This window comes from Malus domestica, chromosome 09, assembly GCF_042453785.1.
Source record: "Malus domestica chromosome 09, GDT2T_hap1".
In the NCBI taxonomy this organism is placed as follows: Eukaryota; Viridiplantae; Streptophyta; class Magnoliopsida; order Rosales; family Rosaceae; genus Malus; species Malus domestica.
In genome coordinates, this window is record NC_091669.1 from 11,341,552 (window position 1) to 11,411,029 (window position 69,478).

General features: G+C 36.6%; 8 protein-coding genes across 20 annotated transcripts; 6 read left to right on the forward strand and 2 right to left on the reverse strand.

Annotated features, from left to right (window-relative positions):
* Positions 1-8,779: 8,779 nt before the first annotated feature.
* LOC103443295 (rRNA (cytosine-C(5))-methyltransferase NOP2C) lies at positions 8,780-13,780 on the reverse strand. Of its 12 annotated transcripts, none has more exons than XM_070805238.1 (10): positions 13,460-13,767; positions 13,034-13,291; positions 12,791-12,938; positions 12,392-12,454; positions 11,920-12,113; positions 9,876-11,713; positions 9,564-9,640; positions 9,246-9,327; positions 9,052-9,113; positions 8,780-8,959 (listed from the first exon to the last, which is right to left on the reverse strand). In XM_070805238.1, exons 2-6 carry the CDS (start codon positions 13,163-13,165, stop codon positions 11,561-11,563), a joined length of 690 nt encoding a protein of 229 aa, XP_070661339.1. In that variant the 5' UTR covers positions 13,166-13,291; positions 13,460-13,767; the 3' UTR covers positions 8,780-8,959; positions 9,052-9,113; positions 9,246-9,327; positions 9,564-9,640; positions 9,876-11,560. The 12 variants fall into 12 exon arrangements, with proteins under 12 accessions (XP_070661339.1, XP_070661337.1, XP_070661345.1 ...); XM_070805236.1 differs by having other exon boundaries at positions 9,502-9,640; positions 9,837-11,713; XM_070805244.1 differs by lacking the exon at positions 12,392-12,454 and having other exon boundaries at positions 9,837-11,713; positions 11,992-12,113; positions 13,460-13,780.
* Positions 13,781-14,648: 868 nt separating this feature from the next.
* Positions 14,649-18,453, forward strand: LOC103443171 (persulfide dioxygenase ETHE1 homolog, mitochondrial-like). Its single transcript, XM_008381968.4, has 9 exons — positions 14,649-15,130; positions 15,245-15,373; positions 15,591-15,698; positions 16,669-16,803; positions 17,004-17,045; positions 17,162-17,221; positions 17,306-17,359; positions 17,871-17,895; positions 18,002-18,453. The coding sequence occupies exons 1-9, from the start codon at positions 14,861-14,863 to the stop codon at positions 18,106-18,108; spliced, it is 930 nt and encodes a 309-aa protein (XP_008380190.3). The 5' UTR covers positions 14,649-14,860; the 3' UTR covers positions 18,109-18,453.
* An 11,702-nt stretch (positions 18,454-30,155) lies between these two features.
* LOC103443177 (aspartyl protease family protein 2) lies at positions 30,156-32,621 on the forward strand. The gene is made up of 2 exons (XM_017334567.3): positions 30,156-30,297; positions 30,711-32,621. The coding sequence occupies exons 1-2, from the start codon at positions 30,284-30,286 to the stop codon at positions 32,410-32,412; spliced, it is 1,716 nt and encodes a 571-aa protein (XP_017190056.3). The 5' UTR covers positions 30,156-30,283; the 3' UTR covers positions 32,413-32,621.
* Positions 32,622-38,179: 5,558 nt separating this feature from the next.
* LOC103443176 (large ribosomal subunit protein eL20y-like) lies at positions 38,180-40,347 on the forward strand. The gene is made up of 4 exons (XM_008381974.4): positions 38,180-38,461; positions 38,653-38,768; positions 39,300-39,363; positions 39,831-40,347. Exons 1-4 carry the CDS (start codon positions 38,273-38,275, stop codon positions 40,170-40,172), a joined length of 711 nt encoding a protein of 236 aa, XP_008380196.2. The 5' UTR covers positions 38,180-38,272; the 3' UTR covers positions 40,173-40,347.
* Positions 40,348-42,584: 2,237 nt separating this feature from the next.
* LOC103443175 (3-hydroxyisobutyryl-CoA hydrolase-like protein 5) lies at positions 42,585-46,373 on the forward strand. The gene is made up of 16 exons (XM_008381973.4): positions 42,585-42,820; positions 42,978-43,046; positions 43,167-43,250; positions 43,499-43,567; positions 43,725-43,788; positions 43,869-43,942; positions 44,045-44,128; positions 44,220-44,304; positions 44,382-44,467; positions 44,734-44,855; positions 44,965-45,025; positions 45,127-45,225; positions 45,498-45,599; positions 45,716-45,757; positions 45,878-45,984; positions 46,093-46,373. The coding sequence occupies exons 2-16, from the start codon at positions 43,017-43,019 to the stop codon at positions 46,145-46,147; spliced, it is 1,164 nt and encodes a 387-aa protein (XP_008380195.1). The 5' UTR covers positions 42,585-42,820; positions 42,978-43,016; the 3' UTR covers positions 46,148-46,373.
* Positions 46,374-49,116: 2,743 nt separating this feature from the next.
* LOC103443174 (cytochrome b561 domain-containing protein At2g30890-like) lies at positions 49,117-52,346 on the forward strand. 2 transcript variants are annotated; one of them, XM_029108166.2, is made up of 4 exons: positions 49,117-49,541; positions 49,623-49,787; positions 50,499-50,647; positions 51,560-52,346. In XM_029108166.2, the coding sequence occupies exons 1-4, from the start codon at positions 49,410-49,412 to the stop codon at positions 51,870-51,872; spliced, it is 759 nt and encodes a 252-aa protein (XP_028963999.1). In that variant the 5' UTR covers positions 49,117-49,409; the 3' UTR covers positions 51,873-52,346. The 2 variants fall into 2 exon arrangements, with proteins under 2 accessions (XP_028963999.1, XP_008380193.2); XM_008381971.4 differs by having other exon boundaries at positions 49,264-49,541; positions 49,626-49,787.
* A 5-nt stretch (positions 52,347-52,351) lies between these two features.
* On the reverse strand, positions 52,352-53,839 carry LOC103443173 (uncharacterized). The gene is made up of 3 exons (XM_008381969.4): positions 53,535-53,839; positions 52,808-52,882; positions 52,352-52,702 (listed from the first exon to the last, which is right to left on the reverse strand). Exons 1-3 carry the CDS (start codon positions 53,713-53,715, stop codon positions 52,407-52,409), a joined length of 552 nt encoding a protein of 183 aa, XP_008380191.3. The 5' UTR covers positions 53,716-53,839; the 3' UTR covers positions 52,352-52,406.
* A 2,420-nt stretch (positions 53,840-56,259) lies between these two features.
* LOC103443178 (GDSL esterase/lipase At4g10955-like) lies at positions 56,260-58,886 on the forward strand. Its single transcript, XM_008381976.4, has 2 exons — positions 56,260-56,622; positions 57,686-58,886. The coding sequence occupies exons 1-2, from the start codon at positions 56,408-56,410 to the stop codon at positions 58,704-58,706; spliced, it is 1,236 nt and encodes a 411-aa protein (XP_008380198.1). The 5' UTR covers positions 56,260-56,407; the 3' UTR covers positions 58,707-58,886.
* Positions 58,887-69,478: the final 10,592 nt, after the last annotated feature.

Below are 69,478 nucleotides of genomic sequence, written 5' to 3' on the forward strand. Positions count from 1 at the left end.
AAAACGACCGATATACGTACACTGCATTGAACATGCTGCTTATCCTCTCCCGGCCCCCTTCTGTCCATGCGCTTTTCCATCTGCAAATGAGCAAGATTTCAGTGAGACCAAAAAAGCAAACTCTTTGCTTAATCTGAATTTGGTAAAAGTGCATGAGGTCTCCACACCAATAAAGTTGTAGCTTTATTTTCCTTTTAGGCTTACACGATTGGTTTTCATCTAAAGATACGGTTTCTTGTGCAATCTATATGTCTAATTAGGAGCCATATATACGTCGTCTTGTAGATTTTTTTCAAAACCCTAGTTATTGTTTAGCCTTTTTCAGCCTTTAGCCTTTATAGGTCCTCATATGTGTTTGCACCAATTCTAGCAATATTAGGTACATGTTATTTTCAAGATCATGGCCCATGATATGCCAATGATCTATGCCCCGTGATATGGCAAAACTATGTGCCGACTGGGAGCCTACCCTTATCACTATATATATATCAATTATATTGTATTCTAAGTTGCACCAAGTTTTTAAAGCTCATCTGCTCTTGCTTTTTTATATTGTTCTTCACTTTGTGCACCTTTTGAGCTCCATTTGTATATTATACATATATATGGCCTCTGATAATATTTCAGAAAGCATGCAGTTTGTTCTTGGGACTGATGAGTTCGAAGATTTTGAGGTCACAGAAGTTGATGGAGCTCTTCTCCGGGATTTGCTTGAAGAGTTGGAGGAGGAGGAGGAGAATAAGAAGAATAACGAGAAACTAGGGTTTGTAGTGCAATCACCAGTGGGTGCTGATGAGGCCAATAATATGACGACAGATGGGCAGGTTTCATTGGAGCATGATGGAATTGAAATCTGCTTCCCCGACTCAAAGTGGGAAGATATAGATATGGTGGAGACTGACCCATTATATGAAATGGGAGCTTGGTTCAGAGATGATGACATGGTGGGGATGGTTGATTTTGGTTCTAGTATTGGAGATTATGCACAATTGCAGCACAGGGGTTTTGGAGGCTCCTACAAGGAAATAACTTACAACTGTTTGTGGGAAGATAATTGAATAATTATATACAAGTATATATGAATGTAGGGGGGATAATTAGCTAGAAATGTAAAAGAATTGATTTATGGACCAAATTAACCGCCCATGTATGCCATCCCTGGCTAATATATGCATGCATGTCACCAGTTATTAGAATATTAACTTACTGCCATCTTTAAAATGAATAATTAAGTATAGACCCAGTGTATTGTTTCCATTTAGGGTATGTTTTTTTCCATCCATTTAGGTATGTTTACTTGTCATAAAAAAGAATGGAAATATAAAAGAATAGAGATATGAAGGATTCTGTATAGGGATGAACAACCCCTCCCCCATGGTCTCATACCTTCACCTTTTCAGGTATAGTTATGAGATGCTCAGCATTTATTTTTTTTCTGTTCTTTGGTTGTTAGCCGGTAAACGCGTGAATGAGAATCATACTTGTTCTTTCAAATCCTTGATTGTTAGTGACACAAGAATGAGAATAATAAAAATTCCTTACAAATCCATTACCTCATAATAATTTCTAGGTATTCAGTAACGGAATTATGCAAAAAAACAAAAAAAAAAAAAGAGTGAAAAAAGAGCTTTTCGAGTGTCTATAGAGTAATTTTAATGGTGCAAAAGTCTAATTAATTATGCTAAGCCCTGATTACTTATGCTAAGGCATATGCATTACAATGGGAAGATGAGACTACAACTTTTAAAGATCAAATCTTTCATGTCGTCAATTGATTTTATGAGATACTTAATTAATAGTTTTTATCATTTCTATTTACATTTCTTTTCTTTAATAAGGACTTGAAAGTCAGTTAGGATATTAATGGTCATTTACTTGGCTTTTTCAACCGTAGTGTCGCCAGTTATACAAGAAGATTATTGCTCCTTATTTGATTATTTAACCATCAAACGCATCATATTGGAAAAGAAGGCTACGACTAAGAGCTACTTTAGAGTTTTGTTTTTTTTTTCTTTCTAGAGTTACGATATCGCCTAATGATGAATACTTCATGGCATTGTTATTATCAAGCTTTTCACCTGTATTGAGTATTTTTTGTTATTCGTAATACGCTTGATTTTTATTCAGATGCTTGATCATCATTAGGCTTTAATTAAGTTGATTTGATGCAAGTTAGAGTAGATGTCATACTTAACTTGGGTTTTAGCTTCTTGTCATCGATACCATGAATTCCTATTTGTAGATGCCATGCTATTAGGGTTTGTGTGATGTTCCAATGATTTTCCATAGCGCTTAATGGGTTATTATTTGTTTAAATTCGTCTGGATGTCATTGATAATTGACATGTAGGGTTACTTTTGATCCGACTAGATGTCATGTCATGTAGAAGTTGTTTCAATTTAGTTAGTAAGATTTTTAAAATCGATTCAATATTTCTGGGATGATATTTGAGTTGAATATCAGAGTGCAGAACAAACAAAACCATAAACTAATAGATATATTATTAAACCAAAGAGAATGCCGAAACGGTTACAAAAACCCTAACAAGCTACATTGTGAATAACTTATTCTCTAATGAATAACAAAACACTCTATTTATAATAAACTAACCATAACCCTAATGCTAACAGGCTAGGCCTACTTGACTGGCGAATTTGACTGGCGATCTTGACTTAATTCTTGACTTGACTTGATTCTTGACTTAACTTGACTGGCAAACTGGTTCTTGATTCTTGATTCTTGATTCTTGCTGGCAAACTGATTCTGGTTCAAATTGGCTAATGTTGAGAGTATTGAAAGAACCCGTCACTAAACGGACGAGATTTTCATATCTCAATTATAGCAACAAACAACCAAACACAAATACTATCACTCGAGTGGTCACAATTCAACACTCGAATAACAGTCACAAAACAATTCCAAATAGGCCAACCAACAATTCATGCAGGCCTAAAAACAAACTTAAACCTTTTTTTTTTCTTTTGCCCGTGTGGGCCTCAAACAAAAAAACCAACTTTTTTCTTTTTCCTTTCTTTTCTATTTTTTTTCTCCTTTTTTTTTTAATTTTTTTTTTATATCTCCTTCTTCCTCTTTCTTCTTTTTCTTTTTTTTTTCCCCGTTTTCCTGTGGTTTTCTCCAGACAAACCCTGCAAAGCATGCAAGTGCAGAAAGCTGGGTTTCAAGCTTTGTCAGAAAACGATGCGAGTGCAGGAAGGAACAAGGTGTCGATGCAAACGAATCGGACTGCAACAACACAGGGCAACGACGGCTACAGATCTGGGTGTGGGTGCAAGCGGGTTCGATGACAGCGGAATCGATTCAAGCAGTGGAGTCGTGATTGTGGGGCGACGAGGTGGAGCGACGGCTGTGCGGTGGTGATCTGATGCGGGATAGGAACGGTGTGCGGCAAAGCATGACAAAGCTTCAGCAATCCTCTTTTTGTTTTTCTGCTAACTAAACCAACGACAATAAACTAGCATACATACATACTGACAAACAGATACCAACCCAACCAAGCAGATTAAATCCAGAAGGATTGAACCGGCTCTGATACCAAGTTGAATATCAGAGTGCAGAACAAACAAAACCATAAACTAATAGAGATATTATTAAACCAAAGAGAATGCCGAAACGGCTACAAAAACCCTAACAAGCTACATTGTGAATAACTTATTCTCTAATGAATAACAAAACACTCTATTTATAATAAACTAACCATAACCCTAATGCTAACAGGTTAGGCCCAAAATAAACTTATAAGAAAACCCAAATACTAATATTTTCCAACAATTTGTGCTTATTTGCTATGCTGTCATCTGATTCGTAAACTTGCAAGCACCAAAATTCGAAACTTAATGAAGTTAATTTTGGTTATCATATCAAAATTATGAGTATAAATTCAGGGAATCCATCTAATGAAGATTACATAGCTGTTAGTTTCGACTACACCAGTTTAGAAACCGAACACGGTAACAAGTAACAACCCAAATGGAGTCAATAGATACGTATGGATTTTGTGTGCAAGAATACATTTGATGTGGTGAAGGAGCATGTCTTATTTACTCAAATTCAATGAGTGCATTCTCGTGAAGAAATTAGCAATCAAGTTATGCTTTATGGGCAGTCTTTCAAAGTCAAACTTTAAATATTCAATAAAGTGGTTTTCAATTTATTACTTTAGTTTTTTATTTTCAGTTCTGAAAACTGTGGTTTTTCATCCTCGTTAAAATTTTGTTTATTATTTGTCATTACATGCCTATTGCATCCCCGACTTTTGATATATGTGGTATTTTATGATGTTTACTTGTATTATATATGCATTCCCGGGTTATTTTCTAAAGTTTCACGATAAATTTCCAAGATTTCGTGCACATTTTCATCATTTTCATGAACTATCAATGATATATATTTTTTTTAATAAACGATATTATCTACTCTAAAGGGGTAAGGGGAAGTGAGCTAAGCCTCATAATGGGCTAGAAATAATGTGGTTCAAATTCGCCTTTAGCGAGTATCGAACTTAAGACCTCTCACTTACAAGTGAAAAAGAATATCACTAGACTTTAGTACTAAGTGGCAACCATCAATGATACTGAAATGTAAATTTTCGTCAATATTTATGTGGAACCTCGTACCAAAGTTTTTTTCATGGGGTGAAAAACGAACATTTAAAGCACAGGGGCATGTAGTTGCAACTAGATTTGCCAATGTATACGCGTTGTAAATGATAAACTAAACCTAACAGTATTAAGTGGATTAGTTAAATAGGTCAATCAAATGGTTGGAGGTTTTTTAACCTAAGAGTTAGGCCAAAAATAGTTGAACAAAAGAAAAAAAAACCACCACAATTTGTGGGCACAAAACATTATTCTCATGATAGCTTGAGGTGCATACTTAAGCTAAGTTTCCAAGGGCCGTGCCTTGCACCGTACGGCACTACGACCACACTTGAAAACAAAAGGACTTACTTTTATCAGCAAATTCGGTACATAACTAACACCAACTTGGATTTGAAAGATAACCAAAAGGAAATATGAGCAAGATTTTCACACAAACCAAGTTTTTTTAACAGAAGATTACAATGTGCAACAGGAACTGCTTCTCTAATACAAAAACGTATAGAAGGTATAGTTGTGATTCATCGGTCTTCTTCTCTAGTGTATGAAAATATAGAAGTTGTTAATCACGACCCCGCTTGAATATTCTGGCTGGAAACAAATCTATCAGGTGAATTCTGAATTTGAGTTAGCCTACTTGCAGTATTTGTATGCAAGGTGGACTCTGAGTTCGTGTTAAGACTATTTGTGGTATGCAAACGCGGAAGTTCTGATCTTGTCAAGATGCAGAGTTTTGTAAGTCAGCTTCATTTGATCCAACAGAGAACTTGGCTATGAAAAACCCTATTGTATTGAGCGAGGACGATGGATCAAACCTCTGAACGAGTTTGTTGATGCACAAAACTGGAGGTCTTGGAACAACATAAATCCGACCGTGAATCTACAAGAAATGTAAATAACACAAGATGTATCGTGGTTCACCCCAAGGTTTGGGCTACGTCCATACTGATATTGTATTTCTGAGAGGATTGTGAGGGAGAGAGTGTGAGGATCTCAGGCCTAAGAATTGGCCTCCTCTAATTGTGAGGGTGAGGAGTCCTTTTATAGAATAAGGGCTCCTCACTTATTACATATTTGCCCCTTTCTTTATTACATAATTACATTTAAGTCCCCCGAGTATTTGTACAAGATCTAAATACGAAGGCCCTAAGTATGGTACAAACAGTAGTCCCCCAAGTCTTCAGTCAAGAGAGTCGTTTGGCTGGAGACTTGAAATTCAGTCTATGTGTGGGCTGAAGTAACTAGATGTCGTCTTGAACTGATACTGGATATGAGGCGATGCTCAACTAGAAGTAGCACATGTTGCGAGGCTGCTCTGCTTGTGGCTTATGTTGCCTTGGTTGGCTCGGCTTGTGGCATTGAAGGTGAGGGAGTCCCTTTTATAGAATAAGGGCTCGCTCCTCCATACATAAGTGATGGGCTAAGAGTTGATGCTCGCGGCAAGGCGGTTGCTCAGCTGGCAACGATGTTCTCTAATGATGGTGAGGGAGTCATTTTTATAGAATAAGGGCTCGCTCCTCAATACATAAATGATGGGTTAGGAGTGATGCTCGCGGTGAATCGGTTGCTCTTTAGGCGGCGATGCTCTCTAATGAAGGTGATGAAGTCCTTTTTATAGAATAAGGGTTCGCTCCTCAATGCATAAATAATGGGCTAAGTCCCCCAAGTATTTTTTTTTATGAGGCCCAATATATGGTACATAGTGTAGTCCTCCAAGTCTTCGGTCAATAGAGTTTGTTGGCTGGAGACTTCGAATCAAATCCATGTATGGGCCGAAGTGGCGGTTGTTCGGAAGCGGTATTTGTATACCTTGCACTGAAGTTTTGTAGATGAAGCTTTGCAAGTGAAGCTTTGAAGCTGGAGTTGTAAATGAAGCTTTTAAAGCTAGAGCTTTTGTAAATGAAGCTTTTTTAAGCTAAAGCTCTGTAAATGAAGTTTTTGAAGCTAAAGCTTTTGTAAATGAAGTTTTTGAAGCTAGAGTTCTGTAAATGAAGCTTTTGAAGCTAGAGCTTTTGTAAATGAAGCTTTTGAAGCTGATTGACATGAGTGATGCTCATGAATGTTGACATGGGTGATGCTCATGAATGTTTATGTATGATTGAATGAGTGATGCTTATGAATGTTTATGTATGATTGACATGAGTAATGCTCATGTATAATTTGAAGTACTGGGCGTACTTTTGATCACCTGGTTGGTGGTAATAACGGCAGGTTGCCGAATAATTTTGGAGTACTGGGTGTACTTTTGATCACCTAGTTGGTGCTATTTTGGGCTTATGGGTCTTCGCCCTCCACACAACATTCCAGCCCATTTATTTTGGGCTTTATGGTTTTTTTTTTTTTTTTTACCCTCTAATAGGGTTTATACAGATATCTCCAAAAGATACGAAAAATAAATTACATTATTAAAAAATAAGGAAAGTAAACCACATCATTCTGATAGGGTGTTTATTCCTTGCTTTTACTTTCTCTTTTACTTTCTGCTTTGCTTTCTCTTTTGCTTTCTCTTTTGCTTTCTCTTTTCCATTTCCTGCATGTTCTCCTGTAAAACGTAACAGCTGCCTGGACAGCCTTGACACCACCCACTTGCTTTTCTTGTTTTTCTTTCTGTCTTTCCACCTGGCAGACAAAAGGAATCTTGATAGAATTAATAGGGAGCTTATCTTTTGCTTTTCTTGATCTCCATGCTCCTTACTTTTGCTTTCTGTATTCCTTTTCTCTAAAGTGACAGCACTTGCTTTTCTTGATTGACGTTCTTCTGTAGATTTTGAGCTTTGAGATCCACCTTGACCAGAGCCCATGCCAGCAGCTCTCTACTATTCGAGTCTAGCTTCTGCTCCTTGTGAGGAGGCCCTTCGAGTCCAGCTTCTAACGCACCGGCCAATGTTAGGAGTGGTGTGGTCGTCAACAGAGGACTCAGAGAGAGATAAGCAACTCTAGGATTGTTGGTTTCGACTTCATTGGCAACACGAAGAATGGGGTGATTTCGACAAGTGACGATGGCACGATCTCACTGTCGAAAGCCGTCTCCCCGAGGTTCCCGACGGTAACCCAGCATATATTGATGATAATGAAAAGATGACACACCAGTGCCAGTAATAAATCCTGAAAAATCCCACCTCCCCCAATGTCTGGCGTGAAAGCCAGATCTCGCATAAAGCTGCCGCAATATATCCAATAGCTATCCTCTGCAAAATGCCAAACCACCGTATTCTTTCAATGTCAACTCCATAAGTCAAAGATGTTACTCCATGGAAATAACCACCTTGAAGCATGACTCCTAGAAGAAAAAGTTTTACAGCCTTAAACACCGCCTTCCATGTAGCTTCTACTCTGTTTGTCACTCTCTTGTATACAAGAGCAAGAGAAACACCGGCAATGAATAAAAAGAAAGGCATAACAAAGTCAGCCAAATGGAGCCCGTTCCATGGGGAGTGAGCGATAATCGGAAGAATTGAGCTGCCGTAATCAACTAGCATCATTAGGAAGACGCAGAGGTCGCGGAACACATCAAGAGAGGCGACACGTGAAGGCTTCGGACTGGCGGTCTCTGGACCGTCGTATGCGATTAGCAACGACGAGTAATCAGCCATCGTATTGGGCGAGACGCGCCGATGTTGGAGCTTCGGTAAAGTTGTGTGCTCTTCCCATGACTCAAACACGCTTTCTCTCTTCTTCAATAAAAATTGAAACTTTATGAACTGTAGAAGTCTCTCGCTATCTCTGTTATTTCTCTCTGCGTGTTATTGATATGGTGGCTTTTCATATTGGGAATCAGACAGAGTTCAGAGATGTTTAATGGGAGTGGCCTCACAGGTCAGTTGTCACAGAGAGAGACATTGGTTTCTGCAGGTGTCTAGATTTCTGGGAAAGCTCTGGATTTTTTTGCAGATTTTGTAGATTCACAGTGGTGGTATGAAAAATTGAGAGAGAACCGACATAGCTTTTTGTGTCGATTCCCATAGACGGCGCCAAATGTTGATGCACAAAACCGGAGGTCTTGGAACAACGTAAATCCGACCATGAATCTGCAAGAAATGTAAATAACACAAGATGTATCGTGATTCACCCCAAGGTTTGGGTTACGTCCACACTGATATTGTATTTCTGAGAGGATTGTGAGGGAGAGAGTGAGAATCTCAGGCCTAAGAATTGGCCTCCTCTAATTATGAAGGTGATGAGTCCCTTTATAGAATAAGGGCTCCTCATTTATTATATATTTGCATCTTCCTTTATTACATAATTACATTTAAGTTCCCTCAAGTATTTGTACGAGATCTAAATACGGAGGCCCTAAGTATAGTACAAACAGAGTTCTTCCTCCCCGCGGTCTCAGCCACTCCCTGCGAGGTCAAGCAGACCAAGCAGACCAACTGGTTATTTAGGGTTTGGGAATGAGTGTAAACAATTACATAGGGCTTAGAAGGGAACTTACTCAGTATATCCATCTGGAAATTCAAGACGACCAACAAGATCAGGTCCTCCAATTCTTGGGTGCTGACGATCACAGTAAACAGAAAATGAAAAATTAGGAGGTTGAGATGTTGTTCCTCGCTCATTGTTATGGAAAATTTCAAAAATTCAAAAAACTAAATTGCAAAGACCTCCATTAAACTATTCGAACCAAACCTGTGGTGCCAAGGAGAGGAGTTTATATGTATCCAAAGCATATCGAACCACGGCTTCATTCTCTCCAGGATTTATGGTGCATCTGGAGAAGAGAACAATATTATAGAAAGTTCAGTTCAATGGTAGGGCGATACCGGTGCAAGAATATAGATTAGTTTCTTCCATGCGCACTAAAATGCAAACTATATGCCATTGACATATTGCTGGCTGAATTATTTACGGAAGGTTAGATTGAAAACTTAAAAAAAGGTCGTACCCAGTGCACAAGGCTCCCGCTTTACGCAGGGTCTGGGAGAGGTGAATGTCGGCTAGCCTTACCCTCATTTATGGAGAGGCTGCTCCCAAGTCTCGAACCCGAGACCTACCGCTCATGTCAATGACCAACTTGACTGAAGCTGCATATGCAATCAAAGACTCAAATTGTCAAGAAAACTGAGTGACTACCCTGTAGAGATTTTGTTTCATATCATGTAAAATCCACAAACGAGAAAAAGATAAGATTTTCTTCTTCCAAAAATGAACCAATGTTCATCTCAAAAAAAAAATAAATAAATAAACCAATGATGTAACTTATGATCAAAGTCAAGAAACCTTTCATACTGGAATTCTTATCATTTAATGCTCACTAACACTATGAATAAGAGGAGGCATGAATACACAAGAACTCCACCCGGCGAACTAACTGAACAGCCTGATCAAGCATTCTTCTTTGGTATATCGCATGCTTTCTCATGGATTCAATTGTTTCCTGGAATAAGCAACTAACTTTATCAAACACTTGAGATACCTTACTTGACCCGAAATACCTTGTAGATACATCCGCACATAAGACATTAACAAGACAAGAAGGCATTAAAAGTAATAAGAACAACCAATAAACAAAGAGAAAAAGAAAAAATTACTGAAAACATGTAATTTTTTTTATAGGATTATGGTTCCTCTCCAGCAAATAGTCGAGGTCTTAAACCAAGGGCAGAACAGGTTGCATCCAGAAGAACTCGATCAAAGCTCTTGGGAGCAAAGCCTTTTGACTTCTCAACTCTACCACCCATGCTCTGATTCCTTCCCGGGCCATCCGTTTTATTCGCATTTCCTTCCTGATAGCAGCTTTGCTAATGTAAGTTGTCTCATTCGCTTTTTCATTGCTAACTAAAACATTTAGTTGATTAGAATTTCAACTCTAATATTGGAAAGAAGCCTTTGCCATTCACACAATAAAAATTGAACTGGCTACAACCGTAGCATCAGTATGGAAAAGAAAACTACATCTACAAGTAGAAGACAAGTTCTGAAGTAATTTTTTTACATTATTCCACAAGCTAAAGCCTAAAGGTGGTTTTCAGAGAGAAAAACTCCTGAAAGGAGTGGGGCGGGGTAGGGGTGGGGGGAGGCTATGTAGGATTCACAATCTCAACCTCAAAATGAGATGTCAGAGGACTTATGTATTCCAACAAAATGAAAACTATAACTCAACCTTAAGTACCAGCCCAGGGACATGGAATCTATTTCAATTTTAAAAATATAGTTTGAGCTTCCAAAACACAACATTAAGTTAGAATTCATAAGGTCTTTATGACCTTGTTCACAAATTAAAAGCATTATGAACTGTCATGCTGATTACAACAAGTACCTGTTCCCAACTATCAGAACCAGAAGACAGTGCAGATCCATGAAAATTGTTCTCATGTACACATATGAGGAAGATTACCTACCACTTTTCTTGAAATCCATCTCATCATTCAACCTTTCATAAGTAACCGATTCAAGATGTTACGATTTTGGCTCGTCAAATATGTCCTAGTTGGTTTAGGATTGTTTTGGGAGACCTAGAGGTATACCGATTCTTGTCCTAGAGGGTTTAGGAAAAAATTTCAGTTTCCTTATTCAATTTAGGTTTGGATTTCTAGAAGTCTATTTGGATTTGGATAAGTGTAATTCCTAATCCACTTAGAAATAGGAATTCAATCAGCTTTGGGACATGTAAGCCAACCCTATGTCAATAAATAGGGTGCGGCAAGGCTGATTTTTTAAAGAGAGAAAGAAAACAGCCAGACAGCCAAGAGTTTTGAGATTAGTTCTAGGGTTTGCAAAAGTTCTGTAATCTCTATTATTAATCAAAGGAGCGGTGATTTCTCTACCTAGAGAAATCACAACTGGACGTAGGCAAAAGTTCTGCCGAACCAGTATAATTCTTGTGTGTTTCTAAGTTTTCTAATATTTTGCTAGTTTAGTCTATTGCCGTTGGTTACATTAAAGAACAAGGTCTAGTGTGCGGGTTTTTCAACACAAGATTCTCCAATTCTGACGTTAGCAAGTCAGAACCTTGAACCATGATTATCTTTAGTACAAGAGTGATTAGAAAAATCATCAGAATCGTTTGTTATACAAACAGATTTTAGAGCGTCTGGTTTATATGGTGTTATACATCTCAGGCCCATTTCAGCAGCTAATTTGTGAATACCCTGCACCTGCAAAAATATTGTGAGTGTAAGTAAAACCAGAAGTTAAGGCAAAAAGCCAAGAAGGGGCATTGAAAATCCCAGATCCGTGGAATTAAATTATCTTTCCACGATTTGACTTAAATAAGGAACCTAGAATCTAACCTCCTATGTGAAATGCTGGAAGTCAGTTTAAATAAGGAACTAGAATCCACAACACGACTTAAATATAATACCGGAATCATAAAAGAAGGCAAAGGGAGACACTGTTTCTTAAGACATCTCTGGTTAGGATTTAGGAGGTTTACTTTGTTGTGAGATCTAGCAGCGGCAACAATTTCTCCTTCATCCTTCATAAGAAGTGCAATAGCAGTTGTTTTCCCTCCTGGTGCAGCACACATGTCTAATATGCATTCACCGATTTGAGGATCTAAGAAACACCACAGTAATAAGAAAATCACCTATTAAACAGTTCATTAAATACTCTAAGATGATCGCAGTAAGCAACAGCTAGCTGATTCCTATGGAAGGAAGCATCCATCACAACTATATAAGATCATATGAATAATACAAATAAAGAAAAACCATGATACAGATCACTACTTTGCAGAAACTGAAAAGATAAAGTAGTTATTGTGGTTTTGACAGAATGAGACACAATCCTAAAAAAGGAAACAACATATGGAGATTGATCACTGTGATGGGTACCTAGTGCATGAGCAACAACAATGCTTGGCAGATTTTGAAGAAACATTTCCCCCTCAAGAACGTGTGGAAACCAAGACAGAATGCAAAATAAATTAAATAACTATTACAAAAGAACCAAAACCATGAAAGAACAAGCAACTACTCATCAATTAGGTAACAAACAAAAAGATAGACATCAGACAAAAGAAAATCAAAGTTCCCTTATTAACGACCCATGTCAGCTACTAAAGAGAATATCTTCCACTCTTTAAAGTAAAAATCTACACTAAATTTTCAACATAATATTATATTATATGCAACATGAACAAATACACTACTCACCTACAGTCGTTTAAGCAAAGTCACAATCTTTGTGATCCAGTCTTCAATCCCACACACATGAACAAATACACTACTCACCTGTCTCTGAACCTTGCAGCACAGTCCCTCGGGTGATCCCAACGACCCATCCACCATCAGCATCGGGCTGCTCAACCGCAACTGAAACCGCCACAATATCCCCTTTCTCGACATGAGCAGTGCAACCCAGTACACCAGGAACATACACCTACGTATCAAAAAACCCCCCAAAACAACCTCCTTCATCCACCACTGAGTAACCAAAGCAAATAATTTCTCGAAAGAATATTGAAAAATGCTAACCTGGGCATCTCGAAGAACTGCCTCGGCACATTTCCGGCTCACAAGAACCTCTTTCGGAGGCTTCCCATCTGCAGCACAGCCATAATCAATGGCGTGCGGGCCCGAACCCTTCACAAACAGAACATAGTCCATCCCTTCCACTTCACACTTGGAAATGTCAGCTCCTTTTTCTTTCAGAACCGTCCTCAACTTCTCAATGGCGGCATCCTGCGTCGACTTCAGCGTGTTCACGCGTATACAGGAGTAGCAAGACGGCCGCTGATCAAACCCAACAAACAAAAACAACAGAAATCATGAGAAAAATGAAATGCACCATTGAAATTGAAGAGAGGGAGGGACAGAGAGGGAGGGAGGGAGAGAGAGGGGTACGTTAGTGCATCGAAGATGCGGGAGAAATGGTGGGGTCCGTAGGCGTTGGAGAAGTACCTTTCGAGGTCGGCGTTCCAGCGGAGAGTTGGGTTGTAAGTGTAGCGCTCTGGTAAATCGTCCATGATTTTGTGGTGCTTGGGGATGAAGGTGTTGATGGTTCTGAGCAAGTTGCTAGCTTTCTTCTTCATTCAAGGAGGCGGAAGCAGCAGCGGCACCACCACCAGCATTTTTGCTTGAGTTGCAGAAGCTCGGGGGTTCCGCAATCGGGCTTTTGGGGTTTTTGGTGGGAAACTGGGCCGGAGATAAACCTTTTCTGTAGGCGAGATTTTTGGGCTTGGGGTTATGTGCGCCTTTTTGGCGCCCCCAAAAAGGAAGGTTGTGAGGTGTGACAATGTAGGCACAAAGTTGCAATCTTTTAATACAAATAATCAGGAATTGGTATATGCACTTCAAAATTCTAGATTTGCATTCTAAATTTTCACATTTAAAAAGAAAAATACTTGTAAAAAATAAGATTTTTTTAGTGCTAATAATAACTCTTTAAATTTAATTAAAATTAAAAAAATCCCTTAAGCTCTGCCTAAACGCTGAGAGCTCGTTTGGATGTGCTTTTAAAATGATTGAAAACACTTTTGTTAAAAATGTTTTTGAAACTAATTATTAGTAAAAATGCAAGTATATTCTGGAAAAGCACTTACAATGCTTCCTAGAAGAAGCACATAATCGATTATTCTTGCAGAAAGCACTTTAAGTGCTTTTAATATAAAAAAATATTTTCTCTAAAAGCGTTTTCCATTATCAACTAGCGCCTTAAGGCGTAATGCGTTTTAGGGGTGGTTTGGGAGTTAGGTGCTTAAAAAAAAAACACCTATGAAAAAAAAGCTGTGAGGGTTTTAGGTGTTTGGTATACTGAAAAAAAAGGCTTATTTTGGAAGCTGCTGTGAGAATAAACTGAAATCAAAAGAAAAAGCTGAAGCTGCTATTTGCAACTTTGGAAAACTGGCTTTTTTTCAAAGCACACGGAGCTACAGTGCTCCTTTAATGAAAAGACCCACTATCAGACTGCTTTTTTTTCCAAAAGCACTTTTACAAAAAAATTTACCAAACACTCTGCTGATTTATTTCACAGTCGCTTATTCTCATAACACAGCCACTTATTCTCACAGCAACTTTTTTCAAAGGACAGCAATACCAAACTAGCCCTTAGAACCTTCAGATAAAATAGCGTCCAACATAAGTAGGTGACGCAATTATTCGGTGATTCCATGATTATAGTCGAATGCTTTGGCCACTTCCCCTCTTCCGAATTGGCGCGCAAACCAATCACCGTTCTCGCTGATCTTATCAAATCAATACCCCTTAAAAACACACACACAAGACACAACCACCAAATCGCTCAATCGATTTCATCGCTGCGTCCACCACACCCTGACACCCACTACGATTCAAGCAAGACAAATGCTTCGAATCGGCGTCCTCAGATTCGTCGCTCTCCCTCGCTCCTCCTCCTCCTCCTCGTCTTCTCTTTTGTTCAATCCCTTTTCTCCCAAATCCCTCCCTCCTCCTCCTGTAATCCGCACCAAGCTCGTTTCCCGTTACCGAACCATGGCTTATACGGCGTCGTCTGGTTCTTCTTCCAAGCTCCTCTTCCGCCAGCTCTTCGAGAAGGAGTCCTCCACCTACACTTACTTGCTCGCCGATGTCTCTCACCCCGACAAACCCGCTCTGGTCAGCCCTTTTGTATTAAATCTTAATTATTCAAGTAGTAATTTTGGTCTTAATTGTGATTACGATGATGATGATGATGCAAATTTTGGGTCTTTAATTTGGTTGAATTTGCAGCTGATTGACCCGGTGGACAAGACGGTGGATAGGGATATCTCCCTTGTCAAAGAACTGGGGTTGAAGTTGATCTACGCCATGAACACTCATGTTCATGCTGATCACGTCACTGGCACTGGCCTCATCAAGGTTCCAACTTTCGAGCTTTTTTCGCGAATCTTTTTAATTATTTTGTTAATGTTACTGCATTTGTGTTATTCATGAATGATGAAATGAAGAATTCCTTTCGAAAGATGCTGTTTGTGTAAAAGTTGTATTCTTTGGTGGAATTCAATGGCAAATGAATTACCAATCTCTGGCGTTTTTTGTTGCTTTTGATTGATGTGCATGTATTTTGTTGTGGCAGACTAAGCTTCCTGGTGTGAAATCTGTCATTTCCAAGGCGAGCAAATCAAAAGCGGACCTTTTGATTGAAGCCGGCGATAAAATATATTTTGGAGATCTGTTTTTGGAGGTATGCCAAACACTTGGGTTTATTGTCATTTATGTTTTAAGTTTCTTGCACAATGTAACATGCCAATCGGAAGGTTCTGATGGTTTCTGGGGGAGTAAATGTATAAACAAGCTTACCATTATATTCCCCTCTTTTTAGATTAATGAGAGCTCGAGAATTATTTTAAGTGGGGAGTTATTGTAATGCTTGTTAGGCGAGCCCCAGAAATAATTATACATGTGGTATATGCTTCCCAGTGATCATTGCATAAGAGTACCTATGCCATCTTGTGCAGTTCTTATTCGCTAGAATTTGATGTAAGATCAACTTTTGTCACAACTAACAATTCACAATAGAATGATGAACACTGACTAAACAGACTGAATGATAATGTGCTACGTGAAGGTAAAAACTTGGTTGAATGAATTGGAGTGTTTAACCCAAACCTAGTAGCGGCTTGAAAACCAAGATCAGCTTTATCAAATTAATTGCCTGAAGTTGATAAAATAGAAGAAACAATGCAGTATGGTAGGGTGGCATTTCACAAATGTTAAAAGTTCATTTTTGTACTCGGCTTATATGTACTGGTATAGGTTGTGAGCTACTGCATCCCTCTATGGTGAAATGTAAAAAATGACCAAAAGAAATAACCTACTGTAAAAAAATATTTGTCTGCTATATACCGATTGAAGTTATTTTTATGTGTGAATCTCTGTGTTGGGTGTGTGTGTGTGGCTGTGTATCTGTGTGTGTGCATGTGCATGTGCTAGTAGCCTAGTAGTGATGTGTGTGTGGATATGTATCTTAAGTTTTTATGTTGTGGTCTGCTGCGTGCAAATTTGGTGTAATGACGAAACAGATCAGCGCGTAGAAATAACCTGCTGAAACAAATTTGTCTGGTATTGTCTGATTTGGAATTAGAAAGTTTAATTTTGTGTTTGGTGTGTGCGTCTTTTGGACATGTATATTTATATGTTTATTTTTGTTTCAGGTTCGAGTTACTCCTGGGCATACATTAGGTTGTCTTACCTATGTTACAGGAGATGGGCCTGATCAACCCCAACCGAGGATGGCTTTCACTGGGGATGCACTACTCATACGTGGATGTGGGAGAACCGATTTTCAGGTACAGATTAAACTTTTCAAACTCTTTATAATGTCACTTCTCTGTGACAATTTCTGCTGCCCTTTATCAACTATAAGGAAAATGAAAAGGAAAAACGAAAAACTAGCAGCATCTTGGTAGTTGAAGTTGGGTTGTTTCGTAAATGGAACTGTGAAGGGCAGTTTTAGTTCGTTGTTTTGATTTCTCTAATCTGCTTGCAGGGTGGCAGTTCACATCAACTCTACAACTCAGTTCATTCACAGGCAAGCACGTGACGAGATAGTATACTTTGACTTTCAATACCATGGGAAATAAATGAGTTTGATCCATAACATTATATACAGAGAAACCACTAACACTTCTGTGCTTACATATCCAGATTTTCACATTGCCAAAGGATACATTTATCTATCCTGCTCATGATTACAAGGGATTCACTGTAAGGAACTATTTACTGTCTATTTCTTCCATACCAAGTTGAATCTACGCAGCTATTTATGCCACTTGTTTGCTTGACATGCAGGTTAGTACTGTGGGGGAGGAGATGCTTTATAATCCTCGGCTCACAAAAGATGAGGTATATAATTGTTTTTCGTCAAAATTGCCAAACCCCTTGCATTTACTAAATTTTATTTTCTTCAGAAAGATGTAACCACTGCTATCTGGTTGACAAGCAGATAATAACTTCCTTTTACTCTAATAAATCTAATCGTCAATGTTTTATGTCTGCATATTCTGGTTCGACAAATATTTAAACTAGATGTGTACTGACAAGGGCAGATATTAATGTGAAGGAGCTTCTGCCTAAAAGCAATCACTTAAATTTTACTACGAATTGTTAACACTAATATTTCTCGGATGTTGTAAAAGAATTCTGCTGAAGTTTAAGGGAAAGCAACGAGATATAGATTCTGCAGTCGTCTGGAGATTATTAGCTAATAAAGTAGTACCCACTGTAGAGAATTTTGCATGCATTTGACCATAACCGCAGCATGAATTCACTTTTATCTCTCATCGATGATACGGGTATGTTCGACACTTTTTGCCTATATATCTAACTAATTTGATTTTTGAGTTCTTTTCTGCAGGAGGGATTTAAAAGTATCATGGAAAGTAAGTAAACTTATCGTATCTAAACGTATAAAGTGCCGATTCATTGTTTTACGACATATCCAACCGTTTTAGGTTTGAATTAAGACAAATTTATGTTGTTTGACAGATCTGAAACTCTCATACCCAAAAATGATTGACATAGCAGTGCCTGCAAATATGGTTTGTGGATTGCAAGATTTGTCTGAAAGGCCTGCCGAGTCTGTGGCAAAATAGGTACAGTTGCTGCTATGATTTGTACTTCAGACAAGAACGTCTAAAGGGAGCTGGCGTTACCACATCACTCGATTGGTTTCCACCATACATGATGTATCTACCACTACAATTAACTGCACTAGACTTTGAATGCATATACTGATGGTGCCGAAGGGCAGCTCTATATCCTATGATGCCTCTCGTGTTCGTTTCAAGAGATACTTGTGTGAGTTCTTTTGTTGTGCAGAAAAAGAAAAAGAAAACGGAACGAGAGAGAAAAAAAATGTCCGGATGAATGAAAGAGCCAGCTACCTGCGGCTGTTGTATTGGATTGACTACATAAAACCTCTTATTTACTATTTGGCATGCAACATCTTCTGCTGCTCAGCATAACATCTTAGTTGTAGAAGTTCTCACTGCCCCTCGGCAGTTTTGAAATCTAAGGGCTTGTTTTGTATCCTATTTTAAAAAATTTGTAATTTCTCAAAACATTTTTTAAGAATTTTTTCTTGAAATCAATTATTTTTTAGGACTCAAAAAGTTGTTGGTATGCGATTTAAAAATTATAGATCTTACAACTTAAACTGAACAAAAAGATTCAAACAAAAGGGATCGAGAGAGAAAATGAGAGAAAAGGAAATAAAGTAAGAGATGATTAGAAGAAAGAGAAGGAAGTGAGATGATGAGGAAAAGTGTGAGAAAGAATCGAGAGAGGATTGGAAGAGGGATAAAAAAGGTGAAAAAAAAGATAAGGGGAAGAGAGAAAGAAGAAAAGAGAGATAGATTTTGTGTGAGAGGGGAGGAGAGAGATAAAATAAAGGAGTGAATTAAATTTAAAAACTCTAAAAATTTACTTTTTGCGACTTTAGATAATAGACTATATTTTTTAGTTAGTTTTGTGTTCAGTTTTTTAAAATAGTCTTACCAAACAAGTTTTTAAAGCCTAAAACTTGGAAATTGTTTTTGAGTAAGTTGAATTCAAGTAGAATACCAAACATATTCTAAATTTCCTTCTCATTTGTTCAGAAATTGAATATTTGACACCTTAGAAAACAGAGAACATCAATCCATAATTTCTACCTCAATTACGTTATCCATTTTGGGCATCGTTTGAACTTTTGAAACCTGAATCCATGGTTTCATTTAGGCTGTGTTTAGACGAGGGATTCAAGATTCAAGGATTGAGACCAAGAATGGACAACGACATATTAGATAAGGGGAATTAGGAATGCCCGCATGAGCATTACAAACTATAAGGGTGTGTGAGAGTAATGTGTAAATTCCTACTTGGAATGTGTCATTTGCAAATCTTTTCCGCACGCCTCGCAATTTAACATTTTGGTTTATTTCTTGATAAATTGGTCAATCTCTTTTTTTCTTTTTCTATTATTATTATTATTATTTTAATGGAAGGTCTCAATCTCTTTAGGGCGTAAAAATTCCTTATCCAAACACAATCAGGGGAGCAATTAGTTAACCACTAGGCACTAGCCAACTTGCAAATCTCTCTTTCAGCTTTACCGAAGAGATCATTTCTATCCTTGTAAATGTTTTAGGTATTTTCAACTTCTGTTTTAGTCGTATACGCTTTAAATTGGATGTTATGGATGATTTTTTAATGAATCAGATCGGAAATTGGGTTTCTAATTTCAACCCAAAAAAATTCAAAATCACATTTTCTTTTCATTTTTGGAATTATTCGGAATATTAAAATTTTCAGAACTCAATTTCAAAATCAATGGCATATTGGAATTCCGGGATTCACAATTCCTATACCTTACAATTTTTGAGAATTTGAAATTTTGTGCAATTAAGTCTTTTACATTAGGAGTAGAGTAATCACTAACCACGTGCTTTGTTAAAGAGATCACTTTGACCTAATTTAGATCAAGTTAGAGGACTTAAGTTGAAGATATATGGTCTAATGACTGAGATGCAAGTCTAACTAGGACTTGTTCTTGAGGGATTAAAAGACATAACCCAATTACGTAACTTCACATTTTCAAAGGGGGAGAAAATGATAGGAATTAACAAAGAACAAGAATACTGCAGGCCGCAGACTGCAGTCTAAGCAAAATAATCTCCAAGGAAAAGAGGAGGAGGAATAATGAAATTATAAAAGTCCAAGTCAAGCAATTCGGAAAGGTTGGTGAGGAAGATACAGACAATTGAAAGAGAAATTTTTCAGTGTACTCGGAATGCAAGTTGGTATATCGTATTATAATACAACTAAAAGAATGCTGATTTTATATATTTTTTTTCACTTATATTATGACAATAGCATACCAACTTGTGTTTCGAATAATAAAAATTAGAGAAATGATAAGGGGACTCTTTGTGGACTCTCTGCTAATCAATTTAACCTCAATCCTAATGTCAACATTATAAAATGTTTCGCTAAAAATATAAGGTGATAGAAGATCCATAAAAAGTTGGGGCTTTTAGATCTAGTTCCAAAAACATAGATGGTTTTTAGGAGTGGTCCAATTATCTAATTACATGTTTTTATTTTTTTTATACTCATTTTATATTTTTTTTAAATATTAAAAATCAATTAAAATCTTCTAATATTATGTATTTTTTAACCCCAAAAAATCTAATTAATATCTTACAACAAAAAAAAACTAATATACTAACATAAATTATCTACAAAACATTCTACCTTAACTCAAGTAAAAAATATATGAATATATATTATACCTGTAAGTGAAATATGAAACTTAACTAAAAGGTAGGAAAAAACATAATATACCTACAAACATGACACATTAATTTGTGACATGTTGATTATAAAAAAGAATATATCACATAGATACATCAAAATAATTAACCTGTGATATAGGTTGATTATAAAAATTAAAAATAAAATCTATAAATGAGGTTTAAAGCAGAAGGAAGAACAAAAAATAACAAAAAATAAAAATAAAAATAAATAATCAAAGAGATAATTAGGAAGAAATTTGATTTTTATAATAAATCTTATCATTGAATAGATAATTATTGATAATTAAATAATTAAATTTAAGGAATTGGATTTATTTTAATAAATTGGACTATTCCTACTATTGGCTAAAAAAATTGAACTTATATAAAGTTTTTCCTAAAAAAATTCACTTTTTAAGAAAGTTCCCTTAGTATTTTTCATATCTCTCCACTTAACTAGAAGAATGAGCGTGGTGGTATCCATAGTTTGATTCGTATTCAAATGCTAGATGACATATTTCGAGGTGGAAATTCTCATCAAATTTCCCAACCTTCAAGATGTTTAATTACTTTCTCCAAGAAACAAGCACTAGTTGTTATTAGTGGCTCTTAAACTTTGGTTGTCGTTAAACTCGAACTTGAGGAAAACCTAAAACGTGATTGCGTGTTGGGACTGCCACAGCACCACCCACCTTTGTGTGTCAAACCAAAACTCTGCTCCGGTCCACCACGCTTGTCCTTGTATTAAGGTTAGCAGTATTCCTAGGGCAATAAAAATGACATTGCGAACATAATGCACAACTTCAACTTTTATACGTTACGTGTACAATGTTTAGTAGTTTATTACATTTAGTAGTTTATTAAAGAATAAAGCAAGAAGGAGTGTGCTCTAACTATATTGAAGTGCTTAATAAAATATATGTTCTACATTTTTTTTAAGGGATCGCCACATCCTTGTTGAAGACCAACACATCCCATTTTTTTATCTAAATAACTGGCGCATAACTAGATAAAGTAAACCTCGCAAGTGCATTCACTTTACAGAAACAAATGTGTGGTCTATATTGTTACTAATATTGACATGAATCTAAAAGAGGTCCTATTAAACACTCTGATATATTTGGTTGTGAGTATTTAACTCAGTTACTGTATATTTAAGTATGATTTTACAAAATTTGTAATCTTGCTTGATAAGAAAACATATTAGACTCTCTGAAAAATAAAAACGACTTTACTAAAATTTTATTAAAAGATCACGAAGATGTACAAAGAGAATTTCAAAAGAGAAATAAATTTTAGTTTTTTTACACTAATTATAGATAACTTTACGTCGATGCTAAATAAGCCCTAAAGTTCAACAAAAGTTAAGAAACCAAAGAGATAGAAAAAGAAAGGCTCATATATGAGAAGAAGGGAAAACTATATTTAAAAACAAAAGTCTCATAGCATATGTAGCATCCTGGGCATGATTCTACACCATATATACACAACTACATACATTCCCTTACCATAAACGTTTTTCATGTGTTGGATACATTATTTCAAACACTGAGATTTGTTTAGATGTGGCAGTAATTGTTGATCGTTGAAACCACTGCTAATAATAACATTTCCTGTCACATCCCGATCCGGGTCCCCATCACATTTCGGGCTCGACTCCGCCGTAGCACGATATTGTCCGCTTTGGGCCCTGACCAAGCCCTCGCGGTTTTGTTTATAGGAACTCACGCGAGCAGAACTTCTCAGTGGGCCACACATCCTGGGAGTGAGCTCATTCTTGCTTAACTTCGGAGTTCCTACGGAACTTGAAGCCAGTAAGCTCCCAAAAGGCCTCGTGTTAGGTAGAGATGAAAATATACATACAAGGCTTATAGGATCCTCACCCATGGGCGATGTAGAATCTTACAATCCACCCCCTTAGGGGCCCGACGTCTTCGTTGACACACTTCCAGCCAGGGATTGGCTCTGATACCAAATTGTCACATCCCAGCCCGGGTCCCCACCACATCCCTGGCTCGACTCCGCCGTAGCACGATATTGTCTGCTTTGGGCCCCAACCACGCCCTCACGGTTTTGTTTCTGAGAACTATAACACGAGAATTTCCCAATGGGTCACCCATTATGGGATTGCTCTCGTGCGAACTCGCTTAACTTCGAAATTCCAATGGAACCTGAAGCCATTAAGCTCCCAAAAGGTCTCGTGTTATATGGAGGTGAGCATTTACATATAAGGCATAGAGGATCCACTCCCCTGGGCGATGTGGGATGTTACAATCCACCCCCCTTAGAGGCCCGACGTCCTCTTCGGCACACTTCCGGCAAGGGATTGACTTTGATACCAAATTGTCACATCCCGACCCGGGTCCTTACCACATCCTGACCCGGGTCCTTACCACATCCTTGGCTCGACTTCGCCGTAGCACGATATTGTCTGCTTTGGGCCCCGACCACGCATTCACGGTTTTGATTATGGAAACTCACGCGAGCAGAAGTTCCCAGTGGGTCACCTATCCTGGGAATGCTCTGGCCCATTCTCGCTTAACTTCGGAGTTCCTATGGAACTTGAAGCTAGTGAACTCCCAAAAGGCCTCGTGCTAAGTAGAGATGAGAATATACATATAAGGCTTACAGGATCCTCACCCCTGGGCGATGTGAGATGTTACAATCAAGAACTTCCCAAGGGGTCACCCATCATGGGATTGCTCTCGCGCGAACTCGCTTAACTTCGGAGCTCCGATGGAACCCGAAGCAAGTGAGCTCCCAAAAGGCCTCGTGCTGTATGGAGGTGAGCATGTACATATAATTAAGGCATAGAGGATCCACTCCACTGGACGATGTGGGATGTTACATTCCCTATCGTTGCAAACTTGGGTTTGACATGCATTGTGATCTAATTGCTCAACTATAGATGGACTGATAAATTATTTCTGTAGATATTAGAGTGCACGGTTGAATATGATTTCAATCTTTATTTTTGCCATACGTTAACAAGGAAGGAAAAATTAAAGCCTTGTTTTGGAGATAAAAACTATTTTCTTGGAGTAAAACTTGGGTGGTACTATTCACACATCTCATCTTATTTTTCACACGCCTCTCCTAGTTTATGGCTGTTAAATTGAATGAAAAAATTAATAAGCTATGTATGAGAGGTAAAAGAAGTGTATAGATAGCATCACCCTAATAAAACTTTTATGTTACAAGTGTTATTTTTACATGTATCTTTCTTATTCTTAATCTGATCACGTAATGACACAGGAGTAATAAAATACACATATGTGATAGAGAAGTTATTGAAATTATAATTACTAATAAGGATGTTAAATAATGTAGGGATAAAATATTGGGTGCTTTAGATTTTGGCTCTTACAACTCATTATTTTTAGATAAAAACACATTTATCTTTAAAGATTCAGTTTAAGCCCAAATTTAAAATTTGCAAATATATTGGAACACTATTGACCTATTAATACAATTTATTTACACTCATGTCACTCATACTTTATGGTCCCTTTTTCAAATTCCTAAATTTATGCCAAATTAAAAGTAGTAGAAAAAGTGAAATAAAATGTAAAAAGTGTTTGCATTAACCATATCCATGTCAAACTAGAAAAGTAGTTTTTTTTTTTCGTGATATATTTTGTAGCAATTTTACCCATATTAATTGGTAGATAAATTAGTTTGTTTCAATTATTTAAAAAAAAAATACCACACCTATATTATATATTTTGAATCAAATAACATTCCTCTAACTTTTAGGTAAATTATTTTCTATGTATTGTTATATATGCTAGACACGTTTTGTTGTTGTATAAACATGAGTGGAACATAATATTGTTGATTTATACATCAAACTGCATTTCTTTTGTTATAGGTAAATTATTTTCCATGTACAAGTACTTATATTAGGCACGTTTTGTTGTTGGTACACACAATATTTTGTATCATTGTAAAGAAAGATATTACATTACACCCATGGTATAATTGTTGTAGGTAAATTATTGGAAATTAATTTGTAGTTAGGTAATGAACATTTTGCATCATTAGAAATGAACATTTCAAATAGTAGGTAGGTAAATTAATTTGTTCTACTTATATAAAAAAATTGCACTACACCTAGTTATATTTAATTTTTCCAATTATTAAAAAAATTTATACCACACCCAACCAAATAACATTTATCTAACTTGTAGGTAAATTATTTTCCATGTATTGTTAGATATGTTAGGCACGTTTTATTGTTGTTAATACTATGCATCGAACTACATTTCTTCTTAATATAGGTAAATTATTTTCCATGTATTAGTACATATGTTAGGCACGCTTTGTTGTTGGTATAAACATTATTTTGCATCATTGTAAAAAAGAGATATTATATTACACCCATGGTATAATTGTTGTAGGTAAATTAATGTGCATGTAGATAATGAAATACAATGTTCTAATATATTAATAAAAAATGATAAATTCAAAAGTATTCAAGAGTAGGGTGCAAAAAACTGAATCGAATAGTTTTATGAAAATTCAAAGCCTTTCTAAAAAATTAATATGCAATAAATTTTTAACATTAATGTCTTCTTTTTTTCTTGTTGCAAAATCATTTACTCTCCCCTTACAATTAATTGTCTACATCAAATATGTAATAGGGGTATTTTAGGCATGTGAAAAATGTAAAATGTGTGAAGTAATATGAAATTAATGATTTTGCTTATTCATTGGATTTTCTTTGAGTAAAAAAGTTATGTAGAGTTTTATATGAAGAAAATTGAGTTGAAAGGGTTAAAATCATATTTTCAGTAAAATATTCTGCAAGTATGAAAAGTATAGTTAACCTTACAAGACCTGAATACTCGGACTGCAATCTCTCTTCTTACTAATTAATTAATAGCTTGCTTTTACTGTAGTGCTCATCAAATAAAAATGAAAATTCAACGTGCGGTAGCTACAAGCTAGTCTTTTCCTCCCTTGACATTTTATTTATTTAATGGGAAAACATAAAGGTTTTCAACCATTACATGATCATGCCTCTATTAAAGAGTAAGATATATATGCAGCGGCTACATAGTCACGTAACATTAGAATTTAATAATAACTAAAACTTTGTGATAACAGTAATTTTATGTTATGTAAGTTCTTTATGCGTATTCAGGGTCTTTTATTTGATGGTACTTTATTCACTTTTTTTCTTCCAAACGCACCGACCTAAGAAACTGAAAGCAAAACATCTTATTTGAAGAAATACTTAAGACTTTTTGACTAAAATAAATTTCGATTTTTTTTTTTTGATGAAAAATAAATTTTGATTATACATTCAAAACTTGGAGTAGAAAAAGAGTCGACATATATATGAACCAAAATATTTTCAAAGTCAGCATCACAAGGGAGCAGAGACGAATTATACAGGAGCACGATAGCACACCAATTTCAAAGCCTTAGTTTAAACATTTACTAGCCTAAGGCCACACATTTTGTATGTGAACTAGTTTTATTATTATTTTATTTAGAAAATATGTGGAGAGAGAAGTTGGAGAGAAACGTGAAAAAAAAGAGGAATTGATGAGGAAGAGATAAAATGTAGGAGTGGAGATATATTTATATTTTGATTTTTGTTTTTTAAAATTAGAAATATGCTATGTTAACATGTGAGTGAAGAAAGAAGAAAAAATAATATTTTATTATTAAAAAATTATATTATTGCTCATGATGTTATTTTGTATAATAAAATTAAATATTTTTTCATCTTCTTTTAACTGATAAAGAAAATTAACTAATATGTAATTTAGATAATATTGTTATTTTTTCACCTGCTCTCACGCAATTTTTTATAAATATCAAACGTAATAAATATAATAAAATAATGGCTGCAACTACAAGCATGTCTGCTCCAAATTCCACGGCTACTCTCGTTTCTCTCTGTTTGTCCACTTTATGTGTTTGTTTTTTTTTTGGAAACCCACTTTATGTGTTTTTTGTTTTCGTATTTGTAGGCGTGTTTCCATTCATGGGTACGCAGGGTCCCGTTGAACATTCCATGTAGATTAAATTGATTAATGGCAGACATTCCCATATTTAATTACGTCAAGAATATCATATGTATTTGGTCGATCGTGAGGAAATTAAATGTGGAAGTCCGATTTGGTGCCTTTTGCTACCTTAGCTTGCTTGAATTTTCTTTTATCATCATGATCATTTTCATAAAATTAAAGAAAGGTAAAACCCAAATTAAAGTTTTCTTTTCCCACAAATATTGTAATTAAATGTGATTTAGCAGCCTTTTTTTTTCACCGCCCAAGGAATCTTAATCCTTAAAACTTCACCTTATGAATGAAGAGAATGAAAATCATTCGATTTAGTATCTCTAGCTAACTATATGATATCATGTCGATGTCGTAGTTGAACTTGAAAATTACCCAAAAAAAAAAGAGTCGAACAATTATATAACACTCATTTTAGGTCATTCCTAGTACCTTAGTTGAAAACTAATTAACCTCAAACTGGGTGTTGTATCTTCAGTTTTCAATGAGCATTCACCCATGTACCTCTTAGAGTTCGAATCCTCTATTTCTTTTGCCGTTCGGAAAAATGTACTCAGCATAAATATCTATATATATATATATATATATATGAGAATATAATAACGACTCAAAGCTAATGTTTTGGTCATTACACTATCTGAAATTTTATATAATCACTTTCAGTTTAAATAATGCAACAATCCTGTTGCAATGTGCAAATTATAGAAGACCTCTCACATCAAGATAACCTTCAAGTTCAACCACAGAAATGGTATATAGTTTGACCTAGATTCAAGCATATGCTTCATTATATAGTCTTTGTCACGAACTGCTCGTTAGGGAAGTCAAGGCTTTCATTAATTTACTGTTTATTATGTTAAAATACCTACACCATCTAAGTCATATTTCCCAACCAAGTCAACATATGTCTAAAAGAAAAAAGAATGTACATATGTGTATATTTGTTTGATATATAAAATGTTCAGATAAAGAAAACTTCACTCTTTCGATTTCTGACGGGTGATCATTGTGGTCCAAACTCAGACGGATGAAAATTAAAAAAGTAATTATATGCATAAAGAGACATGCATAAATTGAAATAAAAAGTGATTATATATCATTTTATATATAAGGAAAAATAAACAAATTTTATTACCAGACAACACTACACTATTGTGTGTGAGACTTCTATTAAAAATGGAAAATTAAGCATGCTTAGATAGTATGTATGTATGTATGTATGTATGTATGTATGTATATCGATTAAGATGCCCGTGTTGCAGCTCCATGAAGAGATCTCTTAATCGCATTGCATGATTGACTGGTCACAATTATCTGATCAAAATTGTGATGCTACGTACCTTCTGAACAATGCTTAAGGAGTGTATGCTTTAAAGATCTGTAGAGAATCTTCTTTGTAATTTTTTAATTCTTTTAAAAAATGAAACGAGTGCATATGATTATAAAAAATAAAAATAAAAAAAAAAAACTAATAGAAATTGCTTGAAACTTTGAGTTTTAACAATAAGGACAAAATAAAGGGTAAAGTAAATAGTCTCATATTTGATTTTTTAATATTTTATATGGTTTTTCGTTAAAATAAACAGTACTGCAGACTTTTCGTTAAAACCCTTAAAAAAAAAGGAAAGGAAAAGAAAATAAACTTTGACTTCGCATGTCTGACAATTATTAATGAATTAAATAAGAAGGAATAGTTCTCCGCCATCGAAAGTGCCTTGACTTGATGATTGTTTTTGTTTATCGTATCATTTATAGAGAAACTATGTTTGTTAACATAAAAGATTACGCCAACAGAATCCTCTCCGGATCTTTTGGTGAGAATTCTGGAGATTCATAAATCGTGTCTGATTATCGTATATTGTACGATCAATTTTTGTCAGGTACTGTTTGTATTTAATTTTAAATAAAAATATTTAAAAATGATTTCTGATCGCACGATGTACAATGAACGAATATAATTCACGGATCCTCGAAATCCTCACAAAGATGATCCGTATTCAAGATTACGGATAGATCGAGTTAGTTCTTAGAATTTAGTTAGCCGAAAAACATCATTGATAACAACAAATTGTTCTGTTGAGTCATCAACCAAGAAGAATTAAATATTCACGAAAGCTTAGCATTTTTTTCATACATATGAAAGCTTAATTAGGATTAAGATTTATATCAAACATATTGACATTCTATTACTATTCCTTTTCGGGTTGGTTTGTCTTGATTTCTTGTATTCCCGACAGAACAACTTTTCAATTTTTGATCCAACAAGCGTTTAAGGCCTTCGAGTCATGAGTTGTGTTTATCCAAGCCTTATAATGTGCTAGCTACATCGGCTTGACCTATGCATTATGGAATCAAAGTTTGGATCTGATTTGGGGAATGACAACCATCCGATTTGTTTTGTTGGGAGTTTACAACTGAGACATCTATGGGAGGATCTTGCTGAGTAAAGTTGTGTGATTTTTCATTTTGTCGTTTATTCAAGTCATCTTGTGTTTGTAATAACTTCAGAAACTCAATATAATTAAGTTGTCCGGTTTCTCATTTAGGCGAGTTTTATAGTCTCTTACTATAGTTGAGTTGATTGAGTTTTTTTGGATCTTTTGTTAAATGGTGTTTTGGGATGGTAAGGTGATTTACAAATGTGACATCCTTATCTACAAAATATAGATATAAGCATGTCATTTTTCTATCCCATAATTGATTTGAAAGCTTTCATCTCTCACATGATTTTCAGCACAAGATGCATTGGTTTTTATGAAACATTTGTCTTTTTTAATTTGTTGCCACATTTGAGATTATTATTTTGTAGCTTCAGATCTCTATTTACAAGTACCCTCCTATGGAGATCATGTTCTTCGTGATCCTGTATTCATCTTTTTCATAAATGAAATATGCCGTTGTCTTTAAAATGAATAAAACTTAAAAAATATTGACATAGAAATATGTCGTTTTCTTTGTTTAAATTCATAAACAAGAAAATTAGAATTTCTGCATGGAAAAAAAAAACTTGGAATTTGGGACCTCCAATTTTCAAGTTTAATATCCACGTAAATATGTGTCATTTCCAAATTTCTGGCATTTCTATTTTCGTCATTTTGAAATTGCTAGTAATCTTAAATTTTCTTATCCAAACATAATGTAGGTTAACCAAATAAAAAAAATTCACAAATAGATAAAAGTCCAACATTTCTATTTCCGTCATTTTAACTAATCTAATATTTTGGACGTTTTGTAATATAAAACAATTAAACCGTTTCCTAAAATATACGAAAGTAAATCAAAGTCAAGACTCAAAACCAAGACCACAGAGTTTTACAAAGTAAACCTAAAACACTTGTGAGAGAGACAGAGAGCGATAGATACAGTCATGGTGGTGCAGCCGCTAAGTGTGAAAACATAACGGTATATGAGAGTGCCGTGAGACAAATGAAGCAGGAAAGCGAGAGGAAAGAAGCAGAAAGATGAAGACGACCAGGTAAGCACTTTGATTAAATATTAAAAATTCACAATTCCACATCCTCCTCTCCTCTCCTCTCCTCTGCTCTGGTATTTATTTCTTCTTCTTTTTTTTTTTTTTATCGAAACCGCGTTTTCAACTGCACCCTCATCTTTTGAAAAAACAAATCAAGACATTCAAAGTCTTTGACACTGATTCAAAGTATTTCCCAGAAACCTTTCCTATTTTTTTTTAGCTTTAAATTGAAGTTTTTGGTTTCTGGGTGTTCCCTTCTTTGTTTTCATTCTTTTTCCATCGGAATTCTAGTCCCATCTGATTTTTCCGTTTCTGGGTTCTTCAAATTTTCATCCAAAGATTTGGACATTCAGCAAAGTTTAAATCTTTCTTGGTTTTTCTCCAATTTTTTTTCCTTCTCGATTTTATTCATGCAGGAATTTGAAACGAGAAGAGACCATCAGAATGGCTGTTAAGGCTTCAATCCTACTGGTTCTCCTTGTAATCTTCTCCTCCACTTTAGCAGCAATTGCCAGAGTTCACAATCACCGCAATCACAACTCAAATGCCTCCACTTTCGCCGGCATACAACTGCCGAAGCACATGAGCTTCAACGCCGTCTCCTCCTCATCCCACACCGGCTGCAGCCTCAGCAGCTCCAAAATACCCAACCAACCAGATTCAGCCATGGAAGAAGCTGAAGACTCCGACACCGACGAAGCAGCACCCGAATTGAACCCCCATAAACAGACCATGAAGCTCCACCTACGGCACAGATCACAGAACAAACAATCCGAAAGAAAAAGTTCAGTGATCGAGTCCACAGTCCGAGACTTAGTCAGAATTCAAACCCTCCACACAAGAATCGTCGAGAAGAAGAATCAGAACACATTTTCAAGGCTGCAGAAAGATAAGAAACCGAAGCACCACCAATCAAATCCGGTTGTAGCCCCAGCAGCCTCGCCGGAGTCCTACACCAACGAGCTCTCTGGCCAGCTTCAGGCCACGTTGAAGTCCGGCGTCAGCCTCGGCTCCGGCGAGTACTTCATGGATGTTTTCATCGGTACACCCCCTAAACACTTCTCTTTAATTCTCGACACTGGCAGTGACCTTAACTGGGTCCAATGCGCGCCGTGCCATGACTGCTTCGAGCAGCACGGTCCGCATTACGACCCCAAAGACTCAACTTCTTTTCTTGACATTAGCTGCAAGGATCCGCGGTGTCGATTAGTTTCGTCCCCGGATCCTCCGCAGCCCTGCAAGTCCGAAAATCAAACGTGTCCGTATTTCTACTGGTACGGAGACAGCTCCAACACCACCGGCGACTTCGCCCTCGAAACCTTTACCATCAACCTCACGTCATCGAACAAGGCGGAGTTCAAGAGGGTGGAGAATGTGATGTTTGGATGCGGCCATTGGAACAGAGGATTGTTCCATGGGGCTGCAGGGTTGCTAGGTCTTGGCAGAGGTCCTCTTTCCTTTGCTTCTCAGCTCCAATCGCTGTACGGCCACTCGTTTTCCTACTGCCTTGTGGATCGAAACAGCGATGCGAATGTCAGCAGCAAGTTGATTTTCGGGGAGGACAAGAACCTCTTGAGCCACCCGAAATTGACCTACACTTCCTTGGTGGGAGGGAAAGAAAACCCTGCTGATACATTCTACTATGTCGAGATAAAATCCATCATGGTCGGCGGAGAAGCGGTGGACATACCGGCTGAGACTTGGAAATTGTCGCCGGAGGGTGCGGGTGGGACAATCGTTGATTCCGGCACCACGTTGAGTTACTTTGCTGATCCAGCCTATCAAATTATCAAGGACGCTTTTGAGAAAAAGGTTAAAGGGTATCCAGTAGTGAATGACTTTCCATTTTTGGAACCTTGTTACAATGTGTCAGGTGTTGAGAAAATAGAGCTGCCGGAATTTGCGATTGTGTTTGCGGACGGAGCTGTGTGGGATTTCCCAGTTGAGAACTACTTCATCCAGATCGAACCGCAGGAAATCGTCTGCCTGGCGGTGTTGGGGACTCCGAAATCCGGCCTTTCGATCATCGGTAACTATCAGCAGCAGAATTTTCATATCCTCTATGATACAAAGAAGTCTAGGTTAGGATATGCACCCATGAAATGTGCTGATGTTTAGAAGGTGGGGAAAAATTGTAAGCATTTTTTTTTTCTTTAAGATTTTCCTTCTGACAAGGAGCATAGGTGACATACAGAAATTATATTAATTGTTTTTCTTCTTCTGATTTTTTGAAGTTTTAAGTGATTACATATTGATAGCTAGAAAGGGCTATAACCTGTATTTAAAAAAATAAAGAAATATTAATGCATTTTTTGCACATTTTTATACTGGTTCTTGTTATTGCCTTTTGATGTGTTTAATTTAATAGAAAATTTCATTTTAATCATTGAAAAATATGACTTATATACTATAACTTATGTAAGATTAAGATTTAATTTTCGTCCTTGATACATTTAGTCACCTTATTTATTAATTATATTTTGATGTTTTATGTTTCTTTTTCTTCCTAATTTTAATGTATCTATCACATTTATTTCTAATTTTCATTTCATTGCTCATAATTATTTTATTGCAGACATTTAGGTGAACTAATTTTTTTTATACAATATTTCGATATAATTAGTGTTCTTCATTTATTAATTTATTTAATATATTTTAGTATATTCATCGATACAAACATTTATGTACATTAATTCAATATAATATATTTCGGTACAGACGTTTAGGTTCATACATTTCAGTACAAACTTTTAGGTTCATTATAATATATTTCGGTACATACATTTCGGTACAAAGAAGTCAATTTAATATATTTCGGTACAACCATTTATGTACACTTATGTATTTACATATTTTTCTTATGTAACACTAATTTCTTTTGATGTTTTCTCATTTGGGTTGATTTATAATTGGAAGAACTAAAATGTGCATATTAATAAAATCAAAATTTTAATGTGGAGACATTAAATAACAAACATAGAATATGAATTAAATAAAAGTACCCTTCAACTTTTTTTTTTAAACTTCAATTTTTTTAAGGACTAATCTTAAAAACACCGTAGTTTGATTGAATGAATCATTCTTTCATGAACCAGTTATGAATGTCTTTATGTAAATAGGGATTTTGGAGGGAGGCTTATATTTAAAATTTAATTAATTTCTTGGTTTTAGACCTAGAATTCCTCGCTGCTTGTTGGCAGAAAGAAACACGTTACTCTGACGAATTTGGCTGTATTCCGTCTGTCAACTTTGATTTGATATTATGAAATTCTAATTCTTTCTTAACCTTTCATTTTTCTACGTTATTTTTGTTTATCTTGAAGCCTAACACTCTTTGGACTATATATTACCATGATGAATACCTGGTCAATTATTTAGGTGTATGGAAACTTTAACATATAGTGTGAATAAAACAAAGAACAATTCAACCGTTTGGTTTGGGCTGTCGTAACTTCTCTATTGATTTCACTTTATGTATATACATTTGATATTACAAATTTACAAGTATAATTAAGCTTACACAATTCAAAGGCGGTCTACATACATGACATCAATAGTTGACTTAAACTACCGCTACAAAACGTTAATTTTCGCATAACAATTTGTGATAATGCCTTGGATATATTTGCCATTGTAGAAGAAATGAATGGATTCCCATTTAGAGGACCATAGCTTTTGTCATAAGAGCCAAGTCAGCCTTGTTATGTTATGTAGAAAGAAATTTCCAAATATTGCTTTGCAAGGTGGCTTATTGGAGAAGATCATCTGAAACCACAACCGATGCTAAGTCATCGTTTAGGGCTTCCAAGAGACCAATTTGACATGCCTTCTTCTTTTTCTCAAAACTGTCTGACCCACCATGTATTGTTGGAAATATGTCAACAATCTATGATTATATATACTAATAATAAATGCGAATAACTATATTACAGAGAATAAACAAGATGAAATATTATTTAAGCAGAGAAACATAAGATCCAGACTTGCGTACTGCAATGTCCTTGAAACAGAAATTTCGTCATACTCAGTGCTTGTAGTTCTACGGACGTCTACTTCATCAGGATTCAACGATCTAAGTTAGAATGTCAGTATGCTTGGTATATAGGGATTGATGATTTTCAGTATATTGAATGATATGCAGATGCATGTATTTATAGCGAGCATATGTCTGTTCGCAACATACATGTTTTTGGGAGGCCACTGTTCAACGCAAATGGTGTGTTGCTTCATTTGTTTCTCAGATATGTTCATACGCTCTCAGACTTCATTTGAAAGGATGAGTCTTTTCTTAAAAAATAATTAATTAAAGAATTTAATTTTCAGAGCCTAAGAGCCCCAAGGCCCATCTTTTGATAATTAATTATATATTAATTATAAATTAATTATTACATCCCAAAACCCAACCCCAAGGATGAACCAAATTCTATTCTCCAAGATCCATCACTTAAATCACTTTTTATAAGGGACAAAGCCTTATAAAATGAGGAAACTTTGTGGTGGTGAGTAATGTGAGACAATGAAATTCTACTCAAAATTTCCAACAATACCCGACATTTGAGTTGAAATTTCATTCAAACACCACCAATTTACATATAACACCCCACATTTGAATGCAAATGTAAGTGCAAATGTATGACTAGGCTGCCTAAAACTGAGAGAGCATAGACGTGATATGCATCGGGTGAAGTGTCTTTTGGACTTGAACTTACCCTAGTGAGAACATATCGGGTTTACTTGGTGACGCAATGGATGTGGAAGATCTTGAACTGTTCACCGCAGTAATAAACCGAGACAATATGCTACACACATATCATGTCTGCCACATGTCAATTCATACGGTTGTGTTCATTTTGGCCCTGAATAGATCCCGAATTTCGTAGGAGCTTTAGAGAATTTAGCCCTTTCAATTCTGATAAATGCGGCCCCATTTACTCCTATATAGGTGACATTAATTAAGAATAGTCTGGCATATTTCTCTTGATAACAAGATATTAATGTCATTAAATGTATAAAACATAACCCCTTAAACTCAACAGACAACACACATTTTATCATAAGAATGGGTAAGGTGTGTGTTCAACTTGTGAATCAAACTCAACCAGTTTTCCTATTGAACCTAGACCATGGGATCTCCAATCAGCTAGGTTAGGTTTCCGCCTAGTTCGATTCATTGAATTGTCTTGAGACTCATTCCCCTCGATGTAAATAATATTTTCTCTCTTGGTAGGCCTTTTGTTAAAGGATTAGCTATATTTTCCTTTGACTTTACATAATCAATGGATATTGTTCCATTGGAGAGCAACTTCTTAAGAATATTATGCCGACGCCTGATGTGTCGCGACTTTCCATTGTATACACTAGCGGAGCCAACGCGGGGGCATTGGCATCCTTTGACCCCAATAACCTTGTCAAGTTATCCCTTTGAAAATTTTATGAACCCGTATAGTAGCACTGCAACAGCAGCTTTGCAGCAGCACGTTGCTTTGTAAACTTATCCCAATAACCTTTTACTTGTAAACTTATCCTTTTCTAAACTTATCCCTTAAAAAAAAAAAATTAATACCTTTCTAATTTAACAAAGCTACGTCGTTTGCATAATGAGTTTTCTGCGTTGAAAGGGATTAGTAGCCTTGCACAAAAGTTGACGGAGACAAAGAAGGATAGACAATATCCCTTGGTGTAATTGCTAGTGAAATTAACATTGATTTTAACTGTTGCGACTGCTTCAGTTGAAATAGTTTTTTCGGTGATGAAAATTATGAAGAATCCACATCTTAATAAGATGGGTTGAATGATAGTTTGGTTGTGTACATTGAGAAAGATGTTTTTGGTTCTATTGATAAAAATGTTCTGATTCTATGTTTCTAAAATATGAGAACACACCGTGGACAATTATAAATGAAAGTATGATGGAATTTTTAAAGCTATTTTTTGACCCCATCGTTTTAAATTCTTGGCTCCGCCACTGATTGTATACATGACTTTTGGCCCTTAATTGCACTACCATATTTTCACAATGTATACAAGAGCCCCAAGGGCCAAGACCCATCTTTTGATAATTAAGTATATATTAATTATAATTAATTATATATTAATTATTACACCCCAAAGCCCAACTCTAAGGGTGAGTCCAATTCTATTCTCCGAGGTTCATCACTCCAATAACTTTTTATAAGGGATAAAACCTTATAAAGTGAGGAAACCTTGTGGTGGTGAGTAATGTGGGACAATGAAATTCTACTCAAAATTTCCAACATGCATTAGTGGCTTCACCGCCATAGCGCTCCTCAGCCTCCTATTGTAACGGTGTTATCTCCAACTTTGTTACTTGAAGACCTTGACATGTCTAAAATTGGATGAGGGCAAGCCAAGTGAGATTTGACAATCAAAAGGTTTTGAGGCGACTCTAGCAAGTCGAAATGTTCAGAAGGTTACCTGTTAAAGTTGACACATAACATGAATACGTAGGGCATTAGGACTTGCATTTTCTTGCCTTTAATTGCAAGGTACAAAGCATCATGACTCATAACTATCTGTCTCTGCAAGTTGGGATTCGGGGTCCGAGAAGACGAGACCAATCAACTAACTATTTTCAATGCTTCTGACTAGAAGTCAAGGGTTTCCATTAACATTCACAAGCTAGACCTGTTTGTAGAGATCAATTTACATGAAACGAGTTTTACCGATATAACATTTTATTTTAATAACATAATGTTAAAAAATTACACATAAAAATTGTATTATTAGAGCGAAACGCTACGATGATTGTGAATCTATTCTATATAAGTGTTTCTCTTGCTTTCATGCTCTTGTTTGTGGCTTTCTCCAATGGCAAATTCTTATATATGTAACCCAATATTTATGTCTCTCTTTTATATCTCTCGTGACCAGTGTGTAAATTGAGTGATACAGAAGAGGGAATAAACAACCAGTTAAACGCTTGAATGTGCACCCTACTAGAAATGTTTGGGAAAATGAGCAATACGACACCCTTAATATTCCAAAATTAACACCAAGTTGTAATCGCTATGGACGCAAAAAGAAGAGGTTCTCCCTTACTTAATTTTAATTTTTAGAGAAGCATGTTAAATCTCTCTCCCTACGAAGGACACAATTATAATATAACGACAACACAACGATGACTTAATGACGATATAATAAACATATTTTGACATTTTGTTGCAGAAATTATCAGTGATTATTGTATCATCATTATATCATCGTTGTGTTGTCGTTATATTATCGTTATGTCGTCAGTATATAATCAATATATGATAGTTACTTATCATTTCCGTAAATGTTATTATGCAAGTAAAGAATAGTCTCGTCTTTTTACATCCATATTTTTGTTTTTGAAAACGGTCATTGTTTTATCTATCACAACTTGGAGTCATTTTTGTAAGGGGTGTGTTATCCACACACTTTTTTTTACTTTTCATACACCCTCTTAATTTCCAGCCGCTAGATCGAATGAATTGAAGAAGATCAAAGGATAAAAATTAATAAAGAGTATGAGAAGTAAAAAGTGGTGATGGATATTACACCCCTTTTTGTAATAGCAAATTTTAGGGTGTCATTTTTGTGCATTTCCCATACATTTGCCTCTCAACGCATGGAAAATAATGGGCTACTTGAGTCCTATGAAAGTTCAATGAAACCTAGCCCAGCCCACACTCAGGAGTCGGAAAACAAATCAAAACCATGATGGGCTACTTGAGTCCAATCAAAATTCATGGGAAGATTTGACCAGGAAAGGGAATCAAATCTACTAGTCCTTTTTTTAGTTAATTTAATTTTTATTTTTTAGTATTTGATTATAAATTTCAATAAGAGACTTGTAATCTTCTGATATTTTAATAATGCAAGAAACTCGAAAATCCAATTTCGTTCCGACTTATATATTTTTGGCATGAATTAAAATATTGGGCCCATAAAATATGGGCTTTTGTCAGCAGAAAAATAAAAGTTGGGCTTCTACATGAACTTTGAAGGCCCATACACACCAACCAGAGGAATTAGGGTTTTTAAACCTTCGCTTGTTATAGAGTTGTGGAAGACAAACTGCTCTTGTAGCCAGCAGCCGTCAGCAGTCAGCAGCCAGAGCAGCCAGAGCAGCCAGAGCAGCGGCGTCTCTCTCCCTCATCGCAAAAAAATGGGTGTTTTCAGGGTGAGCTGCAATGATCCTACTCTCTCGATCTTATCTTTCACAACCCACTTTTTGTTTTCAGAAATCAATTTCCATGCTTTCATTATTTTTGTGATTTTATTTCGTTTTCAATCGTTTTCTTTTAGCTTTTTGGTTTCTGAAAACATGGATTTGGAGAGATTAAAATGGTGGGTTTTGTTTTGTGGGAACAGTTTCACCAGTACCAGGTGGTGGGGAGAGCCCTCCCGACTGAGAAGGATGAGCATCCCAAGATCTACCGGATGAAGCTCTGGGCCACCAATGAGGTCCGTGCCAAATCCAAGTTCTGGTAAGAGCTTTTTCATCCGTTTATTTTATTTAGTTGCTGAAAAATATTGGAAATGGAAAAAGATTTAATTTTTAATCTTAAGATTTTTGACAAATTTAGGATTTATGACACCAGATAAACTAAACCCACACTTGACCATGCCTGCGAATCTTACTAATTTGTATTTGGTATTATCTTTTTTTTTTTTTAATTTCTGAATGGTGTATATCAAAGTATAACAAGGAAAGTGAAAAACTTGTTTGAGAACCAAGGAAAGTGAGAAACTTGTTTGCACTTGTGAGATAAACCAACTGATTGCATTTTGAATGTACTATAGAATGATAGTAGGGGCCAGGAAGTCGAGTCCTAGAATGGTTGTTGTCATGTTTGTTTTGATCTTGGCCTGCCTGTAAACCGAAAAGCGATAGAAATATATAAATTTGTATAAGATTAATCAAATTTTCATTGTTCACTCGCGCGTCAACTTCTGTTATGTTTTCGGGGTTTCAATCTGATTGGGTGTTGTTCTCTTGTTTGATTTTATTTTATTAGGTACTTCTTGAGGAAGTTGAAGAAAGTGAAGAAAAGCAATGGACAAGTTTTGGCCATCAATGAGGTATGCATTTTATGTTTCTGTCATCTCTCTTGTACTCTATATGAACCAACATGATCTAATTTGTTGTTTTGCCTAATGTTTGCTGGCTTCTTAAGCTGGGCTGTAGTTCATATAAAAATTCAGTCTAGTTTGATTGTTTATGCTTAACCTAGAACTGAATTGACTGTGAACCCAATTTGTAATAATGTTTCATATATTGTTATGATAAAAGTTTATGGTTTTTATTCCTTAGATATATGCTTATATTATGCGATGGCAGCTTCTGTATTAAGGTTGCAAATTAAGATTTAACTTTTAATATATTGTTGCCGGTTAATATATTGGATGATGTGTTACTTCTGTTGTAGTATTGCAGACACTAAGTTGAACATATTGACAATGAGATGAACTGTTTGCTAGTGTTCTTTACCGTGTAATATTCAGGGTATTTGGGTTGAAAAGAGTAATTCTGATATTGTTGATTGCAGATTTTTGAGAAATATCCAACTACCATCAAGAACTATGGAATCTGGCTTCGATATCAGAGCCGAACTGGTTATCACAACATGTACAAGGAGTATCGAGACACAACTCTCAATGGTGCTGTAGAAGCCATGTACACTGAGTTGGCATCTCGTCACAGGGTGAGGTTTCCGTGCATCCAAATCATCAAGACAGCTACCATCCCAGCAAAACTCTGCAAGAGGGAGAGCACCAAGCAGTTCCATAACTCCAAGATCAAGTTCCCGTTGGTGTTCAGGAAGGTTAGGCCCCCATCCAGGAAGCTCAAGACGACATACAAGGCATCCAGGCCCAACCTCTTTATGTAATCTTGTTACCTCCTGCGGGTTCCCTTCCTCCGAAGGCTTTGCATTTTAATTAGCTAAACCAGTTATGCAAGTTTTGTTTTGTGGGAGTGAACATCCTTTTTTCTATCATCTGCGATGTTACAGTTTCGACGTGTCTTTACAAGTTTATAATGACTTTAATGAGCTTGGTGTTTTATTTTATGCTTGCAATTTCGTCTATGATGCTTCGCTTTCGCTCTGATTTCGTTAATGCATACGCCATGCTGCATGTAATCTGCATTTGCAGATGAACATATCATGGACAATGTTTCACTCGATTTGTATCTTGCTAAGATTTCCCAGCAACTAAGTGGAGGGATGCAGCGAACATTTTCGCACTCAAACGTCTTGAGTTTGAATTTTTGCCTTCACCAAATATCATTTGACCAAATGACAACTACATGTATGAAAATCAGACAATGTGCTATATAAAACAAAGTAAAGAAACGCTTCAGCACATGTATCAAACACAATCTTCGGTGAAAGCTATAGGCCGGTCTCCGTGCTCAATCATAAATAGATAAACCGACGAGTGGAATAGGAACCTGATTCTCCACCGAACCGCAGGAGATAGTTGCCCATCATACGGCTCATCAACTTCACTTGTATCAAACTGTGATTTAGCTTCTAGAAAGAACGATTGTTTAAACGTAGATAATCAAGTTTTCCTCGAACCAAAATACCAAAAGAACACAGTGATTTCCGCACTCTTTTTGCACACCCTATTTATTTCTAGATTTTGTATTAAATAAATAAAAAAAGAATTAAATGGCATAAATAAGTAGAGGTGTAATGAAGTCAAAGGATAAAAACCATGGTGTAGTCGTTGGTGGCGGCGGTGGTGATAGTAGGATGTGGTGGTGGGTAGATATTAGACGCATTTGCTTGCTCTCTCCCTACCAAACCAAAACATATGCTCTCTCTTTCTCTCTACCAAACCAGTTACTTGGGTTGCTAACGGAAAACTTAACGGATGTATGAAACTGTCCCAAAATCAAGACTTGAGTTATGACTTTGGGATGTAAAAAACTTCATGTACCAAATGTTGAAAACCACGAAACTTCATAGTAGTAGATTGAGATTAACCCATGAAATAAAGAACCACTAATAAATCAATGACCAAAACCAAGAGTCATATACTACTCTAGTAATAGCATTGTCCAATCAAGTATTTAGCATTAGCATCTGACAATGCCATGGAAAAATGTAGAACCACGCAGTAGTTTTAGAGCTCCAATTATCTACACAAACTTAGGCTACAACACATTCAAATTCAGCAATGCTCTTCAAGTGTAGGACAAATATGGCATACAAATATTCAAATGTATCTGGCCTCAATTAGGGAATAACATTGATACTTATAAAACAAACCCAACTCTTACATTTCTAAAGAGAACCAAATTGAGGTTAGGATTTCAAGGTTCTTCCCTAAATATGCAACCAATCCTTCTTGCCCAGTCCCGATTCAACTCCTAAACAATACAATGAGTATCATCTTAAATATTCATGCAAAATACCAAATTAAAATTCGAAATCAAGAACTGATCCCAAAACTGAAAGTTAACACCTTGGAAAAAAAAAAACTTACGCTAGAGGAGAGCCCACAATGAAAGAATCATTATTTTCACTTGGGTCGAGGCCAGGTTCCAGCGGGGTTGGCCAAAATTGGGGGAAAGTCGTCGGAAAACGTCAATAGGTTTGGACCTTGTTTTCTTTGTGCACTGGTTTGCAAAGGGTGAGTATGGTATCAGATTGAAGACGGCTTTGCTACGAAAGTATAGCTTCCGGCCTCGTGTGATTTCATTATTGTATGAGGAAGTTATGTTGAAAATAGTTTGCAAGGGGTGAAGTCAGTAAAGGAGGAAGTTATGTAAATTTTTTCTGGTTTCAAATTTTTACTACGCTTGTACTTAATCGTTTGTAATAATGAGATACGTAATAAATAGTGAAATTTCAAGGACGAGATTTCACACCTCAGGCCTAGCCCTCAGTTGGAGACGCTTTTTTTGACCCTCTGGACTCTTCGGTTGAAGATGGTCTAAGTTGAGAGATGCAGCGAACATTTTCGTACCTCAAACGCCTTGAGTTTGAATTTCCGCCTTCACCAATATCATTTGATAAGATGACAACTACATGTATGAAAATAAGACAATATGTTAAATAAAACAAAGTAAAGAAACACTTCAGCACATATATCAAACTGTTATTTATCTTCTAGAAAGAACGATTCTTTAAATATAGATAATCAAGTTTTCCTCGAACCAAAGTACGAAAAGAATAGAGTGATTTCCACATTCTTTTTAGACATCCTATTTATTTCTGAATTTTGTATTAAATAAATAAAAAAAGAATTAAATGGCGTAAATAAGTAGAGGTGTAATGAAGTCAAAGGATAGTTGAATGTGGTGGTGGGTAGATATTAGACGCATTTGCTCGCTTTCTCTCTACCAAACCAAAACGTATGCTCTCTCTCTACCAAACCAAATCATATGCTCTCTCTCTCTCTCTCTCTCTCTCTCTCTACCAGACCAGTTACTTGGGATGCTATCAACAACAACACATTAATAACCCCATCACCTTCTCTTCACAACCCAACTTTCCTCTTTGCAACTTCTTCTTCTCCTGATAACGTAAGTTGTCATTGTTCGTTTGATAAATTGTTTCTGTTTCGGCTTTCATCTCAAAATTTTGAACTTCAGTGCTCCTAATTCTGGAACTAATTATCTTAATTATCTGGGATTAAACAGTTCATATTTTCCCCACTTTCTGATTAATTTGTTTGTACAGTTCGTTGGATTATAACCCGCGAGTTAATTATTCGTTTAAATGGCTCAGGAAGTTGTAACTTCTGATGAGGTAATCTACCTTGTGCATTCCTAATTGCCTGAATCAAAAGAGAAACTTTGTTCTTTTACTTTTGCTAAATTACCGCCTGCGAATTACTTGACGCGTGTGTTTGTGGGAATAATTTTTTAGGTTCTTGTTGGAGAAGAAATAGAGCGGGTGAGGTTGATCACACTGAACAGGCCTCGTCAATTGAATGTCATCTCATCCAAAGTGGTACGTTAAATAAAGTCGATATGCTCCTATTTGTGCTTTCGGTAGGGTTGGGGTACGATACGTGCCCAATACGTGCCGATATGCTCCGGATACGTATCTGAACGCATCCGTTGACCAGAGGAGGTTGGGGGGGGGGGGGACAGATCTCTGTGTAGAAGAGAGATCTGCAATTGGAAAGAAGGTGACGGCGGCAGATTTTATTGTGCTAGGTACTTAGGGTTTTTAATTTAGTTTTTTACTGCAATCAGGTTTCTTTGCTAGCTGAGTACTTGGAAAAGTGGGAAAAAGATGACAATGCTGAGCTTGTAATTATCAAGGTTAGTTCCAACGATCCCGGAATCTTGAACTTCCTTTGGTGCTCCTTGTTTAAAACGCCAATATACAATGTTAACGAAGCAGTTCAACTTCGGCTACAAACATAACAATACAGATTTTAGGCCTAGCCACTTGACATGCTCTGGTGTTCTTGTGTAGGGATCAGGCCGAGCTTTTTCAGCTGGCGGGGACTTGAAAATGTTCTATGACGGCAGGAAATCAAGTAAGCGCTCTCTTTTGCGAAAATATTTAAGTTCCTAATGTATACCGAAAGTGAACTTGCCCATAAATCTCTTTTGGCAGAGGATTCCTGCCTTGAAGTTGTTTACAGAATGTATTGGCTTTGCTACCACATTCATACTTACAAGAAAACACAGGTAATGCTTCAAAAGAAAGTAATCCTAGCTTTCGTGTGATGCATGTATTTAAAGTTTACGTCGTTGTTGAAGGTATCACCGAAACATTCATGTTATGGTTAGGTGGCTCTGGTCCACGGAATTTCAATGGGTGGAGGCGCATCTTTGATGGTCCCAATGAAGTTCTCAGTAGTCACTGAAAAAACTGTGAGTAACATCTCTATCTTTGGTGTTCATCGGCTTGATATCTATTTCTGCACAGTGACATCAAAACTTTTTGTGGTATATTTCATGATAGGTTTTTTCCACTCCAGAAGCTAGTATTGGATTTCATACAGATTGCGGTTTCTCATATATGCATTCCCATCTTCCTGGGTTTCTCGGTAAGCATGCTGAAAAAAGGAAAACAAAGTTTCCAGCATTTTTTCGGAAACTGATTGATATCATGTGGGGAATGCAGGGGAGTTTTTGGGCTTAACAGGAGCAAGACTGAATGGTAAGGAACTGGTTGCGGTTGGACTGGCAACCCATTTTGTCCCTCTTGAGGTAATTTTCTGACTCTTCACTATAGTTTTTCCCCTTCTCACTCTTCACTATAGTTTTTTCCCCACCGAAAACCAAGTCTTGGAAAGTTGGAAGGATTGCCTCAGAAGATTTGAAAATCTAAATGACTGCATTTTACCTTACTACATTTTCTATGGTTGTTTTGAGTCATCGGTAACGATATCAGCTAAGTTGATTTCAGTCTTCTTTGTAGTTATTATATCAAACTGAAATTTTATATTGAATGGGTTTTGTACAATGTACATCAGAAATTATCCGATCTAGAGAAGCGTTTGATAAGTTTGAACTCCGGAAATGAGAACGCGGTCAAAGCTGCAATTGAAGAATTTTCTGTGGAAGTCAAGCCTGATGAAGAAAGTGTTTTAAACAAGTAAAAAAATCTTACTTGCTGATTCTTAATTTCTAGTTCTACTTCAATCCTTTGAATCAACATACTAAGCTCCTTATATCGATATCATTATGCTTTCCTCCCCTTACAGGCAGTCAATAATTGACGAGTGCTTCTCCAAAGATACAGTGGCTGAGATTATACAATCATTTGTAAGTTGCTTTTTTTCATTTCTTAATTAACAGATAAACGAACAATTATAGATTCATGCATTTTCTCAAGCATAAATTCAACAAATGTGTTTGTTTCCCAGGAAGTAGAGGCAAAGAAAGAAGGAAATGGATGGATAGGTCCACATCTCAAGGGCTTAAAAAGATCATCCCCTACGGGATTGAGAATAACACTGAGATCGGTACGATTTCTTGCAGTTTGATCAGATGCATATTGCGTTTTGAGTCCTCGTGGCCATGGTATTGTTTGGTTAGGGGGGAATTTTCGTGTGTTTTTGGTTAATGCAAGCCTGAAAGGATTTATGTTTTAAGACTCACCTAAAGATGCATCATCTGTTGTGGTCTGTGTCTCTCTTGATTTGAACATCCACGGGAATCCAACCCATGCGTAATTCGTTTTGCTTTCGATAGATGCATTGCGTGCTTAAGTTGCCTCTGCCATTTTATTCTCCAGATTCGAGAAGGCAGGAAGCAAACGTTGCCTGAATCTCTGAAGAAGGAATTTAGACTCACAATAAATATACTGCGGTCCAAAATTTCTGAGGATGTTTATGAGGTAATTGTTGTATAACGATAACTAACTAGACCATATTACTATGGACATTCCTACGCTGAATATACCATCTCGCTCCCTGCTTCCGGAGTGTACTAATCTTGTATTTTGATATGAAGGGTATTAGAGCTCTCACTATTGACAAGGATAATGCTCCCAAGGTAATCCCTCTCTTTCCATTAATCGTTTACCGGTTCTATGTGTTACTACCAGAGATCAAATTATCTAAAGATTACAGTCACATCTAAAGACGAGAAAATGTGTATTGTTGTTGGTTGTAGTGGAACCCGCCGTCTCTTGACAATGTGGTGGATAAGAAACTAGACCTGGTCTTCCAGCCGTTCGAAGAAGATTTGGAGCTCCAGATTAAGGAACAGGAAGAAAACAGGTAAATGCGGCTTCGTATCTCTTGTATCTGAACAACGCTGTGGCTAATCGGTAGTTCAACGGAAGAAAAGAAAGAATGACGAGTATGCTTTTATTTACTGAATTGCAGGTGGGATGGCAAGTATGAGAATTCAGCTTATGCATCCCTGAAGGTGACCGGGTAAACAAGATGCATATCTGGTCACGGTTGAGCTTGTTCCTTAAAAGTATTATCTTATGTCATTAGCGCAAGTATCGACGTTTTGTGTTGCATTTCTTCCAGCCTATTTGCATGAGTTGTTCGCCTTGATGAAAACCGTTGTAATGTAATTCAGATTCGGAGTATCGATTATCCATCCGAGACTCTGAGAACATAATGTAATAAACTAGAGTGTTTCCCTTGTTCTGGCAGGATAGATATCAAATGTGGTCACAGACGAGCGGAAAAAAGAGCGGGAAATTTGGAAAAACACGACTAAAATTCATGAAATCCTTTTTGTAGTACCAAAACTAAACTATGATCATATGACATAAACTGATGGCCCCAATTCACAAATGCTTACAATATATCGTGTATGAAAATGAAACTCCTTCGCCTTAAAACATATTCATCCTGTCGTGTACAATGTCAAGAATATGCACACGCATCGTCGACAAGAATAAATTTAAAACAAAGGGATAGGATGGAGGCAGAAAAAACTAAGAAACGAATCGGTCCCTAAAAGTGTGAAAATTTGATGAAGCTGCAACATTTTGTGAGAGAGTCAATTTGAGTCGACCAAGCACTTCACCATCTTTCGCTTGAGAGGCAGCATCAGCAGCTTCCTTGGCCATGCCAATCCGGAGAATACTTCGCTTTAAATGGACATGTGGTGTGCCCAGGGAGTCCGGCTGCTGTAAAAATCGCCAGCCTTGCTTGGCTAGTAGTGCCAAATTGCAGGCATGTAAATCTTGAAATCCCAATCCTCCTTTTATATATTATGGGTCGAATTTGGTTAAGAAACAATTGAGTTACGAAGCTTTGAAAATTGTCCAAACTTCTGGCCAACAGCTCCGGGATACTTAACGGAGTTTTTAACGGAATGACCAAAATAATGGATGGTGGAAAATCTCAGGGACCACTTTTATCGATTTGAAATGTTAGGGATCAAAATGATGAATTATGCAAATCTCATGGACCATTTTGGTTATTTAGCTTTTTCTTTTTCTGTGGGTCAACCCTCACCCAAAATGCCATCAGTTGGTATGTTAAAATCAAATGTGACATGTCAACATTAGCTAGGAACTTTTATGATTGGTTCATGTGATATTCTGATGTATCCCTCCTTTAGTATGTGGTAATTATAAAGCAGCATATCTCATCATGGTTCTTCTTACGTACAGCCTGTTAAGGATGTTTAACATCCTAATCCTATATTATCTGCAAATCACTGCAGTAAAACTGTGTTTCAAAATCAACGACTTTTCCTAAACTTTGTTATTTTAAATTTCAAAATCTACATTTTCTAAATTTTGTTTCAAATAATCAATTAAGATTTGGTTTTCACATAGGGAATTGTTATTAGTACTACAAAAATCTCATTCTACACTCCTCCCAAGTGTATTTTTTTTTTTCTAATTATAGAAAGTTTGGAGTGTCAAATAAGATTTTTGAAGTGCTAATTGTTTTAAATAATTCATGTCGAGAACCACCTTGCATAAGCATTCTTACTGCAACTATCTTGTACTCTTACAAGTATTTTATGTGATTTTAACCCTCTTTGCGTAAGTACTAAAAATCCTATCAATGGTATAGTGAAACCTTTTTCCTTCTTAATTATCTCCTACAATAGGGATTCAATTTCTTGTGTACAAATAATCATATGATGTATCATATGAGGAGAAATAATTTTATCTGAAAGTTCATTAATTCATAAACAAAGTTATTCTTGACTTGATTAAGCCTAAGCTTCTTATAATTACATCCAGTTTTATTGCTATTACTAGTACATTTGACAACTAGGTGAGTTTCATATAATATACAAGTTTCTGCTATTGTCGAGCTATCATCATTTTCAATCAAAACTGTATTAGAGTTTTGATAAAGATCAAATAATGTGCATTATGTTCTACTTTAGTTCCCAACCTATAAAAACATAAAGCAAAGACGCTTTTCGAGTGCAATGGCCTTTTTCGTTTACATACTCTGCATGCGCTGTTACAAAGAGCTAATCTCGCCTAATCATTCTCTATTTTTATCAGGAGAACAAAAACGTTTTTATGCTTTAAGATTAATATGGTTTAGAATATTAGATTGTTGATTGAGGTTACCAACTAAAAAACATCAAAATAAGATAAGGGTCTGTGTCAAACACGTATAAGTTACAAAATGGTAATCATGAATTTGAAGGAATCCAGAGGTGGCTGTATTTGAAAAGGGAGGACAACACACACAGAGCTTTTCTTATGCAATCAAAGATTAGATTTCCCACAACCAAAAAGTATATATGCATGACCTACGCTGTCTTGGTCCACCTGCCTCTTAAAATACCGAGAAATGATCCATACTATTCACTAATTACTTCACTTCGCCATCTGTTCTACATCATGGATAATTTAACAGCTTGGATTAGTCTGAGTTAAAATTTAAAAGGATCAGTTACTAAATAAATCGATCTAGTAATTTACCAATGTGAGACGCAATACCAGGGGTGTCACGACCTCCCTCGCTTGATTGCCTAACATCCTCGTCAAGGTCCGCCCGCCCGCTATCAGATTTTTGATATTTTTTTGTTAAAATTCATCACACCAAAGCGAGCTCTAATGGAAATAAAGAAAACAATAAAAACAAGTTTACTGATGTTTTATTTATTTTTTATACAAAACAAAAATGAAAAACGGAAGATTTGAACTTGGGACTTCGAGTGCTAGGACAATCCTTTACTGTTAAGTGTGAAATGCTTTGTGTTTTTTCAATGGGTTGGTGCAACATGTTAGACTTGTGAGTTATGTACAGGCACACCATATATTGGTTAGTGGAGAGCAGAAAACCTGACATTCTTTTTGCTCGATGAAATTCCACACTCTTCCATCAACCCAAAAAGTATGTCAAAGTGGAACCCCACAAGGTTGAAACATCAATTCATATTTCAATTATCCTCCACTTTCTTTTCTTACTCTCATTCATTTAGACCATCAACGTCCATGCAATTCCCATCCTTATTACATTAAAGACATCCCACTTAGCATTCTTTTAAGCCAAAAGAAACAGACTGAATGGTTAATCTCACAAACTTTTAAGCATCTTTCTTGATCAGTTTGTTCTCTTACATTTTGACATATCTGTTGTTTTTGAAGTGGGGTATTTTGCATGTGCCTTATTGTCTGCAGCTGACATCCAAAGCGCTTTCCAAATATATAATATTAAGCTTAGGGTTTGTTTCTTCATTTTATCATAGAGAAAGCAAGATGAAGTTTCTGCAGAAACTGGGTTTCTTCTGCATTCGTTCAAGTCTTCTTCTTTTTCTTGTTTCGCCGCTCGTCAGCTCCTCTCAAGAACACATGAAGGGTGGAGGCAGTCACAAAGACAACATTCATAAGGTAATACTCCACTCCATCTAATTACTTTGTGAAGGAATTCAAATGCTCATAACTCAGAATTTTGGTGCATGACTTTTACAGCAGATGAGTCACAAATTATCGTTTGAAATCAGACTCCACGGGTTTCTTCTTTGGGCTTCGATGGGGTTCTTGATGCCTGTAGGAATACTTGCTATCAGAATGTCACAGAGAGAGGAATGTGGAAGAAGGCTCAGAATTCTTTTCTATGTTCATGGTTTTTCAGAGGCAAGTTCATCTATTTACTGTTACATTATCATTCTGCTCTCTAATAATCTAGATTAACATTGAATTAGACTTTTCAATAGTTTTAGATTTCTTTCACTTAAAAACGATTAAAATTGCTTTGTTCATGAAACCTGACTCACCCGTCTTTCCTATTTTGCTTTGTGTTTTTGGTTAAAAAAAAAGATTAAAAATGCAAGTGGTAGATTTCCTAGGTGAATAGGATATTTCTCTTCAATGAAGAGTTTCGCAGATTCAAACCCTACCTTCCATGTAATAATAATAAATAAATAAATAAATAAATAAATAAATAAAAAGACTACAGTGTTTATGAAAACTAAATTATTTAAGCTACATGCTTATTTATTAGGGTCAGATACCCCGCTCTTACTTATAAAGATGGTGAAAGGAAATTAAAACTAAAAAAATTATTTTTTTTTTGTTTAAAGGAGATTATGATTAATGCTTAGAGAGCAAGACAGGAGTATCTTTATAATTTTCTGGGTAATTAGAAACTCAGAGCTTCTGATTTTTTTTCATTTTAAATTACATGTGTGTGTGGAACATAATTATAGTGTTAGGTGCTGAATTTCCCTGATGTCAAATCCCATCATTCACACAACTAATTATATGTAGTGGCTTTTGATTCGATTCGATTAATTACGACATGACATGACTTTAATTAATTCTTGCTTGATTAGTTTTGTTCAACAGATGCTCTCTATCCTTCTTGCAACAGCAGCAGCAGTGATGTCCTTCAGAAACTTCAACAACTCCTTCAACAATAAACACCAAAGAGTTGGCTTAGGCCTATATGGCCTCATATGGTTGCAAGCCCTAATAGGGTTTATAAGGCCACAAAGGTAAATTATCAAATCCAAATGTCCTCACCAAAACAAAATAAAACGAATGTGCTTTATCTTTGGGGTGCTAGGAAAGTGTGGTTGTTTGAAAGCACTTCCAGTGTTGGAAGGTACCCCCGGGCAACAGCCTATTGAATCCCCTACAGTGAATAGTAACTGCCTTTAATAAACAGTAATTATCTTTTACATCTCCATCCCTAAACTGAATAGCCATAGCAATATATAATAAAATATTAGTATTTATTATTTTATAAAATAATAAAAAAATATATTTGTAATTTCGGATATGATTTTTAATCAGTCTCGTTGTACCACGTGTCATTAGATAAGAAATTACAACCCAAAGTATTTGAGAAAATACAAAATTGTGGTGTAAGTTAGAAGATAATGATAAGATATTTATAGAAAAATTAAATCTTTTTTTTTAATTTTTAGATTTTTTTATTAATTTTTTTTTTACATTTTTTATTAATTTTATAACGTGGCTGACGTCATCATGAAGTCAGCCTTGCATCAGCGCGCCTTAGGTGCCCGGGCCGTGGATTCCTGCCTCCCCTCTCCCACGGGCCCGCCCCTAGCCCAATTGCTCGCATGGGCTGGAGCAAGGAAGGTTGGCGATTTGGGTTTTTGAGCAGCCGGTCCCCCTGGCAATGCACAACGTTGAACTTGCTTTGATAGAGCAAAAATACGCAAATGTGGGTTAGGCTAGTTGAACAGTCGGCCTGTTCCATTTACCAAAGCTTGACCCCCCACTTCATAGTTTAAAGTAGTTGAATATCGCCTTATCAAAACAACAAATCTAAAAGTACAGAAACTCCGCAACGAGTCTTCAGTAAGTGTGTGAGAGGAAACAAAAGGCGAAAAATAATTTAACTTACGAGTTAATTACAGTTTTTCTTTATTCCTATACAGGGGATCCAAGGGAAGAAGCGTATGGTTTTCTGTGCATTGGATTCTTGGAACTGCAGTGTCACTGCTTGGGATCCTCAACATATACACAGGACTACAAGCCTACCATGAGAGGACCTCAAAAGGCATAAAGCTTTGGACCATAATTTTCACTGCTCAAGTCTCTTTCATGACCTTCTTCTACCTATTCCAAGACAAATGGTGGTACATCCAAAAGCAAGGAGTGCTTCTGGGCCATGAACCAGTAAGGCCCACTGCAGATCAAGTCCTTTTGCCAATAGAAAAGCAAAAGCGAGCAGTCACTGATTCTTGCTGAGAAGTGTTCCCTCCTATTCTTAATACATAATATATATGTCTTCAACTTTTTCACAGAAAATGATTTCCACATTCCCTTTCTCTCCCCTATTCTTCTCCCGTTGGATTGAATAGATCGAAAGGAGAATCAAGGGACAAGCAAAGGGAGGAGTGTAGAAGGAGAAAATGGGATTTGCGGGAATCATTTTCCCTTCGTCTCTAGGAATAGTTGGTGTTTGTAGCAGGTGAAACACTGGGTGTTGGGATGAGGAATTCTTCCAATAAGATGAACTAATGGTGTTTTTGCTGGTATATTTTGAAATTATTTGGTAACAGACACCATTAACTGAAGTTTGTAAGTAGGATTCTGTATAAGATTTGGAGATTCTGTGAATATAAACAGATTGTAGATTTTTACCAAGTCATTAAGGGAATGCGATTCCAAGAAGTCGGTGTATGTACCCCCCTTTAAACAAAAAATGAAGCATTTGAAGCACTGCATCTCCAAATTTTATAGTTAACTGAATTTCTCTATACTAGTTCAGTAGTATATATGTCATGGGAAAAGCTGTACATAACCTGTCAATATGGCGATTCCTAATATTACAAGAGGTGGAACAAGCACAAATGCTCCAATGGTGGCAAAGAAAACTGAATCATTCCTCTTCGATACTTCGTTTAAGTAAGCCTGTCGTTTGATATTTCGCTTCTGAGAGACGGTTAGAGCCTTGGCACTCACCTTTTTAAAGTTTTTACCGAGTGGAATGACGAAATCCCCGTCTCTGTCCCCAACCAACTGCGCTAGCTGCTGACGGATTGTAAGTTTTCGGGAGTTGCCATCACTAACATAACCTGGCAATCAAATATGTAACTTATTAGCATTCTCATTCTTCAAATTTCTGAGCAACACATGATACGTTTTTGTGTCTGTTTCGGTATATGGACAGAATTGCATACTGGCGTTAACTGATGAGCTAGAAGAGGTAAGTTGCTCCAAAAGATCCAGCTGTGTGCGAGCAGATGACGATGATCCTATAAAGAAGAAGGCATATCAAAAGTGTTTCAAGCATTTTAGGGTTACAAAGTGAAGTCAATGTACTCTAAATTTCAGGTAATCAATGCCAAAAGAAAATCAACTGCTTTTCAAAGGGAACGAAATAAAAGATGCTGGCAACCAGAAGTTGAATACCAGATTACATAGCTATGAAATTCTCTCCATTATTATCAATTACATTAAAAGGGAGATCGAGGGTCATAATTAAACAGAAGAGTGCAAAAGGTCAAAAGGGTGTGCAGAAATCACTTCCCGTAAAAAAAAAACATGATATAAGAAGCCGCAAATAGAGTGTTAGTGGCATGTTAAATTCCTTACTCTTAGGTGCTAGTTGAATCAAATTGTTATATAGCTGACAGTGTAAAACCTGTGATTAGATTGTTTATGTAGCAGAAAGTGAAAAGCTGTGATTAGATTGTTTAGAAGTGCTTATAGAGGAAGCCACTAACAACATCCTCCAGTGTTCTTGATACGCTCAAGGGCTGACTAAATTGATCAAACAGAGGACTTGTTACTTCAAACAAAGTGACTTATCCAGTAAAGTTTAGTGTTTTAAATAATGAAGAAGCATACTTTTCGAACCCAGATCACATAAGAACTAAATCGATAATACGCTAACAAAAAGCATACCGGAGAAAGAAGCGGGAGGGTCTTCCTCTTTAACCCAACTCTCAGTTCCGTCTGACGAATGAGCTGCATATGTTCTAAAAGGATACAACTTGAGGTGGGGTTTGTGCTTTGGGTTTAGAAATGGAGGAGGAGGACTAAAAGAAGAAGAAAATGAAGAAGCAGCAGTTAAATTCAGGGCCATAATTCTATGAGATTTGGTTGTGTGAGTTTACAAGGTTCTTCATTGGCCATGGAGGCCTTTGAGGCTAATACTTCAGTTGCGCCTCCTGTCGCATTACACCCACACCTCAATTTATTATTTATATGGACTAAAATAAATGCGGGAAATTGCTCCTCCACATATTGACACATAAACCACTTGAACGTGTCTTTTGTCCATGTGGAAAATTAAACAAATATTTGTGAAGCAAAATAACTATTATTTCTCTACCGATGACATTTCTCTTTACTTGTGATTGAGAGGTTTTAGGTTTGAATCTCGTAGATGACGAATTCGATACTAAATTAGGTAGCACCATTGTGTAGCTTAACCAAACTTGTCCCTCCTCTTGGTGTAAAATATATCTTTGTACTTAAAAAAAAACTATTATTTCTCACCCACATTTAGTAGCCTAATTGAATCAAACTAATCTATCTAGTGATTAGGATCAGTCTTAATCTATCTAGTGATTAATTTTTGGTTCGGTTTGGTAAGTCGGTTTTCATTTTCTTCAAATCGAGAACCAAATTGGAAGGTTGGTTTGATCTGAGTTTTGACTTATTTAGTCAACTCATTATTTCTTTTTGGAGCTTTTAGATCTATGTCCAAAAACATAGATGGTTTTTAGGAGTGAGTCTAGTTATCTAATTACATGTTTTTATTTCTTTTATACTCATTTTATATTTTTTTAGATATTAAAAATCAATTAAAATCTTCTAATATTATGCATTTTTCAACTCCAAAAAATCTAAGTAATATCTTACAACAACAAAAACTAATATACTAACATAAATTATCTACAAAACATTCTACCTTAACTCAAGTAACAAATATATGAATATATATTATACATGTAAGCGAGATATGAAACCTAACTAAAAGGTAGGAAAAAACATAATATACCTACAAGCAAGACACATTAATTTGTGGCACGTTGATTATAAAAAAGAATATGTCATATAGATACATAAAAATAATTAACCTGTGATATAGGTTGATTATAAAAATTAAAAATAAAATCTATAAATGTGGTTTAAAGCAGGAGGAAGAACAAGAAATAACAAAAAATAAAAATAAAAATAAATAATCAAAGAGATAATTATGAAGAAATTTGATTTTTATAATAAATCTGATCATAGAATAGATAATTATTGATAATAAAATAATTAAATTTAAGGAATTGGACTTATTTTAATAAATTGGACTATTCTTACTATTGGCTGAAAAAATTGGACTTATATCAAGTTTTCCCTTTCTTATTTCGGTTTTCTCTCTCTAGTTCGATCTGATTTTTCGATTATTTATTTTATAACGTGGTGCTAATCTATACATAACAAGTCACAATGAATTATAACTAAGTATCAAACTCAATACAAATGATACATTTCACTCGCATCTGTATGTATAGTGGAGCCAACATATAGGGTCACTTGTTCTTGACCCCAACAACTTCGAAAACCGCATGTATATTTGTTTGTGTATTATATTTGACATCTATAAACAATTAAGGCAAATTAAATTATAACCTCCTCCTCCTACTTCTTCTATTTTCTTCTAGGCTAAATTGAATTACCGGTCCCCGTGTAGATAGAGTAATCAGAAGATAGCCCCCGTGGTGAAAAAATCTGATTTAAACCCTCGTGGTAAATCCGATTTTTTTCACCACGAGGGCTAACTTCCAATTACTCTATTGTGCGATTATGTGCTTGATGAAATACTTTAGTTGAAAAGCATGACAGTTTTCAACATTACTCCATATCTAGTATCCATCCTAGACAAACCTCTACAAATAATAATAGTTGTCAACATATGTTGGCATAAACTTTTGACATATATTGACAGGAATTGACAAGTGCATACAAGGTGCTCGACGAAATGGTCCAATGAATTTTTTTTTACTAATATTATGACCCTATTATTTGAAAATCCTAACTACGCCACTTTGTGTATGAATCAGAATCTAGAACATTCTCCAACCTAATGGAGATGGGTTGGTTTGATTTGGCTGTTTTTATTGCAACATATGTTGTTGGCTTGGCTCCCAAATATTTTTAACTTCTAGATTAAGTAAGCCACTATGGACCCCACAATCTAACAAAGGATCACCGTTGAGGAAGGATCCTGAGGATATCCTAAATTCACAATATTCAATTTGATTTTCTTTAACCGGGGACACAACATTATCCAGCGTGCAATCAAACGCTAAAACTCCAGGAAGGACAGTCAAATGACCAAAACATCCTTCGGCCTTATTGCAATCTAAAAAATGCATTTTATGCTTTTGATTTTAAATCAAGCCAATTATTTTATATTCTTTCTATAAAATTTAAAAAAAATAAACATTATTTTCATGATTTATGTTGCATTTTTGAATTTTTCACTATACGAGAATTGAACATTTATGTTTTTAAATAAGGATATTTTTTTTCTTGAAATCGAGCAGGGGTGATATGGTCATTTGATATTGAACCCACGGAGATAGCCAGTAATATGACCGTTGGAGGCCTACAAAATCCAGGCGTTTCGAATCATTAAATTAAAATTAAAAGGGAAGCCGATAATCCTATTTCCCATTAACTTCTTCGAATCAGATACCAACTCAAAGACTTCACCTTCCTTTTTCCGTACCCCCACTCCATCTCTCTCTTTCTCTTTCTCTTTCTCTCCCCTCATCATGCAAAGAAACCCAGAACAAAGAGAGGAAGAAGAAGCAGCAGAAAGAGGCGGTGCTGTTTCTGGTGGCGGTGCATTAATGACTGAGCACGGCGGCGGAGAGGAGATATCTAAGGAAGTTGTGGCAGCAGAGGCTGCTCATCCATACGCTTTCCATGTATCCGGACCTCGCAATTTGACCTCTCCGAATTGGAGAGACCTTCTAAACTCGAGTTGGTAAGTACTCATTTCAGATTTTCATAAATTCTGGAACTTTACAGATTTGAAATATGTTGGATTGTTGCTAAATTGTTTTAGCAGAATGGGTTTCAGTTTTGGATTTTTTTACAAAATTTGGAAATTTAGAAACTTGCCCATGAAATTTTGGAGATGAATGATTAATTTTGAATTTTATTTATTTTTGTGGAACATAAAAGGAAACTCCCTTTGGAACAGAGAAGATAACAGAGTTTTTGCCTGTCTATGTTTTGTGCTTTTGTTAATTGGTTGATTAATTAGGGAAATGCATTGTTGGATCTCAAATCAGATAATTTCAACCAGGATTGGCGATAAATTTGGTACATAATTGTAGATTTGACCCATCACCACCTGATTCACCCAATGTGCATTTGTGATTGTATCAAATTTTGCTTCATTTTAGTGGGACTTTCTTATATTTTGGGATCCTATATTTATGGGGTTTTGGGAGTTTTATCTCATTTGATTCTACTAATCCATGTTTACATTGATAAATTATGGACTTTCCGGTTCGATTGTGTTTGTTGGTTGCTTTGGCAACATATATCAAGAGCATAAATTACATGATTACAAATAAAGATAGAATGTTTCTGACATTGTTGATTCCGTGATCTGAATTTAAAATCGCTTAATCAAATGCTATCTTTGGTTCAAATGTAGGCGCAATTGGTTCGGGGTTGTACTTATACTAAACCTTTGAGATTAGATCATGTTGAATATATTTCTATTTTAGCTAGTATATATGTTGCCTCACTAGAGGTCGCACTTGGTGCGATGGCAAGTGCCTTCGCCCATGAGCGGTAGGTCTCGGGTTCGATACTTGGGAGCAGCCTCTCCATAAATGGGGGTAAGGCTAGCCGACATTCACCTCTCCCAGACCCTGCGTAAAGCGGGAGCCTTGTGCACTGGGTACGACCTTTTTATATGTTGCCTCACTCATATGGCTATGCAGTAATTAATTCTTATGAAGCTGTAGTTTAGGGGACGGAGAAACATGTAGGGTTTCAATTTTGTTAAATGACTCGTATTTCTGTTCATACAGGAAGGACGGGAATTATAAACGAACTGTAATCGCGTGCTTCATACAATCAATATATTTGCTTGAACTCGACAGACAAGAGAATAGAGATGAAGCACATGCTCTAGCTCCTAAATGGTGGATACCCTTTAAGTATAAATTGTCGCAAACCTTAATCGATGAAAGAGATGGATCCATATTTGGGGCAATACTGGAATGGGATCGATCTGCAGCACTTGCTGACTTTGTACTTATCAGACCAAGCGGAGCGCCAAAGGTGGTTCTAGCACTTCGAGGAACATTACTCAAAGGTCCAACTATGAGAAGGGATATTGAAGACGACCTTCGTTTTCTTGCTTGGGAGAGCTTGAAGGGTTCTGTGAGGTTCAAAACAGCTATGGAAGCTTTGAAATCAGTTGCTGAACGGTATGGAAGCAGTAATGTGTGTATTGCAGGACACTCATTGGGGGCCGGATTTGCTCTCCAAGTAGGAAAAGCATTAGCCAAAGAAGGGATGTATGTGGAGACTCATCTGTTCAACCCGCCTTCCGTATCGCTAGCAATGAGCTTCAGAAATATTGGAGAGAAAGCAGGGTTTGCTTGGAAGAGGTTTAAGTCAATGCTCCCTTTGGGCAGTGCAACTAAGGCCAGCAGTGAAGAGGGGGATAATGCTCCTGGTTCTGCATTGAAGAATTGGATACCAAATTTTTCGGGTTTGAAGAATCCTGGTGTAGGCTTGGGAAAATGGGTTCCTCATTTATACGTAAATAATAGTGACTATATCTGCTGCTCTTACACCGAACATGATGGAATAGAAGGAGCCAATGCCGACAAAGAGAATGTGCGTCCAACCAACGGGCAAGTAGCAGCGAAGCTGTTTGTGATGTCCAAAGGAAACCAGAAGTTTCTGGAGGCTCACGGGTTAGAGCAATGGTGGTCGGATGACTTGGAACTTCAACTGGCTATGCATAACAGTAAGCTTATTAGCAGACAACTGAAATCCTTGTATTCCCTTCCAGCTCCACAACAAACACAAGCTAGATGACAAAGGCTTCTTGTTTTCTTCGTTTGTTAAATAACTCGTTTTCGATCTGTGTCTATCATACTGTCATGTTTTTATTATGCTTTGTATACATTGTTTAACATCAGTTCATATTAATGGCTTTTGCCTTTGCTCGTGTTGGTAAGCTACACTGTTTTCTAATTGTAATTTCGATTTTTTCAACTGCTCTAAATTGGCCCAACATATATGATCTAATCAGTTTGATAAATTCTGAGCACAATTGTGTTATTTCGGAATTTTCAAAGTGCTTGCTTCACCAGATTTATTATGTTCTTCAGGAGTAAGCTTCAGCAATGTTTTCCATACAAGGTATTTTGAAAAGTGCTTTCTGCACTGAACTTCTTTGGTCCTTGATTAGAGTGATCTTTAGAATTGTTATATCATCAGTTTCTTCAGCATCACGGTGAAGATGAGCAAGGGCAGAAGCACCCTTAGCTAGAGTGGTTTCCTGCCCAATGCAAGTTTTTGGACATGGATTTTTGGTGCTAAAGCCAACAACTGCATCAGACGGAAAAGAAGGGGTGTGCTCTCCACAATCCCCTTTTTACTTCTCCCGCTTAATTTCTATCCTTTGATTTTTTTTCAATTCATCTGATCCGAAGGCCATAAACGGTAGGTCTCGGGTTCGAGACTTGGCAGCAGCCTCTCCATAAATGGGGGTAAGGCTAGCCGACATTCACCTCTCCCAGACCATGCGTAAAGCGGAAGCCTTGTGCACTGGGTCTGATCCGAAGGCCGAAAATTAAAAGGGTGTGAAAGAAGTAAAAAGGGGTGCGTGGGCGGAAAAGAAATATTATAGCTCTCGGTTGAGTAACCATGTCCGAGACATTAGCTCGAATCATAAAATTTCATTGCAGAAGTACACTATAAAATCAGTTAAAAGCTTCCCTCTGATCTTACATGCTTCCATGCATAACACACATGATTCTACTGATTTGTGTATCACCAGCGTCAAATAAGCTTTGAATTAAATTGGATTGTGTTTGGTGGCCGATGACGGCGACAGTAACAGGGACGGAGGGAGAGAGAGGGAGAGGATGAGAAGCCAGTGAGGAATGGCCCGATGGCTGCGAAGCGGTGGTGTCGGCGCTGGCCATCACCGGCAGGTGATACCTCTTAGTCGATGGAAATCTCTCGATCGGCGATCGGTGGTTTTCTCTCTTTCTTCGACTGGTGGACTGAACGCGACTATCTCGACTCGCGAAGAAGAGATCGGGACTATGAAAAAGAAAAAAAATTAAAAACTCATTTTTTGTGTTTCCAGGACTTAGATGAAGTATTAACGCGCCCTAAGCTTTGCGTTATTTTTTATTTGTGAAGACGGAAGTTGTTAGTGAGCGCGCAATGTCTTTTATAACTGTGTGTACTGTTTACATGTGTCTTTTTTCATGAAAGTAGAAAATAAAAATCTGTGAGATGGGATTCAAAAACTCACTTCTTAGGATAATATGATAAAGCTTATTGTTCATTTGGAGGGAAGTTCTAACACAGTATAAGCATATGCATTGAACAAAATTATACATTTTTAATTATTTATCTATAGGAGTTGATGCTCCAGGATGGTCTGGAGCCTCCTGCTTTCATCCGACTACAAGGAATGCGTTTTTCATATCTCAAGGAGTTTGCTAAATATTCTTTTGTTCAAGGAGTTCGCTATTAGTATATTCTTCTTTTGGTACTAAAATTTATTTTCCCTAACAGGTGTTCGGGCAAGAGATTTGGCTAATGGGCGTTCCTGGCTCGAGCACACAGCTCCCTAAGGAGTTGGCACTTTGGTTGATTTTTGGGCTCTTGCTTGTCGCAATGTTGTAAGAGGAGAACAAAGTTAGTTTTGAAATGTGCCTTTATGGGGCCTTAGGTATAGGCCTTGAGGCTCGCAATCAAAACCAACTAAGTGCTTAGGCATGCCACTGCCATCTCTGTATGGCAGATGTAGAACAAGTGTATTTTAAGCTGATTACTTGCACCCCAAGTTATTTCTGACTTCTTGTTTATCAAAGGATTGTTGTAAATAGGTTAAGTAGACATTAAGTTTTTTCCTATGCCTTGAGATCAAGGACTTTTAGTTATCTTGTATGTTTAGAGGGTGAAGGTCCAGATCTGATCAAGTCATCAGTTTAACTCATTTCAATCTTCTTATGACGATAAAACGATTAAGTGAACCAAATTTGAGAACTGATGGGGCTTTAGGTCATCAAAAGACTGAAAACAACTTGAATATAAACTGGGGAATGCATTGTAACACCAGATCTATTAATTGAAAGACAAAACAAAGAGGGTCGGACAAGATTTCACCTTGTCGAGCAATGTTAAATGCCTTGCAGTCTCTTCTATTTGCAGTTACAAAAGAATTGAGTACTAAAAGGGATGACTGGAAAAGAGTTTATACACGAAAGATCAATACTACAACATTTAGGAAAAGGTAGCAAAGTTTTTACATAGATAGAAGATGTCTTTCTAAGGAAATCTAAGGCTAAAAGGGTGTAGAGTTTGGACAAAGCATGGCTTTTTGGGTACCTGCTTGGCTGTAAGACAAGTTGTATGTTTGTTTGTTTGATTGGTTGAGTGTCTTTGTCTCTGGGTCCTTTTCCTCCTTTTAAATATGAATTAACCCGACTTGTGATGTTTCTATTCTTGCTCGAAAGCAATTGAAGGGTAAGGAACCATCATTATTTTACATGTTATGCCATTCATAAAGTGCTTTTGGGCCGAGAGTTGGTGGATTTCCATTGGTTGTCACTTCCTTTGTAAGCACCTAATCTTTGCATTTAATGAAGAGCCATCATGTTCTCTCAAAGTGGACATCTGGACTTGGTGCTGGGTTTCGAGTAGAAACTCCTCTTATTGAACTTTTTTGGGTTTTCTCTCCTCTAATATCTAAGTTAAATATTAACCCAAACAGTGTCCCCTTCAATCGTTGTTAAGGCTGCAAACCGAGGCGCTAATAATGATTGAATAGCCATCTTTTATTAACCATCGTGGCACGCCTTCTCTTTGGAACTTGCACTGTTCCAAAACAATCGTTTTAACTGATCTAAAACCTTTGCACTTACCCATGAATTCCAACCATCACTCGTTCCTTCACTATAAAACCCCATTCTCCGGCTAAACATTTTAACCAATTTAAGTCATTTTAACTCTCAGAGTTCCCAAAAATCCCTTAGAGCCTTTAGTCGCTATTCCGATCCTTTTCTAAATGTTCAAAAGTACTTACAGCTGCATGAATCAAGTTTTGCTCCTTGACTAGTGAAGAGATTTCCACCATGCATCGTCTTCTTAATAGCCTTCATTGCCCCCGAGCAGTTCTTTATACTGGGCTTTTCTCAAAAGAAAGAAGAATGTATCCCTTACGACCTATATGGACTTCTTAGATATCAATTGCTATTGGAGATAGCATGCCTAAGGAGGAATCAACTCTCACGATATTTTCAGAAATGCGCTTTGCTCTTCGCTTCCATTTTAGGACTTCTATGGTATTGAGGAGTAACCAAGTCGCCTTAATCACGCCCAAAGATTCCACTCGTACCGATATTCACAAGCCCAGACTTCCCCATAGCTCCTGCTTTCCTGATCACTTCATCATCATAGGTGTAAGCTTCAGGATTAACTACCGCGACTCCATCAGCCAAACAAATTGGTTGAGTTTCGGGATGAAGGCATAAAAGATTCAAAGGGGTCAAAATAGCAAATGGAAGTTGTATATGCCGAAAAATATTTAGTCAATAGTTATAATGTTTAGGAAGAGTCAGGCAAAATGTAGGCCCCCCCCATTCTAGGATAACTACCCGAGTTAGGGATGTAAAGCCTTCAAGTTAAATCTGATGTAACTTTCAACATTTGCGTAAATGAATAAGATTTCTTTAATTTATTTTGTTCTTGCAATTCTTTGAGATCCATATGCAAAAGCTGACTTTATACCTCATGTGACACTTACACTTCTTCAATGTAGTTATCCCTCACATCCCACAAGGTTGGGTGATATTTTTTCAAGAATTTGACATTGATTGGATGCTTCTGTAAGCCTTCCTCCAAATCTGCTAAGTAATATCCACCCTTACCCAATACTTGGTTAACAATGAAATGACATTCCCAAGTTGGGCTCCATTTCCCAAAGCCTCTGATCTAAGCTCCCAAAGGAAGAATTACCTTCCATACTAACTCTCATTCTTTGAAGTTTTTCAACTTGACCCTTTTGTTGTAGGCTCGGGCAACAGCTTTCTTTCCTTCTTGAATTTTATTTAGAGCTTCGATTTGGGCTATATCAAGGTCTTCAATTCCTTGACATATACCCTGAATATACTCTTCACTGTGTAGCTCGAATTGATTTTGAATTTTGACCGAACTTACATTAATTTCCATAGGAATCACAATATCTTGCCCGAAAGTCAGAGCATAAGGAGTAGTTCCAGTTGCTGCCCTTTTGGAAGTTCTATACGCTCATAATGTATCTCCTAATTTCTCATACCATTTCTCTGGATTTCCGGCATCCATTCTTTTAATGATGCCTACCAAGATCTTATTGCTGGCTTCAGCTTGACCGTTTGATTGGGGGTAGTAAGGACTAAACTGGATCATCTTTATCTTGAACTTACTGGCAAATTCTTCTACTTCTTTTGAAATAAAAGATGGCCCGTAGTCTGTGACAATTGTTTCGGGCACCCCAAATCTATGTAAGATATTGGTTTCAATGAATTTCTTGACTGTAGTTAAAGTGATAGTTTTTACTCTGAAACTTCTACCCATTTGTTGAGGTAATCTGTTGCCACGATTATGAACGTGTGCCCTTTGCTAGAAGCTGGGTGAATCTGCCCAATAAAGTCCACTGCCCATCCTCTGAAAGGCCAAGGCTTCACCACGGGATATAAGAGCACTGAGGGCACATGTTGGAGTGGTCCATGTCTCTGGCATTCTTCACATCCTCGGGTATAAGCTTTACAATATTTCTTCATCTTGGGCCAGAAATAACCGTATCTTCTAAATAGCCATCTCATCTTTGTTCCTGCCTGATATGCTCCACATATCCCCTCATACACTTCAACCATTACCCTCGTTGATTCTTCTTAGCCCAAGCATTTTAACATTAATCCATCTGGAGTCTTCCTTAGTAGATTTTCTTCCTACAAAACGTACTTAGTTGCTTGCTGACTATTCTTCTTACTTGTGGAGAAGGATGAATCTTTTAAATATCGAAGAATAGGTGTTCTCCAATCTTCAGTCTCCACCTCTTCAATCATTACATCTAGGCTGAATCCCCTTTCCAAGATGGAAAGGAGATTTTTTTCTCTGGACCTCTATGTCCCCTTCAAACTTCCTCTCTTGGATCCGTACTTCAGAAGTCAATTGTGCCATCTCGTTGGCAATCGCGTTTGCTTCTCTAAGGATGTAGCTAGCTGATATTTTAGTGCCCCAATAGCTTAACAATTGGGTGGCCGCTAAGTAATAACCAGCCTGATGTGAGAATTACTTGACACACAAATTAAACCCTCTTTTTGACAATTGTAGTATAGATGTAAGTAGGGTATCGTTCTAGACCGGGGATTAGGAGGGATTGCTAATCTATTCTAAATTAATTTAAAAATATTAAACAAGACTCAAGGACACAAAACTAGGCTAAAAACTCTAATAACTCGAAACACACTTAGAATGACTCAAAATAATGAAAACAATCAAATTAGACACTAGGAACTGAAATGGACGGAAATTGAATTAAAAGACTAACAACAATGAAAACTAACTAAATAATATAATTTAATAATGGGGGGTGTTTGGTTTTGACGAGAAGTAAATTAAACTTAAATAAATTACAGAATTGACAAAAGCATGAAATTAAGGTGAAAGGATAGGTGACAGACTAGCTAGAGGGTTCTTCTCCACACATGACACATATGCAACCTAAATTGATTTTCAGTTGTTCTTTCAATAAATTGTAAATCTCAACGCCCCAAATTAACCGTGAATTGCACTAATTAACCCTCAGTTTTTCCACAAGTTATTGGGTTGGATGATTGCATACGACAACCCAAAACATTCCCTACAAGTTCCCTACATGAATTGCATAATAGAGATACAAGCAAGAATCATTAAGTTCTATGAAAAACATAAGCATTGACGAGGCACTCGTTACTATGATTTGCATGAAACTTATGCCAAGAATTTACTTAACGTGATTGTGACTAGCAACCTTCACTACTTGTGAATATAAGTTCATAACGATTAGGTGAAATTCACTTATATTCTAGCATCAAATTCATGCATGTAAATTAAGTATGCATCCTTAATCGACATACAAAAATAAGTTATCAATCAAGCAGTTAAGCAAATTAAATCACAACTCAGAAATCACAACTGAAGGTAATCAATTCATATTACAAATATATTCATGGCTTTGAATTAACCTCTAGCCAAAATAAAATTAGTTACACATTATTAAAACAAAATCAACAGTAAAATATAAATATGGAGAGGATTAACCGAGAGCGAGAGTGTTTCTGCTTCCTGTGCACTGGCGTCCTCTCCCGCCTGTTTTCACGTCAGTCCACGCTGCACAGCAGCTCTTTGCTGCCAAATGGACTCCTGTCTGACCCCCGTGCGCCAGCTGCCAGATGGAAGCTTCCCGTGCTCACCTTTCGGTGCAAACCTCTCTCCCCGCTGCTTCTTTCACGCTGCCAAAGGCAGCATCTCATTCGGTTTCTTCTGTTCTCTGCGCCCTCTGTCTCCACGTGTTCTCACTGTGCTCCCGAGGCTCCCCCCTCTTTCACGTGCTGCCCCGTGGCTTCCTGCGCCTCACTTCTTCTTCCCCAGCTGCCAAATGGCAGCGCCTATCCCCCACGTTTCTCACTGTTTTTCTGCGTCTCTCCCTCTCCTCACTGCCAAAGGGCAGTGTTCCCCCTCTTCTGACCCCCCAACTTCCTCTTTTATTCTTTGCTGCTCACTTTAAATCCCCGCACGTTCTCACTTCACCTACCCTATTCCATTTCCTGTATGCGCACTCCCCCAATTCTCACGTTCTATTATTTTATTTCCTCTTCACCAACTCACTCCACTTCATCCCTCCTCACGTTTCTGTCTCTTCCACCTTCTTATTCTTTTTTTTGTTTCTTATTTGTTTCACCAACCCACTTATAAATATAAAAATATATATTTTATATATATATTATATTTATATATATATATCTATATATTATATATGTATATATATTATATATATATATATATATATTTTATGCTCTCCATTATTTTTCTCGTGGTCCACCCGTGTTCCACAATTTTCTGTTTATTATTTAAAACTCATTTGTGCTATTTTTATTTTCTTTGCATAACAAATCCTATAAACACAAAAATAACGTAAATAGCTCAAAAATATGAGGAACTAACTAAGAAAAGACGAGTGAATTTGAAGTAAAAATATATATAAATATGATCCGATCAAATACCCCCACACTTAGCTTTTGCTAGTCCTCGAGCAAAACAAAGAAAACATGAAAAAGTAATAACATGAAAAACATTAGTTTCCCCCTATGTGACCCTCATAGAATTTCATTTGAGAACATAAATCATCAAGAAACATAGCTAGCACCAAACAAGTTAATCCAAGTTCATCTTCCTTATTCAAATATTAGTAGTAATCTTTGAATCATCCTTGAAGTGTAGTGTGTGAGATAGCCATGCTAATGCAATTTCAAGTTTTTATTTTTAAAATCATCATATGCAAACTAGCGACCTTCTCACGGGATATGCACTCAATCACACATGTGTTTAGTTTTAATGTGTTTCGCTCAAAGAAACAAATGTGAAATTTCTACCATAAGCTTGCATAAAGATCACTTCTCCACAGTCATAATTGCAAAACTTAAATCAAGAGGACTTTTATTGGATGTAATGAGGCTTAGGGATAGGGTTATTGAAACGAAAGAATAGGAAAACACAAATTCCAAGCTACATTGCAAGCAATTCTTTTGTTTAGATTTATAAGAACTCAAGCTTTCCAACGATTCTTCAGACATCTCCAACCACAACCTTAAACTGAAACTTTAAAAACTTTTATTTTCTTTGTATACAATCCTTTTTTTTTTTTTTTTTTTTTTTTTTTTTTTTTTGCAAACATGAAATACCCTCACACTTATTCTTTTGCCAAACATCTTCACAATACTTCACAAACGTTTCTCATAAGACAATCTCACATTGCTCACTAGCTTGCTTGGAAAGGGTAAGGAAAAATGCTTCAGGTATAAGGGTAGACATATCTGGTGATAAGAAATAAAAGACTCAACATACACGGCTCAAATTGGCAATCTAATGATATCATTTTTCTTTGGGAAACATGGTTATTTGGGCCATGGTGGTAAACCTAATGCCTCTATCATTTCCAAGTTCATGCAATCAATGACAAACATTTCGAAAGATCGTTACGCAAGTTCTAGAGATGTATCTCACATAAGTTCATCACACATGAAAGAATATGAGTGTATGAAAAATGCACACACTTTCAATAGGCTCAAAAACTCACATAGGATGTATATGGTCACTAAATTCACATATGAAACTTTAAGTCATGCTTTAGTTTCACATCAACAAGGCTATGTGCATTTGGTTTTTCAAAGATGATCAAACATGTACAAAACTAATACGAGAATTAGGAATTTCACAAAACACATGTTAACTAAGTTCTTGATGATCATGGTTCAAATTTTATCCAATTATATCATTGGGTCGGGAAACTAACAAAAATCTAATTCAAAACAATAAGGAAAACAAAACAATATTTTTGGATTTTTAAATTTTCCGATTTTTTTTTTTTTATAGAGAAAACAAAACTAAAAAAATAAAAAAAACAACAACACAGAAACAAATGAAACCAGTTCGAAGTTGAAGGTACAAAAAATTTCAATTTGGTCATTTTTACCCTTTACCCCCATACTTAAACTGGACATTGTCCCCAATGTCAGAAAACACTATAATGCAAAAATAAAGAAAAATAAACAAAATAATAAAAAACAAAATAAAAAAATTGGACTGAAAACTTCCCTAATTTGCAGTAAAATCAAGCGATGACCCCCCAAGCTAAAATTCTGCAATCAACTTCAAGGGTGGAAATAACCAAAAGTTCCTGCAAAGAAAAGAAATAATTCAGTTAAGGACACAAGAAAATGTAGAAAAATGCAAACGAAAAATTGAAAATGAAAATAAAAGATAATGAATAGAACTAATAGGTGATCATTGGTCGTGCTTGTTGACTTTCCACAGCTTTCCTCTTGAACAGGGTGACACTTAGCTTTTCACTTGCAAGTGATGATTTTATGATATTGTACGGCGAAGCTTTGCTCTTTGGTTATGTTGCAGTTCCTTATTTGTTCTCCAAGCAGATGTGGCAGCTTCTCTAGTTCCTCAGTTCGGACTCCTTCCGCTGGGATGATTGTGCAAGCTGCATTCTTCTCTGCTTGTTTCTTCTGCACAACGGGCAGGCACGAGGGAAAGGTGTTGGTCCTTATTTCTTTCTTCAATCTTTCCAAGTGCCCACCTCTTGCTTTCTTTCTCCTTGTCCCTAGCTGAATTGTCTCCACATGCTTCGAGGTATCATTTTCACTTCCCTTACTGTCCCCCAGGCAGATGTGGTAGACGAAGAGAAAGCATAAAATGATGAAGATGAGTACTCGAGAGCAAGGCTAGGTAAGCAATCAGGAAGGGGTTCCAGGCAGTTGACTCCAGATCGGAAGATTGATACCAAATGCTGGCTGATTGCTCTCTTTCTCCTTGTCGGAAAACAAAGACAAGGAGAAGGACATGGAGAAAGCATGATATGAGATACTCTTGCTTTCAACCTTTATGATATGAAATACTTTTGCTTTGAATGGGTTGTTCGCAGGAGTATCCCAAGGAATGAGGAACACAGAGTGACTCGAGAGGATTCTTTGGGAATGCATTTTCGGAGATGAAGAGGTGTTGAGAGGGTGTGCTGAGAGAGTGTGCTTTTGCTGTGGAAGGCGAAGGTAGAAACTTATAGGACTTGTCTTCACAACCGGAACTGTTCTCTCACTTAGTGTCGGCAGCCGGTGGATGGGTGAAGAATACAAATTACGCGCTTTCTGACAAAGCTGCCCGTAATTTCCGCAAAGCTGCCAGTTGCATGTGACAAATGCTGACTAGGCTGAGAGAGACAGATGGTTGGAATCGGCACTTCGACAGACTGCCCGTGATTTTCGCAGAGCTGAGTTTGCGTGTGACGGGTGACAACACGTCTGGACGAATTGATCTTGCGAAATCTGGGGTTCGGCTCGTGGTTTCTGAGCAAGCCCAACTTTTAAGAAATGAACGCCTCTTTTGAGAAAAGAATCCAGTTTTTTGAGAACGGAAACTCCTCTTTTGAGAAAAGAATCCGGCTTTTGAGAAAGGTGCCCGACTCTTCGATTTGCGAGAGGACGCCTCTTCAATTTCTGAGGAGCGCCTCTTTGAATTCTTCTTTTTATAGAGGCGTTAATTTTGTTCCACAACACACTTGAGCTCCCTCTTGTAAACACTCCCTTCTTGCATTTCCGAAATCTTAATCTGTCTGATCTCTTCTTTCTCAACACTTTCAGAAAATGTCTAGCCCTTCCGATCGCCGTTTTGACTTGAACCGTGGTGAAGAGGCAGCTCCGCCTTCACCAGACAACATATGGCGGCCAACCTTCATATCCCCTACCGGTCCTCTTACCGTGGGGGATTCGGTGATAAAAAATGACATGACCGCTGCGGTGGTGGCCCGAAACCTTGTCACT

What these genes read in the sequence shown, in the direction of transcription:
- LOC103443171 (XM_008381968.4), top strand. Translation starts at nt 14,861, where the DNA reads ATGCTTCGAATCGGCGTCCTCAGATTCGTCGCTCTCCCTCGCTCCTCC. An exon ending in ACCCCGACAAACCCGCTCTG is followed by an intron (nt 15,131 to 15,244) that starts GTCAGCCCTTTT and finishes TTGAATTTGCAG; the next exon opens with CTGATTGACCCGGTGGACAA. An exon ending in ACAACTCAGTTCATTCACAG is followed by an intron (nt 17,046 to 17,161) that starts GCAAGCACGTGA and finishes TTACATATCCAG; the next exon opens with ATTTTCACATTGCCAAAGGA.
- LOC103443175 (XM_008381973.4), top strand. Translation starts at nt 43,017, where the DNA reads ATGGCTCAGGAAGTTGTAACTTCTGATGAG. An exon ending in GAAGAAAGTGTTTTAAACAA is followed by an intron (nt 44,856 to 44,964) that starts GTAAAAAAATCT and finishes CTCCCCTTACAG; the next exon opens with GCAGTCAATAATTGACGAGT. An exon ending in ACAAGGATAATGCTCCCAAG is followed by an intron (nt 45,758 to 45,877) that starts GTAATCCCTCTC and finishes TGTTGGTTGTAG; the next exon opens with TGGAACCCGCCGTCTCTTGA.
- LOC103443295 (XM_070805238.1), bottom strand. Translation starts at nt 13,165, where the DNA reads ATGGACTATGTTCTGTTTGTGAAGGGTTCGGGCCCGCACGCCATTGAT. An exon ending in TGTTGTTGCTCATGCACTAG is followed by an intron (nt 12,114 to 12,391) that starts GTACCCATCACA and finishes GGTGTTTCTTAG; the next exon opens with ATCCTCAAATCGGTGAATGC. An exon ending in TGCCTTCTTTTATGATTCCG is followed by an intron (nt 11,714 to 11,919) that starts GTATTATATTTA and finishes ATATTTTTGCAG; the next exon opens with GTGCAGGGTATTCACAAATT.
- LOC103443176 (XM_008381974.4), top strand. Translation starts at nt 38,273, where the DNA reads ATGAACTTTGAAGGCCCATACACACCAACCAGAGGAATTAGGGTTTTT. An exon ending in CGTGCCAAATCCAAGTTCTG is followed by an intron (nt 38,769 to 39,299) that starts GTAAGAGCTTTT and finishes TTATTTTATTAG; the next exon opens with GTACTTCTTGAGGAAGTTGA. An exon ending in AAGTTTTGGCCATCAATGAG is followed by an intron (nt 39,364 to 39,830) that starts GTATGCATTTTA and finishes TGTTGATTGCAG; the next exon opens with ATTTTTGAGAAATATCCAAC.
- LOC103443178 (XM_008381976.4), top strand. Translation starts at nt 56,408, where the DNA reads ATGCAAAGAAACCCAGAACAAAGAGAGGAAGAAGAAGCAGCAGAAAGA. An exon ending in GACCTTCTAAACTCGAGTTG is followed by an intron (nt 56,623 to 57,685) that starts GTAAGTACTCAT and finishes CTGTTCATACAG; the next exon opens with GAAGGACGGGAATTATAAAC.
- LOC103443174 (XM_029108166.2), top strand. Translation starts at nt 49,410, where the DNA reads ATGAAGTTTCTGCAGAAACTGGGTTTCTTCTGCATTCGTTCAAGTCTT. An exon ending in ACAAAGACAACATTCATAAG is followed by an intron (nt 49,542 to 49,622) that starts GTAATACTCCAC and finishes TGACTTTTACAG; the next exon opens with CAGATGAGTCACAAATTATC. An exon ending in ATGTTCATGGTTTTTCAGAG is followed by an intron (nt 49,788 to 50,498) that starts GCAAGTTCATCT and finishes TTTGTTCAACAG; the next exon opens with ATGCTCTCTATCCTTCTTGC.
- LOC103443173 (XM_008381969.4), bottom strand. Translation starts at nt 53,715, where the DNA reads ATGGCCCTGAATTTAACTGCTGCTTCTTCATTTTCTTCTTCTTTTAGT. An exon ending in CCCTCCCGCTTCTTTCTCCG is followed by an intron (nt 52,883 to 53,534) that starts GTATGCTTTTTG and finishes TCTTCTTTATAG; the next exon opens with GATCATCGTCATCTGCTCGC. An exon ending in TAGCTCATCAGTTAACGCCA is followed by an intron (nt 52,703 to 52,807) that starts GTATGCAATTCT and finishes TTTGATTGCCAG; the next exon opens with GTTATGTTAGTGATGGCAAC.